Source organism: Trifolium pratense, linkage group LG4 (assembly GCF_020283565.1).
Source record: "Trifolium pratense cultivar HEN17-A07 linkage group LG4, ARS_RC_1.1, whole genome shotgun sequence".
NCBI lineage: Eukaryota > Viridiplantae > Streptophyta > Magnoliopsida > Fabales > Fabaceae > Trifolium > Trifolium pratense.
In genome coordinates this window covers 36,636,915-36,705,937 of record NC_060062.1, presented here as the reverse complement: position 1 = coordinate 36,705,937, position 69,023 = coordinate 36,636,915, and the positions used below count along the sequence as shown (strand labels likewise).

At 34.4% G+C, this 69,023-nt stretch overlaps 4 protein-coding genes across 5 annotated transcripts; 3 read left to right on the top strand and 1 right to left on the bottom strand.

Annotated features, from left to right (window-relative positions):
- Positions 1–8,914: 8,914 nt before the first annotated feature.
- Positions 8,915–10,663, top strand: LOC123922595. Its single transcript, XM_045975293.1, has 2 exons — positions 8,915–10,265; positions 10,383–10,663. Exons 1-2 carry the CDS (start codon positions 8,915–8,917, stop codon positions 10,661–10,663), a joined length of 1,632 nt encoding a protein of 543 aa, XP_045831249.1.
- A 14,148-nt stretch (positions 10,664–24,811) lies between these two features.
- LOC123881568 (zinc finger protein 4) lies at positions 24,812–27,390 on the bottom strand. Of its 2 annotated transcripts, none has more exons than XM_045930283.1 (2): positions 27,048–27,390; positions 24,812–25,732 (listed from the first exon to the last, which is right to left on the bottom strand). In XM_045930283.1, the coding sequence occupies exon 2, from the start codon at positions 25,702–25,704 to the stop codon at positions 24,964–24,966; it is 741 nt and encodes a 246-aa protein (XP_045786239.1). In that variant the 5' UTR covers positions 25,705–25,732; positions 27,048–27,390; the 3' UTR covers positions 24,812–24,963. The 2 variants fall into 2 exon arrangements, with proteins under 2 accessions (XP_045786239.1, XP_045786240.1); XM_045930284.1 differs by lacking the exon at positions 27,048–27,390 and adding an exon at positions 26,634–27,024.
- A 14,894-nt stretch (positions 27,391–42,284) lies between these two features.
- On the top strand, positions 42,285–45,849 carry LOC123920396 (receptor protein kinase TMK1). The gene is made up of 2 exons (XM_045972658.1): positions 42,285–44,920; positions 45,113–45,849. The coding sequence occupies exons 1-2, from the start codon at positions 42,595–42,597 to the stop codon at positions 45,640–45,642; spliced, it is 2,856 nt and encodes a 951-aa protein (XP_045828614.1). The 5' UTR covers positions 42,285–42,594; the 3' UTR covers positions 45,643–45,849.
- Positions 45,850–56,660: 10,811 nt separating this feature from the next.
- On the top strand, positions 56,661–59,312 carry LOC123921106 (U-box domain-containing protein 20-like). Its single transcript, XM_045973506.1, has one exon. It carries the CDS (start codon positions 57,815–57,817, stop codon positions 59,141–59,143), a length of 1,329 nt encoding a protein of 442 aa, XP_045829462.1. The 5' UTR covers positions 56,661–57,814; the 3' UTR covers positions 59,144–59,312.
- Positions 59,313–69,023: the final 9,711 nt, after the last annotated feature.

Below are 69,023 nucleotides of genomic sequence, written 5' to 3'. Positions count from 1 at the left end.
ATTGAAAACATGTTCAGATGTTTCTTTATAAAATCAAATCTTTCAACAGATAAAGCTTTAGTAAATATATCAGCCCATTGATTTTCAGTATCAACAAACTGAATATCTATAATGCCTCTCTGAACATAATCTCTGATAAAATGGTGTTTAATTTCAATATGTTTGGCTCTAGAGTGTAGAATAGGATTTTTAGATAAATGAATGGCTGCAGTATTATCACAATATAAAGGAATATTGTTACTGCTTACCTGATAATCTTCTAACTGATATTTTAGCCAGAGTAGTTGTGTGCAACACTTAGCTGCTGAAATGTATTCTGCTTCTGCTGTAGACAAAGCTATAGTAGTTTGTCTTTTACTAGCCCAGGAGATAAGGTTTTCACCAACAAATTGACAATTGCCACTTGTGGATTTTCTTTCAATTTTATCTCCAGCATAGTCAGCATCACAGAATCCATTTAGCACATAATCATTGGATTTCTTATAGAGAAGTCCAAGATTAGTTGTTCCTTTTAGATACCTAAAGATTCTCTTTACAGCTGTAAGATGAGATTCTCTGGGATCTGACTGGAATCTTGCACATAAGCAAACACTAAATAAAATATCTGGTCTAGAGGCTGTCAGATAGAGTAATGAACCAATCATACCTCTGTAGATCTTTTGATCTACCTTTCCTTCATCATCTGACTTGCCCATGTTGGTAGTTGGATGCATAGGAGTATTCATAATCTTGCAGTCATCTAGATTGAATTTCTTCAGAAGTTCTTTAGTGTATTTTGATTGATGAACATAAGTTCCTTCCTTCTTCTGATTGATTTGAATTCCAAGAAAGAACTTCAACTCTCCCATCATGCTCATTTCAAATTCATCCTGCATTATCTTAGAAAAATTCTTGCACAAAGCAGCATTAGTTGAACCAAAAATAATATCATCAACATAAATTTGAATGATTAAAATGTCTTCTTTGGTTGTCTTTCTAAAGAGTGTGCAGTCAACCTTTCCTTTCTCAAAACCTTTTTCAAGAAGGAAATTACTGAGTCTATCATATCAAGCTCTTGGAGCTTGTTTCAGACCATACAGTGATTTCTTCAGTTTAAAAACATGTTCTGGGTTTGAGACATCTTCAAAACCCGGAGGTTGCTTAACATACACTTCTTCAGAAATAAAACCATTTAAGAAGGCACTTTTAACATCCATCTGATACAGAGTTATTCCATGATTAACAGCATAAGATAGAAGTAACCTGATTGCTTCAAGTCTAGCAACTGGTGCAAAGGTTTTAGTATAGTCAATCCCCTCTTGTTGACTATAACCTTGTGCAACCAATCTAGCCTTGTTCCTTACCACTTCACCTTGTTCATTCAGCTTGTTTCTGAATACCCATTTTGTTCCAATAATGTTCTTGTGTGAAGGTTTGGGCACTAGAGTCCATACATCATTCCTTTGGAATTGATTCAGCTCTTCTTGCATTGCTACAATCCAAGCATCATCCTTCAGAGCTTCATCAATCTTTGAAGGTTCCATCATTGAAATAAGACCAACTAATGATTCCTCATTTCTTAGTTGAGATCTTGTCTTTCTTGGACTATCCTTGTTGCCTAATATCAGTTCCTCTGGATGTGATGATTTGTATTTGAAAGTATTTCTTGGGGGCTCATCATCTTCAGACTCAACAACATCAGGTTCAGCAGATGCTTCAGATCTTGGTTGTTCAGAGTCTGTAGGAACTATTGTGTTCAGAGGTACTTCAGAGAATGGATGTTCTGAGTAGTTTGGAATATCTGAATATTGATCCTCTGATACCTGAAATCTAGACAAACCTTCCACAAGCTCTGACACTTGGTCAGGCTCTTTGTCATCAAATTTGACATGCATAGTTTCTTCCACAGTATGTGTTTCAGAAATATACAGTCTGTATGCTTTTGAGCGTTCAGAGTATCCTATAAAGATACCCTTATAACCTCTAGCATCAAATTTCTTTAGATGGACTTTGTTGTTTAAGATATAACATGTACATCCAAACTGATGAAAATAAGAAATATCAGGCTTCCTTCCTTTGAACAATTCATAAGCAGTTTTGTTCAACTTAGATCTGATATAGATTCTATTTTGAACATAACATGCTGTGTTTACAGCTTCTGCCCATAAAAACTTTGCTACATTAGTTTCATGCATCATGGTTCTGGCCATTTCTTGCAGAGTTCTATTCTTCCTTTCCACAACCCCATTTTGTTGAGGAGTTCTAGGAGAAGAGAATTCATGCAGAATGCCATATTTTTCACAAAAGTTTTCAAAAGGTTCATTTTCAAATTCTCCACCATGATCACTTCTAACTTTTAAAATAGTGTAGCCTTTTTCATTTTGAATTTGTTTGCAGAAGATGCTAAACTCATCATAAGCTTCATCTTTTGTTCTTAGGAATTTTACCCAAGTCCATCTACTGTAATCATCAACAATTACTAATCCATACTTCTTTCCATTGATAGAGGCAGTTTGAACTGGCCCAAAAAGATCAATGTGAAGAAGTTCCAATGGTCTTGAGGTAGAGACAATGTTCTTAGGTTTAAAAGAAGATTTTGTAATCTTTCCTTTTTGACATGAACCACAAAGTGTGTTTGAGTGATATTTGATTTTAGGTAAACCTCTGACAAGGTCAAGCTTGCTAAGCTTGGAGATTAACCTCCAGTTAGCATGGCCTAACCTCTTATGCCAGATCCATTTTTCTTCACTCAAGGTCAAAAGACACATCACTTTTTGTTCATTCAAATCAGAAAGATTAATTTTATAAACATTGTTCTTTCTCAGACCTTTGAATATAACGGAATTATCAGATTGTTTAGTTACAGTACATGATTCCTTATTAAAAATGACTACATAACCATTGTCGCAAAATTGACTTATGCTCAATAGATTATGTTTAAGTCCATCAACTAACCAAACATCATTAATAGATAGGGAAGAATTACCTACTGTACCTGTACCTATTATCTTTCCCTTTTGATTACCTCCAAAGCCAACAGATCCTCCTTCTTTCATAGTCAGCTTGGAAAATAGTTGTTTGTCACCAGTCATGTGCCTTGAACACCCACTATCCAGATACCATGAGTGTTTCATGATATTTCTTTGAGTGATAGGCTGTATGAGAAACAACTTTAATCACTACGGTGGAACTCTTTATCACAGTTAATGATAAAGTCATCCCAATATTCTTCCTCTTCATTTATCAAGTTCTGATTGTTAACTTGAGAACTTGTCAGCCATTGGTCAAGGACATAAGCCCTTCTTCCTTTGCATAGGACTTGTTTCCATACTCTAGGTAGGACATATCCTTTCCTAGTTGGTAAATCTGAATGATACATAATTTCAGCTTTTGGTACCCATCTTCTGGGTCCACGCTTGTTAGTCCACAAATGTTTACTGTGTTGTTGAGTGTGAGAGAAGGATTTTGGTTTGGAATAATAACTCTTTTGAAAATTTTTCTTAGTTTGAGTTCTGTTATTACTCCAGGACTTGGATTGTTTATGCTTCCAGAGTTTGTATTTATCACCAGTCCATTGATTTGACTGGTTATATTTACTGACTCTAGAATCATAAATAACCTTAGTCCTATGTTGCCTCTGAGGTTTGAGGTTAGACTTTCTTTTAAAAACTTCTGAGCCTTTAGGTTGACTTTTCTCATGAACTAGAATTCCTCTGGTTCCAGAAGTTGAAGCCTCAGATTTTGAAACTTTCAGAACATCTGAACTAATACTGTCAAGTTCTGAAAAGCTTTTATCTTCTGAGCTTTTCTTCCCAGATCCTGAGGAATTTGGTTCCTCTGAGTTGTCATTTCCCAAATCTCTCAGATTATTGTCCTCATCTTCCAGAGTACCAAATTTCTTTCCTTCTTCACTCTGAGGTACAACATAGTAAACCCAAGATTTTCCAACCTTTTTGGGATAGGTCTTTAGCTTTGAATATGTTCTACCATATTCATAGCCAAGTCCCTCTCCTCTATGTCTCATGACATTATAAACAAGATTAGCAGCTTTGCTCTTACCAAGGTTGAGATGCACAAACTGTTGAAGAGCTATTTCCTGCTCATCAATAGGTTTATGACAGACAGCACAACCCTTTTCAAAGTCATTTACTCTATTCAGAGTTTCTTGATATAGACCTTGAAAATGTTCTGCTTGTTCAGTCAGAGTGTTGAGCTTTTCTTGAAAAACTTTTTGTTTACTTAACACTCTGAGATGTTTCTCAATGACCTTGTTAAGTGCAGTTATAAGTTGAGATTTAGAACAGTCAGAAAATACCTCATCAGTTACTTCTGAATCTGATTCTGATTCATCGTCTGAGTCTGCATCTGAGTCAGTTGAAGCCATCAGGGCTAGATTTGCCTCTTCTTCTTCCTCAACTTCTTCCTCAGATGATAGCTCTTCAAAGGTAGCCATCAGACTCTTCCTCAATTTACTCTTGAATTGTTGCTTCTTTGAGCTGTATCTTTTGCTTTTGTCTTTAGCAGACATTTCTGGACAATCAGCAATAAAGTGTCCTGGCTTCTTACAGTTGAAGCAGTTCTTCTGATCATCCTTTTTGCTGACAAAATTTCTGGAGCTGTTACCTCTGAAATTTCTTTTGTTAAATCTGTTCCATTGCTGAAACTTGGTGAATAAAGCAAACTCATCCTCATTCATCTCATCCTCTTGACCATCAGCAGAAGATTCTTCTTCAATATCAAGAAGCTGAGTCTTAAGAGCCTTAGAAGTAGTCTTAGTTGACTGTAAAGCCACTGACTTAGACTTCTTCTTAGTTTCTGAGTCAGCATCCAGAACCATCTCATGGCTTCTGAGATTGCTTATCAGAGCTTCAAGACTCAGAGTCTTGAGATTTTGAGCTTCCTCTATTGCAGTGACCTTAGGTCTCCAAGCAATAGGAAGACTTCTCAGAATCTTCTGAACATGATCATAGGTTGAATAACTTCTCTTAAGAGCTTTAAGACCAGATACCAGGATTTGAAACCTTGTAAACATAGTCTCAATGTTTTCATCTTGTTGCATAGTGAAAAGTTCATATTGTCTTATCAAAAGACTAGCTTTAGCCTCTTGAACCTTTTCATTACCATCATAGGTAGCACACATAGAATCAAAGATAGATTTAGCAGTAGACTTGTTCTCTATTCTGACATAATCCTCATGTCTAATAGCGCCAACAACAATGTCCTTTACTCTATGATGCTTAGTGTAGATTTTTAGGTTAGCTGGTGTGAGTAACTTTCTATGCTCAATGGACAACCTTCCATGTTCATTTAAGTTTTCAAAAGTTACTCCCAACTCAACCAAATCCCACAACTCATGATCAATAGCAGTAATATTGCTATACAGTCTCTCTTTCCACCACTCAAATAATGAAGCATCACCATTGAATATAGGGGCTTTTCTGTTGCCACTATGTTCATGTGATTCATTACTTAAGTAGTCAAAACCAAAAGCATTTCTAGGACCACCACCAGCACCACTGGCCTCACCTTCACCAGTAGTTCTAGTACTACTATCATCTCCTCCAGACATAGTGTTCTCACAAGATCTTTACTGTCTCACTGTTAAGTGAAAGTAACAGACCAGGTGCTCTGATGCCAATTGAAGGTGTGAAAACACAAGAAGGGGGGGGGTTGAATTGTGTTTTAGCTAAGTTAAAACTTTTTCAAGTTCTTAACTCAACTACGTTAGCAGCGGATAAATAACACAAATAATAACAAGAGAGAGAGAGAGATCACACAAGCAGTTTATACTGGTTCCTCTCACAAAACGAGAGTAGTCCAGTCCCCTTGCACTTCCAAGGGAGTTCACTATAATCACACAAGATTACACTTGCTCAAGCACACAAGCAAGAGACTTCTCAACAATGCTCAAGCACACAAGCTTAAGACTTCACACTTAAGCACACAAGCTTAAGTTTCACACTTAAGCACACAAGCTTAAGTATCCTCAAGTAATAGTAAAGTATATAAAAATATACAAGTGCTCTTAGATGAACCTAAAGAGAGCAAATACAAATAGTACAGAGTATTTGACTAAAGTGCAAAAACACTTCAGAGGTTCAGAGCTTGTATATCACAGAGTTCAGAGTTTGTTCAGCGCACGTTCAATTCTTAAATGATTGTTTTTGTTGTAGCTGAATCTTCTAGTATATATACCACTAGAAAAGAGTCGTTGCAAAAGGAGCCGTTGGAGTTGATAACCTTTTGTCTTCAAGCAATCTGTCTTGATGCAGTTTGGTTGTATCCAAAACTAAGAAAGAGTTTCAGGTACTTTGACTACTGCAGAGAAGACTTTCCTTATTCAGCTAACAAAACTGAAGACCCACGTTCTCAAGTTAGGACAGACAAAACAGAGGTAGCTGAACTGATCAGGCTTGAAAGGTCCTTTTCTTCATTGGTAGAAGAGTTGACTAGAAAAGGGAATCTTCACAGCTTTCAACGAGATCTTCAGAGTTTGATGAAGCTTGTAGACAGACATGAAGTTCTGAGGTCTTCATCCTCTGAACGTTGTAACCTCTGAAGTCCAACATCTTTTGAGCGCTTGTGAACTTCTGAATTCACATCCTCTGAACTTCACTCAGAGCTTATATGATGCTTATATCTGCGCACTTAAAATAAATTTTTAGTCCTTCCAATTGTTAATTAATACTTTGTTATCATCAAAATCTTTATAGATTTAGGGGCAAACATTTTTAAATCAATTTTGTTCCAACAGTTGTCGGTGCATGAGGCATGACAATTAGCGGCTCCTGACAGCTTCTAGGTAAAAACGAATCACATCGGAATGAGAGGGATCTTGAGACTATGCAGGTATATGAGACTGCATGGTTGAAGGAAGACATATAAGAATTGTTTGGTACTACCTATATCAACAAGATGCATCTTCTTTTCGGTAGCTCATTCGATAAGAACTCCACAGTTAAGCGTGCTTGACTCGGAGTAGTCTTTGGATGGGTAACCTTCTGGGAAGTTTCCCGGAAACACTACAAGAAAACATAATATTACTGACCAAACTTATTGAGGGCTTTTAGCCCTCAGTAATGCATTTGTGGGTTATTGAAGGCTTGGAGCCGTCAGTATTGCTTCTTGAAGAACGAAATAATTTAAAACGGTACTATTACGCATTAGTGACGGTGTCAGGCCGTCAGTAATGCATGCGAAATTAAGACGGTGCCAGGCCGTCAGTAAATATATAGCCGTTGCGCAATTAAGACAGTCCTGGGCCGTCAGTAATGCAGACAGCAATTACGACGGTCCCAGGCCGTCAGTAATGTTATGAACGTTACGCATTTATGACGGATTATGGCCGTCAGTAATGCGTATTTGAATTTTAAATTCCAACGGTTGTATATTACTACTCCTATATATTACTACTCCTTCACTTCATTTTTTCATTTCCATTCTCTCTCTAAATTTTCTCTAACTTCTCTCTTAAATTTTCTCTAATTTCATACTTTCAACTTAATCTCCATACAAAAAGTGGTAAGTGTTTGTGTTTTACTTTTACGAATTTAAAATTTTTGTTTTGTTATTTAAATGTATATGTTTTAATATTTGTTGTTTACCATTTTTAATAGCAAGTCTTATTCTCGTGAGGAGCGGAGTTCGTGGGCTAGGTGCGCGCCAAGTAAGAATCTACTCGGCACCCAAGTAAGTAACGTAATTTTAATTTATATAGTGATAGTTTTTTTTTACCGTATACTTAGTAATAGTTATTAATTAATACTTTGTAATTTGTTACTAATATTTTCTTATCACTATGTATAAAAGTTATTGTTTTTGTAAACAAAATAAAAAAAATATATTTAATTTTGTTTATTTCGAAAACAGAATTATTTTTTTTAAATAAGTATTTTTTTTTCAAAAAAATAGTATATTTATATTCTTTTTTTAAAAAACGAAATTTTTAAAAAAAAAATTTAAAAAAGAAATTTTTTAACAGTTTGTGTATTTTTAAAAAAGTAATGTAATTTTCATATCTCCATCTAAAAAGTGGTAAGTGTTTGTGTTTTACTTTTAAAGTTAAAATTTTTACTTTGTTATTTAAATGTATATGTTCTAATATTTTGTTGTTTACAATTTTTATTAGCAAATTCTCGTGGTCATCGGAGGTCGTGGGTTAGGAGCGGAGTTTGTGGTTAGGAGCGCGCGCCAAGTAAGACTCTACCTGGCACCCAAGTAAGTAATATATGTAATTTTAATTTATAATATTTAGTGATAGTTTTATTTTTACCGTACACTTAGAAATAGTTACTAGCATTTTATTATTACTATGTATTTAAAAAAAGAAAAACAATTATATTTTAAAAAATTATAATATATATGTTAAAAAGTCGGTAGTTTTGTCAACTAAAAAACTTAGTATTTTTTAGATTTAATAAACCATAAACTTTAAAAATAAAATGTTAAAAGTTTATATGTTATTGTTGAGTAGACATATATATATGTCCAAAATACTTTTGAAAAATAAAGTAATAAATTTAATACATATATTGATCTAATTATATATTAATTAAACTACGCAGATATGGATTTTACCAATCGTAATTGGATGTACGATAGACATAATCCTGGAAAGAGGGGCCGGGTTAAAGAGGAATTTAAAATAGGGATCGAAATGTTTATCAATACAGTAAAATATAATGACATTGTGATACGTGAAGGGGGAATTAGATGTCCGTGTGTACTTTGTCGATGTACAAGAATACGGAGCGAAGATGAAATTAGGTCTCATTTATATAAAAAGGGATTCCAACCTAATTATTGGGTTTGGTCAAGTCATGGCGAGGGATGTTCCACGACTGTTCCCGTGAATCAAAATCGTGCTTCAAGCAGTGTTTTTCAGCTCGTTGTTGTTCCCGAATATTATCATCAGCATTATGATCCGTTTAATGAGATGGACAATATGATAACTAATGCCCTTGGGTTTAATACGCCGATTTATGTGCCAAATGATGTCGACGACCCTGCTGATGATGAATATGACGCTGATGTTAACGTCGAGAGACCAAATGAGGAAGCCCAGCGATTTTTTGATCTTTTGAAAGAGACAAATACACCGTTGTGTGAAGGCTCTCGAGACTCAAAGTTAACGGTGTGTATTAGACTTTTGGGTATCAAGTCTGAATGTCTTGTTTCAGAATACACCATGGACTTGATAACGAAACTGATGTTGGATATAACAATAGACCGTCCTCTTGATTTGCCAAAAAATTATTACGAAGCAAGACAATTGGTTGCAAAGTTAGGACTCGGAGCGAAGAGAATTGACTGTTGTGTTAACGGGTGTATGTTGTACTATAGCAACGAATTTGGTGTAGATGACGGTGCATTACTTGAATGTAAATTTTGTCAAGAACCAAGATATCGTGTAACAAGAAATTCACGGTCAGTCAGAAGGAAGCCAATCCCAAGAAAGGCGATGTTCTATTTACCCATAATACCAAGGTTGCAAAGGTTGTATGCATCGATGCAAACTGCCAGTAAAATGACATGGCATCGTGAAAACTATGAAAGGAGAAAAATGTCAGGTGAGTTGCGACATCCTTTTGATGGAATGGCTTGGAAGCATTTTGATCAAGTTTATCCCGACTTTGCTTCGGAGCCACGGAATGTCCGACTTGGGTTATGCTCAGATGGATTTACACCATATACTCAAGTATCAGCCACTCCATATTCATGTTGGCCTGTTCTGATTACCCCGTACAATCTTCCTCCTGATATGTGCATGTCAAAACCTTACATGTTTTTAGCCGCTGTAATACCAGGCCCATCTAGTCCAACTGTTGGTATTGATATCTATTTACAACCTTTGATTGATGATTTGAAGAGATTGTGGAACGGTGTTGCGACGTATGATATCAACCAAAAACGAAATTTCAATATGAGAGGAGCTTTGATGTGGACCATTAATGATTTTCCTGCATATGGGATGTTGTCTGGATGGGGGACACATGGTAAACTAGGATGTCCTATTTGCATGATGGACACCAAAGCGTTTTGGTTACACAACGGTGGGAAGGCTACTTGGTTTGACTGTCATCGTCGGTTCTTGCCTACTGATCATCCGTTTAGAAGAAATAAAAATGCTTTTGTTCATGGTGAGATCGAGACTCGTGATCCACCAGATTATTTGACATCCCGACAAGTTTGGAACAAAGTGAAAGATATTCCAAAGGTTAAGGTTGTAGGTGGTGTTGCCTCTAAACCGCGTGGTTATGGACAAACACACAACTGGACAAAAAGAAGTATCTTTTGGGATTTGCCGTATTGGAAAGACAACCTTTTACGTCACAACCTTGATGTTATGCATATTGAGAAAAATGTGTTTGAAAATATATTTAACACTGTCATGAATGTCAAAGGAAAAACGAAAGATAATGACAACGCGAGGAGAGACATAGGGTTGTATTGCAAACGTAACGAACTGTTGTTGGTGGAGACATCTAACGGCAAACTTCTTAAACCTCGTGCAAACTATACTTTATCTCCTGACGAAGCCAAATCTGTTTGTCGATGGGTAAAAGAAGTGAAGATGCCAGACGGTTATTCGTCGAATTTGGCGAGATGCGCTGATGTTGACCACGGAAGGATGCGTGGGATGAAAAGTCATGATTGTCATGTTTTTTTCCAGACTTTACTATGATTCAAAGACTAATACCGTGGACATAAAAATGAACAAACATTATCCATTGTATGATCCATTTGCTATGGCTCATAATGTCAGACAAGTTCACTATGTCCCTTATCCATCGACTACAAGGGATAAGCGAGGTTGGTGTGCCGCAATAACATCAAAACCAAGGGGTCTGATTGAAAAAAATGAGATAGATGAACGTGAAGATGAACCATATCAGGAAGATGAGATGTCCAATGTTGATGATGTCATTGCAGTTGAAACTTTTAATCAACTTTGTGTACAAGAAGAAGCCGAAGAAGTACCTTCTGATGGTGATGTTGAAGGCAGTGATGATGAAGATGTATCAGATTGGGATGACAATTAATTTTATAATATAGTTATCCGCGTTGTAATAATATTAATCGTTGTACTTGAATATTTGTTTTTGGTTGCATTTGTTTATCGTTTAATGATGATGAATTATAAAACAATATATATATATATATATATATATATATATATAATTAATTAAGAAATACATGACATATATATATACATGACATATATATATATATATATATATATATATATATATATATATATATATATATATATATATATATATATATATATATATATATATATATATATATATATATATTTGTCATGTATTTCTTAATTATATAAATATATTTGTCATATATTTTTTTATTATAGATGAATCCAGATGAAGAAAATTTCGATGATGACAATGTCGATGATGACATTGATGATGTTCCACCACCACCGGGTGTCGGACGCGGACGCGGTGGACGTAGACGTAGATTACCCCGCCGCGTTGTTCGGAATCGATGGTTGGAGGGTATGCCCAAGTCTCGAACCGTAGATGGTGTGGAAGAGGAGTACGACTCCTACGACGACGATGATGACCACGAGGACGAGGAAATTGCCGATATTGCACTTCTAGCTCCTCAAAATGAATTGTTGGTTGACCGGTATGGTAGACCCATCATCATGCCATATACCGCCACAGAGTAAGTTAATTATTATTAAGAATTTGTGTTTAATATATTAATTAATTGGATATATATGATTATTATTCTTAACTAATATATATATATATATATTGTGCAGTTTGCAACCCCAAAATCCGGCGAATAAGGCAATCAATAATGCATTGAAATCCAAATTCCAGGCTCCATATCTCAACTGGACGGAGGTCAGGGCAGATGAGCGTGGATATCAACAATTTTGGAATGGCTTCAGGGTACGTTTTTATTTATAATTAATTTTTTATCCAATCAATTTTGTTACTAAACATATATTTACTAATTTATTAACAATTTTTCTTTATTTTTCGTAGTCGCAAGTAACTTGGCTAAATCACCACACAGCGGCTATTGAGGCTATATTCAACAGAAAAGCCACCAAGCGTCTGTCAACCTTACTTTTTGAAGCGCGGAAAAAGATTAAAAAGGATCCTTCAAAGCCACCACTTTGGCTCGCTGGTAACTCATACCCTATGTTGTGCCTCAGATGGGAAGAGGAAGAGTATAAGGCAAAGTGTATAAAGAACAAAGCCAACAGAAATACCGATGAAGCCAATCGTGCGTGCGTACACTCTGGAGGGTCGAAATCTGCCGGAACGCTTCGTCTTGAGTTCATTCAACAATTTGGTCGTCCACCCACCTTTATGGAAATGAATGACATGATGCACAAATATGCAGATTCCGGTGAATGGACGGGGGCAAGGGCGCAAGAAGTTTCGGTAAGTATTTATATATATTATTTATTATTTATTTCTTATAACATTATTTTTTAAACATTATAATTATATTTAATATTATAATTAATTAATTATAATTATTTTTTAATTTATTGTAGAGGTTGACGCAAATTTGGGCTGAAGAATATAATGCAAGCCAACTACGACTACCACCTCATAGGCGAGATAATGAGGAGGTTCGTCGAAACAAGATGTCATTGGCTTTTGTTAAGAATGCTGGTGGTGCGACTCGAGGTCGCAAATTCGCTGCTGGGTGTACATCTTCTTTATATGCAAGTGACCCAACTGGTTTGAGAGATGTCACTTACACATCTTCATCTTCATCTAGTACAGGACGCTCTCGTCCAGCTCAAAGAGAGGAAACCGATGATGAGTATGAAGCGCGAATGAGGGCCACGTATCGGGAAGAATTCCGCGAAGAGTACGAAGCAACATTTAATGAGCGGGTGGACCAACGGGTCCAACATGTATTGCAGGAATTCTTTGCGCAGCAGAGGGCGCCGGCGGGGGTTGGATCATCATCTCAGGGATCGGCACGACAAAATCAAAATGCCGGTGAACAAGAATATCGACCGGATTTGAATAGCATGATCAATTTGAATCAGCTGCCGGAGTACCGAGAGGGTGATCCAGTACTGAGTATGAGCATAGAGGATATGAGTCAAATGCTTAATGAACCAATTCATTTACAATTTTTTGATCCTGTTGGGCAAACAAGTGGAAGCAGTAGTGGCGGAAGCGGTAGAAATAATCAACAAACTGCTTTCACCGAATACCATCGACAGAGATCATCAAATCCATATCAACAAGACTTCATAATCCCACATGACAACCCCAATCAACCCCAAGACAACTTCTTCCCGAATCAAGCCAGCTTTGATCCCAATCAAGCCCCAATTAACTTCGTTCATAGGCCTGTGGCACGACCTCCGCGAACGTCACTCCCCGGAGTCGTAATAAATGAGGGAGGTAGAGGCCGAGGCCGAGGAAGGTCGCGTCAGCCAACATACAGTGGCAAGGGGAAGCGACCACTATATCAGCCGCCTGACCAACCTTGATGTGTAATTTTAATAATCTGTTGTTGATTTAATTATTTGTATAACATAACGACAATTTATATTATGTTTAATTGTTTTCTTTTTGTAATGACAATATTATCATTATGTTTAATTATGCTTATGTTAAGTATTTTTATTATGCTTTTTATTAAATTTTAATATTTTTTTGTAAAAATAAAATTATATTTAATATTTAATATTTTTTAATTATTTATTATGCAGTATATTTTTTTAAAAAAACTAAATTATTAAAACTAGAATTTTTTTTTAAAAAATTAATAATTTAATTATTTAAAAATCAATATTAATATTGATTTTTAAATAATTAAATTATTAATTTTTTTTTTAATGCGTTAACATTACTGACGGCTGCAGGCCGTCACAAATGGGAAAGCAATACTGACGGCTGCAGGCCGTCATAAATGAGTAAGTCTTTTGATTGTGACCGTTGGGCATTATTGACGGCTCCAGGCCGTCAGTAACGTTATTGACGGTCCTGGGCCGTCAGTAAACATTACTGGCGAGCTAATTGCAGAGGGCCCAAGGTCGTCAGTAATGCATGCATTTTAGACGAAATTTGTGCATTACTGAGGGCTTTTGGCCGCCAGTAAATGCATGTTTTCTTGTAGTGAAAGTGTGCGAGTGAGAACAAGACACGCTGAAAAGACTTATGTTGGTTTGAAGGGTCAGTCGACAATGCATAAAGTCTTCTGGGATGTTACAGATAACTTATCACTTTATTACTTGGTAGCAATTTTGTGCACTTGCAGAGCCACCATCACATGTCCCGTGAGTTTAATCTAATTTCCTTTGCTTATTAATAAAATATTAATATTATTGTTCAATTTTTTTAAAAGATTATACCATTTAAAAAAAATACATTTTAAGATTATAAAAAATAATAAACATTTAAGGAGATTCATTATTAATTCTTAAATTAAATAATCAACACTAAAATATATTTCAAAAGATAGTTTGTTTGCCATTTAAAAAAATTATTTGTTTGACTAGGTTTTTAATAAAGTAAATTACAAGCCTTAAATTAAATAATAATAAATATTTTTTTAACAAAGACCATTCAAACTTTTTTCTTTTGACTAAAAAGACCATTCAAACTTGCATTTATGACAAATGACTTTTATTCGCGATCATAAACTATTGAAAATAGATTATATAATAGCATCAGGTTAAAACAACTTATAGCATGTGAAATCTGGCACGCAGTGAACACAATGCTGCACAAGATGCTATAGCATACGTTGCAGCAAGACAGTCGCAGAACACAGGAAATAAATAAATAAATTGCAGAATAATAAATAAGACAGATAGTTGTTAACCCAGTTCAGTGCAACGTCACCTACTCTGGGGGATACCAATCCAGGAATGAATCCACTATAATAGCTCTAGTTCAAAGCCCTCGACCAACACCCGGTACTTGACTTATCGCCTAGACACTACCCGTGCAATCCTATCTAAGAACCTCTTAGATAATGAGACCCCGTCCCAAATTCCCTCTAACAACACGTACCATGTTGCTGTCAATAATAATAATCAAGATGGAGACACTCTCCTAGAAACTAGACCACACTCTTGCTTAAAAGCTTATGAGTGAATCACACACACTAACTCCGTGCTTCAAAGCTTAGGAGTAGCTTACAATAAACAACACAAACACAGTCCTAAACTTGCATCAAAGTGACACAAGAAAGGCTGACAAAAGACACAAACTCTAAACCCTAAAAACTCACACTTTGTAAAGAACACGGTTTAGAATACATGAGAATAATAGCTTGAGGCTTTCACATATTTATAGTCTTCAATTGTCTTGATGTGCAAGCTAGGTCTTCAGACAAATACAGCTGTGAGAATTGCGGCCAAACCTAGATTAAAATTGAAAATATGTTTTGTGTTGTACCAAACAAAAAAAAAAACGAACAAAAATATAATATAATTATATTTTTGTTTTTAATAACTTTCCTTAGGCCGACTTGGACAATTCTTGTGCAGTAAGTCTCGTCTTGCATATACACACGTGCTGGAATTAATATTTGAAGCAAATCTTGAACGAGATTGACAGAAAAAATTATGCACTTAAAACAGAGCATCTGGATGCTGTACGAGGATGCTGCAGCATCTTTGTCCAGCATCTGGCAAAGTTGGCTTTTACAAAATGTAGCCAAACACAAAACCCAACAATCTCCCCCTTTGGCAAATTTTGGCTAAAACAACTTTGGCCCAGTGCATGGAGAGATACTGTCTAGACTTTCCTTCGAGTCAACATAAACACACAACTAGGAAAGAAAGTAGAACAATGCTAGGCTATTTAAACTTTCCTTCAAGTCAACATGAGCACACAACTAGGAAAGAAAGTAAAATTTCATCAGATGAAAAGGTAGCTAGCATGTAAGCATCAGAGGCATGCAACAGCGGAACATAACACATCTTAGCCTCAAAGTACAGATAGAGAGAAATAAACTCTCACATAGTGGATTCAAGATCGGAGAAATAAACTCCTTAAAATTTAAGCAACGCCACAGAGAATAGGAAAAATAAATTCCTATATAAGCATGCATAAAAGTAGTAGAAAAATAAATTCTACCTACTCCCCCTCAATATATGCATAAACTTCACTCCCCCTCAAAACTTGCATATCACACAGAACAGACATGCTATACTAGATGCTATAGCATTATGCATCACATCATGCACAACATATTACTCCCCCTTTTTAGCCATAAATTCTGACAAATAAAGTCAGTATCACATAGTAGGAGCAAAATAAATATTTCCACAGAGTTATCAGATCATAGAGAACATAGAGTGCAGAGAGAATCAGAGCATAGGAACTCATAAAGTGCATATACAAACCATCATGGCAAAGAGAACCTGGAGTGTCGGAGCCAAAAGACATGGATTGTGCATGTTACAATCCAGAGAGCATCAGGGCGTAGCCCACAAATTAAAATCCAAAAGGACATGCAAATAAAGCATAAGCAGGTCACATAGAAGGACTTGCGTCAGAGTCCTCCTCCACCAGCAATATCATTAAGAACACCAGGATTGACATTAAAAGAAAACACCTTGAGGTCAACAATCATTTGCTTCCTAGGCAAAACATCAGTTGACTGATTGACAGATGATGCAGCACAGTCTGCAGCATGTGTACCCTCAAACAGTCTAAAATCAAAAGACAAATCACAACCTCTCTTACTAGAAACACCAGCCTTAGTACAAATGCCAGGATGTTGAGCTAGAATAAAATCACACATCAGTGTAGGAAAAACTATAGGCATTTTCACAGCACATGACTTACCATGCAGAACAGTTTCATCAAGAATATGGAAACCAAGGTCAAGAGGTGATTTGGTCCCTACAACATATATAAACCTAGCCAAACCTGTAGCCACAGTATTGGAATGAGTAGTTGGAGCCCAGTTGCAGTTTTCATCAATCCAGCTGCATTAATCAAATCAACAAACTTTTGGTATTGTAAAAAAAACCTTCACTTAAATTCCTTTCCACAACAAGCCTTCTTTTTATCACAAATTTCCACCTGTCAACATTTTCAAAACGTTGAAAGGAAATGTTGTCAATGGGTACAGGGGATACATCTTGAGGGATCCTCTTTTTCTTCACAGACTTCTTTGAGGATGCTGCAGGCGATGCAGTAGCATGTTGGTCTTCCTCAAACTCTGAATCACTAGAGGAAATAGTCTTCCTCCTCAAAAGCTTCTTCTTTGGCTCAGAGGGCCTAGTAATCTTACTCCACTGTCTTTTAAGACCATAGATTTTCTTTTCCTTGGCAGTCTTGACAGGAACATTAGAAACAGCTACACCTTTACCAGCATTGCTCCTTAACCTCCTAGTACTAGAAGCAGGAGTCCTCTCAGTAAGGTTGAGATTGTCCACATAAATAACATTTGAATCTTTCTCAGCAGATTCATCAACATTCAAAGGAACAGACATAGTTTTACCACTATCATCAACATAAGGGATCACATGTATATCATGAACAAAAACATTATCAGTAGTAGTTGCTTCAAAACCCTTTTCTTTGTCAGGAACAATAACATCATCTGGAGACTCGGGTATCACGATGTTACCCAAATTTTCCCGTGCTGCAGATGTTGTAGCATCATGTGCAACATCTTTCTCAGGAACACTCTTCTTGACATGTTCCAACACAGAGTCATCTTTGACCTCAGTTGGAGCGCTAATATCATTACCAACAAATGTTAAACACAGCAGGGGAGAAGACCACATAACTTTCTCTGACAAATACTTTCTCACCACAAGAAACATCCTTATCATCAACAAACACACAATTCTTACCAAATCTTCAGATGTTTCAACATTACCCATAACAGCGTGCATTACTAAATAAGCTGAAGAGAAAACTGCACGCCACACTTGCAATAATTGCTATAACTCTTCAGATAGGCAAATCCCAAGTTTGCCTCGCAATTTTTCAAATTGGACCGCATCTAGAGCCTTAGTAAAAATATCAACCAGTTGTTCTTCAGTGGCAATATGCTCAAGAGTTATAATACCTTCTTCAACAAGATCTCTGATAAAATGGTGCCTAATATCAATATGCTTCGTCCTACTATGTTGGATAGGATTCTTTGAAATATTGATTGCACTAAGGTTATCACAATACAATGTCATAGCATCTTCTGTATCATCTTTCACAACTTCACTTGAAATATCATCTATTACTACATTTATAGATTCCATCATGGTTTTGGTTCTGTAGTTATATACTCTGTAGGCTCTGCTATTTGTTGAGTATCCCAAGAATATGCCTTCATCACTTTTAGGATCCATTTTAGTTCTTGGTTCTCTATCAGACAAGATATAACATTTACTTCCAAACACATGAAAGTACTTAACAGTAGGTTTTCTACCTTTCCACAATTCATACAGAGTGGATGTAGTTCCAGATCTCAAGGTGACACAATTATGAATATGACAAGCAGTGTTCATAGCTTCTGCCCAAAAACCATAAGAGAGTTTCTCTGCATGTAACATTACTCTTGCAGACTCTTGTATAATTCTATTCTTTCTTTCTACTACACCATTTTGTTGTGGTGTAATGAGAGAAGAAAATTCATGGATGATGCCTTCAGAGGCACAAAAGTCAGAGAATCTAGAGTTTTCAAACTCCTTTCCATGATCACTTCTGATCCTTAACACAACATTGTTTTTCTCTCTTTGAAGTAGAATACATAGATCTTTGAATACGTCAAAGGTCTCTGATTTCTTTCCAATAAAATTTATCCAGGTATATCTAGAGAAATCATTTACAACAACATAGGCATACCTTTTTCCTCCTAAGCTTTCAGTTTGCATAGGTTCCGTCAAATCCATGTGTAGAAGCTCAAGAACTCTGGTAGTGGTAAGATGCTGCAGCTTTGGATGTGGCTTCTTGGTTTGTTTTCCAATTTGACATTCACCACAAATGCTTCCTTCTTCGATCTTGAAATTTGGCAAGCCCTTGATGGCTTCTTCAGGTATAGCTTTCTTCATGCTTCTTAGGTTGAGATGACCAAGTTTTTGGTGCCACAATTTTATTTCATCTTCTTTCGTGATTAAGCATGTCGACACATTTGCCTCTTCTTGGGGAACCCATAAGTAGCAGTTGTCTTTTGATCTGACGCCCCTCATCAAAATTTCATCCTCATCATTTGTAACCAAACATTCAGACTTGGTGAAGTTTACCTTCATCCCTTGGTCGCATAATTGACTGATGCTTATTAAATTTGCAGTCAATCCTTTTACTAACAACACATTGCTTAGTTTAGGCAAGCTATTACTGTTGAGCTCTCCTATACCAACAATTTCTCCTTTAGTACCATTACCACAAGTTACAAAACTAGTTGAGTAAGATTTTAAATCAACAAGAAATTTTCCAATTCCGGTCATGTGTCTTGAACAACCACTATCGAAATACCAGTCTTCCCTTGATGAAGCTCTAAGTGATGTGTGAGCAACCAGAGCAGTAATCTTCTTCTCAAGTTGAGTACCATCACTGGTCTTCACATTCTTACCTTTAGGTTTCCATTCTTGTTGAGTGGAGACAGTTGTGGAAACTGGTTTAGGCTGATGATGCCTGTTAGGGTATCCAAACAATTTGTAACAAAAAGGTCTTATATGCCCTTTTCTACCACAGTAGTGACATATCCAAGAGTGATGTTTTCTTTTGTTCTTTGACAAGGGATGCTGGTTATGATGCTGTAGCATCTGTTGAGGCATCTTTCGCTTCTGAGTTTCTTTTGGATGCATGTACATGAGATCTGAGCTGTAACCTTTGTGTTTGTTGACATTCTCATAACTAAGCCCAATATTTTTAGGCTTTAGAACATTTTTCTCTAAGATTTCTTCTAGTTGACCATCAGCTTTATGAAGTTTATCAAGATGATCATCATCTTTATACAGCATGTCAGAGAATTTTCTCAAACGCCAAATGTCAGCATTTAATTTTTCAATGACTTCCTTAGCTTCATCAAGATCAGAGGATAGATAATTTACCTTCTTCTGGAGCTCATCCATCTTTGAAATATTTTCAAATTTTTCTGCCTTCAATTGATTGATGGTTACCTTTTGTTTCTCAATGACTCTGCATATTTCTCCACTCTTGAGGCAGAGTTCTTTGTAAGAATCAGCAAGTTCTTCGTAGGTTACCTCTCCATCACAAGATTCTGTATCAGATGTAATAGTACCTGTTAAGACTGAGATATGTTTGGCAGTCACAAATGCTGTATCATCTTCTGAGTCATCATCATCAGACCAACTGACAGTTAGTCCTTTCTTCGTTCTTTTCTGATATGTTGGACATTCAGGTCTGATGTGACCATATCCCTCGCATTCATGACATTGAATATTCTTGTTTAAGCTTGACTTTTCATCACTCTTAGGTTTTCCTTGATTCACAATGCTGCGCATAGTGCCTGGAGCATCATTCTTAGAATTTGGTCTGGGTCTTTTGTCCATTTGTTTTAGAACTTTGTTGAACTGTTTTCCCAGCAACTCCATAGCTTCATAGATACTTTCATTAGATTCTTCATCCTCCTCCAGATCTTCTTCATCATTTTTGGATGAAAAAGCAATGCTCTTATTTTTCTTTTCACTTCTTCCATTTGCGGCACTTTCATAAGTTTGGAGTGATCCAACCAGTTCATCCAGCTTCATCTGAGATATGTTTTTGGCTTCTTCCATAGCTGTGACTTTCATATCAAATTTCTTTGGAAGAGATCTGAGCATTTTTCTTACTAACTTTTCTTCGGGAATTTTCTCCCCCAAAGAATCAAATTGATTATCATAATCTAGAATAGTCATATGAAAATCTTGGATTGTTTCCTCATCCTTCATACGTAAATTTTCAAACTGAGTAGTAAGGATCTGTAATTTAGACATCTTTACCTGAGGAGTACCTTCATGAACAGTTTCAAGAATCTTCCAAGCTTCCTTTGCTGAGACACATTTTTTGATCAGCTTGAAGATGTGTTTGTCTACCCCATTGTATAATGCATATAATGCTTTTGAGTTTCCCAAAGCAAGCTCATCTTCTTCTTTAGACCAGTCCTCCTCAGCTTTTAGTTCAAGTGTTGGCTTTCCATCTTTGTCCATGACCACAGGGGGGTCCCATCCTTTTAGAACAGCTTTCCAAGTTTTGCTATCCATAGATTTTAGGAAAGCAATCATGCGTGATTTCCAATAATCATAGTTGGAGACACCAACGAGAAGCGGTGGTCTGCTTACAAGCCCTCCTTCTTTGTCCATGTTGCCAGACATTCTCCCTGGAGCTCACCCTATAACCAGAAAGGGTGCCTGCTCTGATGCCAATTGAAATCTGGCACGCAGTGAACACAATGCTGCACAAGATGCTATAGCATACGTTGCAGCAAGACAGTCGCAGAACACAGGAAATAAATAAATAAATTGCAGAATAATAAATAAGACAGATAGTTGTTAACCCAGTTCAGTGCAACGTCACCTACTCTGGGGGATACCAATCCAGGAATGAATCCACTATAATAGCTCTAGTTCAAAGCCCTCGACCAACACCCGGTACTTGACTTATCGCCTAGACACTACCCGTGCAATCCTATCTAAGAACCTCTTAGATAATGAGACCCCGTCCCAAATTCCCTCTAACAACACGTACCATGTTGCTGTCAATAATAATAATCAAGATGGAGACACTCTCCTAGAAACTAGACCACACTCTTGCTTAAAAGCTTATGAGTGAATCACACACACTAACTCCGTGCTTCAAAGCTTAGGAGTAGCTTACAATAAACAACACAAACACAGTCCTAAACTTGCATCAAAGTGACACAAGAAAGGCTGACAAAAGACACAAACTCTAAACCCTAAAAACTCACACTTTGTAAAGAACACGGTTTAGAATACATGAGAATAATAGCTTGAGGCTTTCACATATTTATAGTCTTCAATTGTCTTGATGTGCAAGCTAGGTCTTCAGACAAATACAGCTGTGAGAATTGCGGCCAAACCTAGATTAAAATTGAAAATATGTTTTGTGTTGTACCAAACAAAAAAAAAAACGAACAAAAATATAATATAATTATATTTTTGTTTTTAATAACTTTCCTTAGGCCGACTTGGACAATTCTTGTGCAGTAAGTCTCGTCTTGCATATACACACGTGCTGGAATTAATATTTGAAGCAAATCTTGAACGAGATTGACAGAAAAAATTATGCACTTAAAACAGAGCATCTGGATGCTGTACGAGGATGCTGCAGCATCTTTGTCCAGCATCTGGCAAAGTTGGCTTTTACAAAATGTAGCCAAACACAAAACCCAACAGCATGTTTGGTTCGGCGTTTGCATGCGAAATTTCGCGTCCCGATGCAAGCTGAACGTGATATTTATGAAGCTGCAATTTGTAGCTTTTGGTCTACAGTGAGAATTCACCGCACTTTTGTAAAAACCAACGTGAATCCAAACATATGCTAACTTACCCAATAGTATTTTCCAGTATAGGGTCGTCTTCGTCGACCACCTGGTATGTCTTTGTTAACACCGAGTTTGAAAAAAATGGATTTTCATCGAAGAAAAATCCGAGTTTGAACTATTTTGGAGTAGTTATCCTGGTATACATGATATCTTTGAGAAATTTCAGAGCTTCCTCGTCACGCTTGGTAATCTAATTCATAAAGCAGTGGAACTTTTCACTCCTTTATCAATTAGATTATCAAGCGTGACGAGGAAGCTCTGAAGTTTCTCAAATATATCAAGTATATCAGGATATAGCTACCCAAAAAGGTTAAAACTCAATTTTTTCTTCGATGAAAATCTATTTTTTTTCAAACTCCGTGTTAACAAGGACATACCAAATGGTCCATGAAGACGACCCTATACTGGAGAATGCTATCAGGTAAGTTAGTCTTTTTAACCTGATGCTATTATGTAATCTATTTTCAATATTTTTTTAACGTTTCTTTAAATTAAATAATAATAAATTATTTTTTCAGGTGCATCTTTATTCATCATCATTCATCCCCAAATTTTGTTCATCCATCTATAAGCACCATTAAACCTTTCTTCCAGCACAGGAACCACTTCAAGAGAGCCTTTGCAAAGTCATGGCTTCTTCTATTTTAATGGAGACCAATTTTTTGTGGATCGTTGCACATATGGGTGTAACGGTGTGTGAGTGTTGGTGTTTGTGAGGTTGAAGAAGATAATGACTTTGTGAGAACTGAGATATGAATAGTCAAAATTTCATTGGTTCAACAATTTATTTTTTTTACTTTTTATTGTCAAAAAATTGTTTTTTTTTGTAATGTGATGATGATTCTCAAGTGTAACAAAAAGATCATTATCAGTAAGTCACTGGGTTTAGTTTAGTGGTGAGGGGTTTGTCTATGTTATAGCTCATTATAAAAAAAATTGATCACTATAAGATAGTGACATGGATTAAATAATGACATGTTGCTTTTTTATTGGGAGAGCAACACCAACAACATATATTGTATCTAAGTTTTGTCCTTATTTTAATTTCACCTATTCAAATATTTTATGATTAGCTTTCTTTTTTTTCTCTCAAATTTGTGATTACAATCTAAAAGAAAAAGGGAAAGAAAAAAAAAAATCCGCGATGATTGTCTTTTCGAAAATTTATGATCGATCGTATCAAATATCATCTTACAGAATGCCACAATTTATTCATGGATGATCGTTTTGTCTTGCTTAAATTTGTCTTGTCGTCAACACTTCTGATTTATTTTATTTCTTTCGTCAACACAATGTATTGTTTCCTCAATCAAATCTCTTTTTAATTTTTTTTTTATGGGATGAGGGTGGTGAGGCACGTGATAGACTTCAAGTGCATCGTAATATTAAGATATTGATCTGATGAATAGTTAATTTTCCTACATTAATGTATTTAGCTAGAAAATTAGTTATTTTGTTTGAAATTTAGTATGTTTTGGTTTTAGAAAATATCTTAAGATCATAGATTTCATCACAAGAATATATTCCAAATTCCAATGTTTTGCTTTTACTATGAAAAATCATTATAAAAACAAATTTAAAGTTGAGGTAAACAAATGTAGTATATGTCCTCTCTAGAGGTATTTAAAGGAACGATCCTATTCTTAAGACTTTGTGTTCAATGCTTCAAAGTTTGAGTAAAAGTCAATGAAATTGACTATAATGTTCAAGGTGTTCCTTTAAAATCAATGAAAATCACGAATTGTTTTTATGGAACACTTGGTGTTCACTTTTCAAACCTTAAGATCACTCACAATTAGCCACCATAGACATTATCTTCAAACCTTAAGATCACTCACTCGTATCGGATCAATCGTTTGGATGACAATAGAGAGAATGATTGAAGAGAGTAAAGAAGATGAAGGATCTAATTAAGTTCTTGATGTGTTTCTCACAAAATGATTCTCATGGTTTGTGATTTTTTGCAAAGTGCTATTTATATGCAAAAATTAAATGAAGTGACAGCAAGGCAAAATATTAGGCTAACTAACAGATGCACCAGTTCATAGAAATTACCTCCGGTTCATCCAAAAAGGAGCAAACAAAAAACATTGAACATGCTTGCACCGGTGCATCTGAAGTTATGCACCGGTTCAAGTTTTGCAGATTTCCTGTGCACCAGTTCATAGAGGATATGCATCGGTGCAGCAAAGCGTCAGGTTTTTGAAGAATAGTTTTGCACCAGTTCAAGCAAAGTATGCACCGGTGCAAAATAGTCTCGAGTGATTAGTCTTCACATAGACATAAAACCGACCAGAAATTAAGTATGTTACAGAAAAACATGCTTTATATGGTAAATACAGAACTATTATACAATGAGAAACACACATAACAAAATACCAAAACAAAGACTCCTAATAGAAAAACCAACAAGTGTAGTAGTAACCAATTTTCATACAAGTCTTACTATACAAAAGTAAAATAATATTAATGCTGAAAACTCATTTCAAAGCCAAATCTTCAAAGTTTCAATGTCAAATCAGGTGTAGATTTTTCTCTGTCTACAGATGGATTCATCTCAGTGAGTATGAAATTCTGTTGTCCATCATCACCTGCCTCGGACGCCTGTCGAAAACTACCAGGCCATAACAACTCTGACTCCTCATCTTCCAAGAATATTGGAAAACCAACACACCCTTGTTCGAATTTCGTATTGTTTTTCGTCTCATGATGATTATGAGGCCGAATTGTTGTTGGTACTGAGTAACCATAGTGCATTGAAGAGTGTGCTTTTATCCCTAATGATCTAAAAGATCCATGTAAAGGTAGAGATGCTAAACTAGCATTATACCTATCAGAAAAAATTCCCATTCTCATAGCTCTTTTTGCTAATGTTCTTTCTCTTTTGTGTGCATTTTGGTGTCCACCAAGAGCTTGTGAGCTGAAAAACTTTCTCTGACAGTAATTGCATGAGAAAACTCTTTGAATTGTTGCTGATGCAGGTTCATTGCTGCTCTCAGAAGTGCTTGAGATCGAGAATCCTATTGAATTTGAATCCCTTAACTCATTGTTCTTGAAGTTGAGAGTTAAGTCAAGAGATATATCATTATCATCTAAATTAGGATGATTAAGATTAATCCCTATTGGATTTGATATGTTGGAAGAGGTTTCTTGAGTTGATACATTAGAAGCAACTTGGCTTGTAATATCAGATTCATATTCTGCATAAGCTTCTACTTCAAGATCAATGTTTTGTTTCATGCTTTAGCAGTGAAAATTTTATTGTATCCTGCAATTATAAGATATAATCCATCAGCTCATATAAGTGAACCTATGATTTTTCGCTTTCTTTGTGAAAGGCAACTAGTCCTGGCATAGAAAAATCATTCTTACTGGGAAGGATTTAGAGCCATGTCCACGGTCACTATTGTTACGGCGTTATCATGTTTAATTTTTTGATGTATTTGCAACAAACATTAGACATATATGGTCACAATTTTGTGCAATATTAAGGTCTGCGCCTCTGCGGCACAAACACAATGCGACCGCTATTTAAAACCTTATTCCATTTATCACAATACATTTATAGAGCCAAAATCTAAAATAAAGTAGGTGATTCTAATTGAATGCATAATTTATTCTATACATTTGAACACCTTTATCAGTATCAAGGAACTATTCCTGAATGAATCTTCACATATGCTTGTTATGTGGGCTCAATCTTTAATCAGTGAATTAAAAAATGGAATAAATTTGCAAGGAAGCATGCCATGAACTTCGCAGTCGAACTCTAGATTACTATGTCCCTTTCTCTGGAAACCAGAGGGTTAAAAACCAAAATAAAAAAAAGCCTGCCATGAACTTCATGAACTATTAGTTCACTAACATATTATAACATATTATGTTTTCTCATTTATTCTGGGCCTAAGCAGGGTTTTATTGTCACATCGTGATCCTTGATATCGTAGAGAATCACAGTCAAATACAACTGACAGCCTGATACAGTCTCAATCAACCGTGGTCGCATTGCCTAGATCGCGACCACAAATTTTTTATTAAAACCTTGTTCCTATAAAAGATCCAACAAATCAAATTCCTTTCATTGTTTACTCAAATCTGTAACCTACTATTATCTAATCTGAAATCAATCTGAAATCTTTAAGAACCAACTGATATATAAGATTAAATACCATAATCAAGTGCATCTCAGTCCCTTACTCAGAGAGAAAAACCAGCAAAAGGAGATAGAGTGACCTCATTTTCAGCACACAAGATAGAGAAAAACAGAAACATTAATACAAAAAACTAACAACATCAACATATCAAAAACAAAAGAATTGCATGCAGATATATACTCCCTCCGGCCACAATTATACGCAAAATTGCACTTTTCAGATTCATCGGATAACTGATGTATCTGGTCTAGACCATGATACAGACCAAATACATCAGTTATTCAATGAATCTGAAAAGTACAGTTTTGCTTATATTTGTGGCCAGAGGGAGTACTTGTTTCATCTTCTACCTTGTCAAATTTAGAGTAAAATGTACCTAGATTTTCATTCATATGATTAAACACAGTTTTACAACATAGAAAGGCTTACTTGGGATATTTTGGAGATGAAAACTACTTTGAACTTGAAGCCTTTGCAAGAGTGGAAGAGAAGCAGTAGTTTAAGAAGTGAAGAAAAAAAGTAAAATAAGTAGAGAAACAGTAGTTTAGCAGTTGAAGTACAGAGATGACAGTAAAAGAGTCTCAAATTTCAAGATGAAGTGAAAGTGGTTTGCTTCTGAAAATCACCTAAACACTGTGCTTTGGAATTGGAGACATCTGTTTTCAGTGTTGCTTTTTTTTTTGTTATGACTGATTTATTATGAGAAGACAGAGCTGGTTCAGTTCTTGTATTTTCAATGTTTCTCAAAGACTAATAAAGGGCTGATGGAGGTGTGTATTTAAATATATTTTAATTAATTATTGAAATCAAAATGAATAGTAAAACTAAAAGGTAAATGAGGTTTTGAGAAGTATAAATACATGGATTTGGATTGCCTGCAATAGTTGTACGGTAGAGTCTTTCTGGTGGATATATAGACGTGACTATTCTCAATAACTGAGCTAAGGGAAACATGCCTGATGAGTCACTGAAACGACGACAGGGGGCCTTGATCTATCAATAGAGGAGAAAAAAAGGACTTTGCTTCCCTTTACAATATGAAGAAAATGAAGAAATAAATAAGGGAGCGTGTTGTGGGGATTCGGGTAGCCCCAGAGGTTTGGGAGGTGCCTCGCTGATGAGTCACTGAAATGACGGCAGGGAGCCTTGATCTATCAATAGAAGAGCAAAAAACAGACTTTGCTCCCCTTTACAATATGAAGAAATAAATAAGGGCGCCTGTTGTGGGGATTCGGGTAGCCCCAGAGGTTTTGGAGGTGCCCCCGCTACCCCGGAGGTTTGGGAGTAGAAAATGTTTTAGATTTGCTTTCACGAGATTTAATGGCTTTGTAACAGACTATATTGTACAACCATTGTAGTTATTTAACTATTGAGATATAATACTTTTTATTTTGGTACAAAAGAGGGCCGAGCTATATATGTTGCCTAGGTGCGGGTACGGTACCGATACCCGATACGAAGTACGATATTTTTAGAAAAAATAATATACGTGTATAGACATAAATTAAGGTACGGGTATGTAACCCGTACTAGTACGGGTACGTACCCAATACTGATACTCTCTCGCAAATGGAGTACTCGTGCATAGTCCGAGACCCATGAGATATAATACTTTTAACATACAATCTATTAATTAAAGTGTGATCGAAAAATACTATAAGGTCCAAGTTGAGACTATATACATTTTTTATTTTTCAATTTTGGGGAACTTTGAAGTAATGGTTTCAATTGTTGTTATGTGGCTATAATTTTCATTCCACTATTGAATTTGAAAGTAATCTCCTGTAATTACAAGATAGATTTTTTAATTATTTTTTTCTTTTCAATTTTGGGAATTTTCAAGGAAACTAGTCACAACTACATTTTTCACTTGCTAAGTTGAATCTATACAATTGAGTTTATTGTACATTGTACAAGTAAGAAACAAAAATAAGGCAACAAAAGTGTGTGGTCATTACTCCCACCAATGATTCTCTAGCCTTCTCTTTCTTTGTCCCTCTCCTCCACTTCAAAAGTACTTTAGAGAGTTTAGAATTTAGATAGCTCCACAATGCATGGGGTCAGGTTTCAAAGTTTCACATTTGGTTCTATATCTGTCACTTCTTCCAGCATATATTATTCATAGTATGTACTATGATATAACATCATTTCCTTATTTAAAAAAAAAAAAAAAAAAAAAAAAAACATCATTTCCTTTTCTAATAACTACTACTCCACTCACTCACCACCATAAATAATAATACATCAAATGTCATCTTCCCAACAACTGTTTTATATTTATTTATTTATTGGAATTTTTTACCATTTTTTTTATCTCGTAATTCTGACAAAACCTTAAGGTGTTAGGTTTATCGGTCTCTCACTTATAAAATGTTCAACCTTCACTTTTCTAAGTAATGTCAGAGTTAACTCACACTTACCACAACATTTTCTTTAGTTAGTATTGTTTCGTTTAATTTCCACATCATATAGGATAAGAAATCCAATTGAGAACATAATCAACCTAGGAAATATTATGAAGGGTTTCTTTCCATGGCCTTCAATCCACATCATTTAACTTGATAAAATTTAGACGTACGATAATGGGATATATATGGTCCATATCTCACGCATGAAATTATGGAGGCATCATGGCAATATAGATTCAATTTTGCTCTTTTCAACTAGTAAGAGTTCCTTTTCTACATGTAATCTTAAAATTTCAACCACGCGAGTTATCATCCAATTGCTTATGAGCACGAGAAGGAATATGTATGGTTCTCACAAATCCTTGCTAGGAGACTATCTAACAATGTCATCATCATTCATCATCTAAATTTCCTCCGTTCTCGCGAACTTATAGTTTAGTTGACAGAGACATTGTATTATATATGCAGAGTTGAGGTTCGAACCCCGGATACTCTACTTATTTGGTGAAATTTTTAATCACTAGACTACTAAAAAAACTCTTATAATTCATGATATAATATTCATCTTTAACATAAATATAAATTGAAAATTTTTGAAATAAAATTGACGCTAGTAATAATAGTAATTAGAGGGTACAATTAAAAAAAAAATTAATGCTTTATTAAAAAATTGAAATGCATGCGTCAATCATTTTAAGACTAAATATTTTTCGTATAAATCAATTATTTTAGAATGGAAAGAATATTTATTGAAATATTATAATTATTTTATTATAATTGTTGAAATGTTAATTTTGCACATTGAATTGTCAGAACTTGTGCATTATTATTTATTATCTGGCTACCCATTAAAGAGATTCAAATGAAAAGAAAGGAAAAAAAAATCAATTCTAGTGTGTCAGTACTTATCAATAATTTGAATATACATGAAATCATATGTGGGAAGTGAGATAGAGTACTCTCAATAATAATTAAAGTTATGTGTAAGCCCACATAAGTTGTTTTTTTGTAGCTTTATGAGTATTATTATGTATTACTTCAAACAGTTTTCCGGTCATATATACTAAAATGTGGTTGGTGGAAACTTTAGTCATAATCAATAGTTAGTTCGTTCAGTGGTAATTGACACTGAATTTGATATGGAGGATCACGGTTCGACTTCCCGCAACTACAATCGGATGGGGCTGAAATCACTTGATGTCAGAACTGACTCTCGAACCAGATTAAATTGGTGGTAGAAAAAAAAAAACTTCAGTAAATTCAAGTAGGTATAGTATAGGGCTCATATGCTAGGGTGAGAGACCATCTCATATCTCTCATTGGTGCACCACAAGTTTTATGCATTGGATTGAATTTGATACATGATTTTATGGTGTACCGCCAGTATTATATAATTTTTTTTCTTTCTATTTTACACTCTCTTTTGTATATCGGAATATATTTTAGGTGAACATTTCGAAACTGTTTTCCCCGAAAAAATCGGTAACTTTGTTTCCAAAAAAAAATTCTCGAAAATATTTGAAACTTTTTTTCCGATATCCGAATAAAATATTGGAACTTTTTCTAGAAAAATATCGGAAACCTTTTTCCGAAAAATATCCGAAACTTTTTTTCGAATAAAATTTCGGAACTTGTTTTCGGACAAAAGATCGGAAATTTTTTTTCCAAAAAAATCTCATGAATTGTTTTTATCTGAAATCGAAATTTTTTTTTCCAAAAATTGAAACTCTGGAATTGTAAACATAAATAAACAAGGCAAATAGGAATATAATAATAATTAGTTATACTTTTTTTACCCCAAAAATCAGAAACTTTTTTTCCCAAAAAAATTTCCTAAAAAATATAGAAAACTTTTTTTCCAAAAAATCGGAAACTTTTTTTTCCAAAAATAAAAATTAATATAATAATAACGGTACACTATAATATCATGTATCACATTCACTCTAACGGTATTTAACAATTGCTCATTGTGTCCGCCAGTGAGAGATATGAGATAGTCTCTCACCCTAGCATGAGCCATAGTATAGATGCCGATGCCTCATATGAAATATGAATAATGGATTCCAATATGGATCTATACTGCAATAAAAAACAACTAAATACAAAACATAATCAATAGAGAGTTGTTTGGGGAATTTATATGCTTACACACAGGTCAATGGTCATTGTTAAATGTGAATTCGGCTTAAATTATATGCTTACAGCAGGTCATTGTTAATTCGACTTAAATTATTTTGACAAGTTAATTCGACTTAAATTTCACTCCAAAAAGTTAAATAAAAGAGTAAAGAAGTCTAAGAATATAGTATATGACTGGAAAACTGTTTACACCAAAAGAATAAAGAAGTCTAAGCATATACTTTAAACATACCAAAAATCTTGACAATGTAAACACCAAAAGAATTCTTCAGATTACCTACGAATATTTTCGAGTAAAATTGGTTCCTCGCAAAACATATACGTTTTTGAGGAAATATTTTTAAGAATACACGTTACAGAAGAGTCAATATGGCCTATGATGTTACTGAGGAAATTTTCCTCGCAAAACATAGTCTTAACCGATTGCAAGTAAGGCGCAATTTTTAAGGCAAAATTACCTAGCTTTTTTTTTTCCCAAAAACCAACATTTCTTATAAATTTTGGTTATTTTTTAGTTTACAATAAAGTTGAAAGATCAAACTCAAAACCTCTAACATACTACTCATCAACTTTCTCACCATTAAATCAAACCTAATGGCTTAAATTTTGGTTATTTATCTTAGAATATTTTTCTAGGTAATGAAGATATTTCTCATAGTAAAAACTTCGCCAATAAGTTATAACAACTATCATGCATGCTTGTTCCTTCTAATTCTTCATCTATAAATGTAGGGTATAACGGGTCGTTTGAATCGGTTTTTGAGAGAAAACAAATCAAAACTAATAAAAATTAGTTATTTAGTTTTATTTTGATTTTAATTAATCGTTTCTCCTGAAATCCAAAGTGATGATAAACAAGTTTTGGTTCAATCGAGTTACTATTTTTTTTAATTAAAAAAAAAAGGAGATATTTTCTTAACTTATATATATATGTATGTATTGGCCAGCTCCCTACTTCATGTTGTTCATCAAAGCAAAAATATCTTAATAAAATCTAGTGTGTCCTTACATCACTATATTTGGTGTATTATGCTTGATTAATTAATTGTTTATCTTCAAAGCACCAACCATGCATTGGCCAAATTAAAGAATAATAGTTAAAACTATAGGGAAACTTGGAGAAAGAATATTAGTGAGGCACTTGTCTAAAGGGCTGACAAGGCAAAGTATAGAAAGCAATATACTATACATATCTTACAAAAAGTACTTTATGAAGAATATATATCTTAGCAAAATTGGATCTTACATGGTGCTTTTTGGTTGAAGTAACCAAAGTTAAACATAATTAAATAGCTTAAGCACATGTTCAAAGAGGATTAGTCTCTTCACACTCAAAAAGATACAAAAAGTAGCATTAAGACCTACTTCTCAAATTTAGCAAAGTTTTTATAGGTTTGTGCAGTTAAAAAGAATTCCAAAGGCTAAGGCTATACCTAGTAATTTGGCCATTAAGACCTAAGCACATGTACAAAATAGATTAGTTATTTGCTTAACTAGATAAGAGAGTACTATGAGATAAATATTTAAATAGATAAAAGAAATAAACAACATTTTTCTCTCTAAAAACTGTTGGAAGTACTCGATAAACAACTGTGAAGAAGTTCCACATCGGATGTGAGATGTTCTGAGTATGAGTTTATAAAATGCAGATAGACAAGTCGGTTTTGTAGGATTGAGTTACATCCAATTCCCGATTCTAAAATGGTATCAGAGCCTCTCTAAGATTCGTTGGGCCACATGCTACATCGGATATGAGATGACCTGAATATAAAATAGAGTCAATCCTTATCTTACAAGTTGGTTTTGTAGGATCAAATTATGTTCAATACTCAATTCTAAGGACAACATATATGATGTTTATCGGAGTCTCTCTCACTCAACTAGATAGAAAAGTAGGATTGGATCATCGTGTATATTAGATCATGAGTTTTCATGGTGGTGTAGCCGCGACGTGTGTCTCGTAATCTTGTTGGTTGTGATTAAAGTATATGATTCAAGAAGTCTGAGTAATAATTAAGTTAAGTCCGAGTGATGATTAGTCCTACATCGATTGTGAATAAACTAAATGCTTAATATATAAGAGTAGTGACCCATATGTGCTGACTTATATTTTCAATGTTTTAAGATTTTGAATAATAATATCGTGTCTAATAACTATGATCCGTTGATAGTTTTGAATTATTGGTCTGTTGTTGCTCCCGACTCTCCCCGGTTCCTATAGTTGAGTCACAGTAGTATACTGGTATTATTCTGTTTGATAGCTTTTGTTCTATCTCATAAATTGCACGTTACCAAGAGACACTAACTACAACTTTTGGTCATGACAGTTAGAGACAAGTCCATTTTTCCATCGTTTAAGGCAGTTAGTTCCCAAGAAGCTGCCACCACCTTAAACCTCCAAAACAAGCACAAATTGGTCCCCTACACCACACACTGTGTTATTATAATGTCTCAATGCATAGCTTAATCAGCATTGGTAATGGACTATTAGTTTATACAATGCAGAAAAAATAAGTACATGATAACTTAGGTCATGCATGATTACACTCGCTACATATTATAAAGAAATTAAATTCTGCCACTAGATTGGTGAATTTTAATTAATTAAATATATTCTCATGCTTACTTTAGAATTATGTGCTATGAAAATTTAGTGCTGTTTAGTTAGAGTCCACTAGCTAAGAGACACTCTCAATTTTGATAGGTATTTAGGATCGGATAAATAACTATTTTAGTCCTTGAATGTGATATGTTATCACTATAGTATTGGAGTGTATCTAAATCACAAGAGATACTCTCAATCTTTTATTAATTATTTTGATCATCAAATTTGTTTTTTTAGATAATTAATTTAGTTCGTGAAAGTGTTTTTTATTCTTTAGTTTAAATTACTACTAAAAGAGATATGAATTGATTTTGGCAGAATTGATTCTGTAAAATTGATTCTGGCCAAAATTGATTTTAAGCTGAAGTGGTTTATGTTTGGATATATTCATGAAAAAGTGAGTTGAACAAAAAATTTGAGTGTAAAAATCAATTCTAGAATCAGAAGCTACGATTTCTAACTTCAAGTAGAATCAATTCTGGAGGCAGAATCAATTCTACTTTTGAGAAACCAAACAAATCAGAATCAATTCTACACGTCCAGAATCAATTCTGGATGCTCCAGAATTGAAACCAAACATAAACTAAACTTTTTTGTCAACAATAAAGATATTTCATTCAAACACTTCTGGTAGGACTTCCATTGTTGGCAATCAAACACTACTGTGTAATTATTTTCAATTTGTAAAATAATTACATGTGATGTGGCCCAAAACAAATAGCAGGAGACAAAGAGGGTAGAAGCAACAATGCATGTGGCCCAAAACATAACATATGTTTTCTATAAAGAACAGAGTGGCTCTGTTTTTTTGCATTGGTTTTTTGTTTGTAGCAATTGATTTGTAGTTAGAGTACTTTAAAGAGTGTTTAGAGTAAAAATACAAGAACTAACCAATGGTTAGGTCTATTTGAAGCTTCTTGTGTGTAACCGGAAATCATCTACATTTAATTCAGAGTAACTATATTATCAAAATACCTCCGTCATTATTTAGGTAGTGAACTCAAATCGCATCCTACATAGCGAGTGGCAAATCTTTTTATCTCCAACCTCAACGTTTGTAACCCTTCATGCCCCCATGAATGAAAATATTATGAAAAAACACAGTTCACTACTTAGGATGTGAACTAACTTAACTAGTCAACCTTATAAAAATTTGGCCTCTGTCAATACCATATTTTGATTGGCCATTCGAGCGGTTGTGACCAGTGGCGGAACTAGGGGAGGGCTGAGGCGGGCCGCGGCTCTCCCCCAAAAAATAGGAAATTACTAATATACCCTTGGTATTTTCATAAAATTACATTAGTATAATACTATATATATTTGTGAAGGTAATTAGAAACTGAAGTGCAGCGTTAGCCTAGCTGGTAGAGGTTTCAATGCCTAATGCATTGGATTTGAAGGTCATGGGTTCGAACCATGCCCTCTTTGGTTTTGCTTTTTTTTTTTCCTATCAAAATTCAACTTTAACACACATTCTTGAGGATAAATGTCGTCTTAAACATGTAAATACATAATTTTGAGATTAATGTTTTTCTTATGATATATCAATTCACAATTTTTATTTTTACCAAAAAAATAAAACACAACTATTTTTAATTTATTTAATTCGTGTGTAATTATTATCTTATATTTATTAATGAATAAATTTCAATCTAATTTTTTTTATTGTCTAATTAAGCAAGCATTAGTTCAAAGTCAACTATTGATGATTTCAAGTCATTTGACATACACAGTGTATTATTTTCTGGTATGTAATTTAATTTTTTAATTATCAAATTATTGCTTATTATGACTTAAATTTTTATACACAATATAATTTTTTTTATTTAATTTATATATTATAAAATTTTTTAACGGCCCACCCAAAGAAAAATTCCTGGTTCCGCCACTGGTTGTGACAGTATCGATCAATCACACACACGCACGCGCGCGCACACACACACACACTGTATAATTCTATAATTTGAAACCTCTTTTTTCATTTTTTTTAATCACTCGTTCATACAGTGTGTCATTTGAAATATATTCTTGGGGGTGAAGGAATGATTCACATTTTAACTTGCGAACTATGTTGCATAGGTGCGGGTACGGTACCGGTATCCGGTACTGGTACCGGTACGTGGTACGGCATTTTTAAAAAAACTAAGGTACGGGTACGCTCGTATAATTTTTTTTTAATATAGTTATATAGTTAAAATAATAAAATTATATTCTTAAAGCAAATAATTAAACCTAAAAAATAGGAAACTTTAAAAGTAGTTATATTGTGGTTTACACGTTTAGAAAATTAAGAGTAGTAGTAAGACTATGCGGCTCTACTTTTAAAAATAAATAAAAAGGGAAGGAGACTGAATCGATTCTAATTTTAAACTAAAGTGAATCTTTATTAAAAAAAATAAACAAATAAAAAAATAATGGGATTGGAAAGTGTTGCAAAAAAAAATGAGAATAGTTTTTGATGAAATATGTACCACGTGTGTACCCTGAGAGTACCACCCGCGTACCCCGGAAATACCACGCGTGTACCCGCATGAAAAAACAAAAAAAAAAAACTTGATACTTTGAGGGTACGTACCATGGAAGTACCATACGCGTACCGGTACCGGTACTCTGTCTAAAACGGAGCACCCGTGTAACATAGCTTGCGAACTGTGTATCATTCAAAATTATTTCTTAGGAGTTGAAAGAATGGTGAAGAAGACAATTTTTTTTATAAGGTTCGCATAGTAGGAAACAATATTTTTTTCCTAGTTGTTGGTATTTATACACCCACATCCTACGTTGCGAGAGCCGAGAAGGGTGGAATTGGAAGGCCAGAGGGCGCGTGAAAGACTCAGGGGCGCGAAAAGAAGAACTCCTGAAATTGTTAATCAAATACCACACAATTTCGTTCACTTGTGGGCCAAACCGGTGAAAATTTCTCATCTCACCTACCCACTTTCTCACCACACCCCTGGAAATTCCATTTTTGCCCTTGGTCAAAAAATTCGGAACGCGTTTTCCGAATTTTTTTAGTTCAAATTTGGAAAAAATTCGGAAAACACATTCCGAAGTTGTTTTTAAAGGCAAAAAAAATTCGGAAAACGCGTTCCGAATTTTTTGACCAAGGGCAAAAATGGAATTTCCAGGGGTGTGGTGAGAAAATGGGTAGTGCGATGAGAAATTTTCCAAACCGGTAACTAAAAAAGTTGGGTTCTTTTAGGAATTGGTTTGGGCTATAAAAAACATTACATTTGTTGTTTAACAATTGCTACATACACCACACCCATCATTTCTTTTTGGCTTAACTACACATTTGGTCCCTTACGTTTATTTTAGGTTTCAATTTGGTCCCTTACGTTTAAAAAGTATCAATTTGGTCCCTTACGTTTATTTTAGGTTTCAAGTTAGTCCTTTCCGTCAATTTTATCACATGTGGCAGTCAATTTGCACATGTGGACTGACACGTGGCACTTGGACACACTGACACGTGTACTGTTCAAACGGTGTTAGTGACAAAATTGACGGAAAGGACCAAATTGAAACCTAAAATAAACGTAAGGGACCAAATTGATACTTTTTAAACGTAAGGGACCAAATTGAAACCTAAAATAAACGTAAGGGACCAAATGTGTAGTTAAGCCTTTCTTTTTTTGTTTTTTTTTAACCATCCAATATTACTAAACCTATTTTTCAAAAATTCCTTCAAAAAACAAAAACCTATTTTTCAAATTTGTAAAAAATTATTTTCAGAATTTTCCTTTTGTTTTGAAAATTAATTTTGGAATTCAAATTTTGTTTACCTTTAGAACAAAATACTAAAGTGAAACATTGTTTTAAAAATAAAAAAATTGGATAAATTAAATTGTAGATAAGTTGGATTTTGAAGGTTCGGCAAGATAAAAAAAAAAACTCAAGACTCAAAAGAATGTAACTGATATACTTATATATTATCTGTCAACGATGTCTTCACATTAGCAGTAGAACTCGAACCCTAAAAACATCAAAGTTGAATCTTACCAACTAGGCCAATATATGCTAGCTCAAAACTTTATCTTAAATTTTTAAGATAAAGATAAATTTTAGACAAAATTGCATGTATGGTTGTTTAAGTTATTTTTTGTACCTTAGACAAAAAAAAAAGGTTATTTTTTGTACCAAAAGTATTTTGTATTTTTGTCTCCTTTAAATTATTTAAGCCGTGTTATGCAACACACCATCACTCATTTTAAGAATTATTGTTTTGAAAATTAACTTTACAATGTGACTTAGAATGATTGAGTCTCTTTGTCCGTGTCATCTTGGTGTGTGTTATGCACCATTCTTTCATCTCTTTTAGCTCTCAAATTGAATAGTGTTGAACTAGGAAACTGAAATTTGTTCTCTAATTCTAAATATAAGAAAAAATTGAATCAATAAAAAATTGATGTATCTTATTTAAAATTCTTCCTAAACAATATCTATATTATTGTTGTACCACTTTTGAATCAGTGTGAATAATTCACCCTTCACTCTATTTTCCTCCCTCTCTTTTAGAGAGATGTTAGTGATACTCTTAAAGAGATGTTAGTGATACTTATTTTGTCTTAACTCTTAAGTGTGAGTTCTCAAAATTTGAACTCCTTTAGTTATTAGTTATGATTTGTTTCTTCTCTATGTAGGGTAGTGATTATAGAAGGTTTGGGTAAGATGCAAAAGAGTTTGTTGTTGATTTTGTGTTAAAAGTATTGGGCTATTTTAATTGAGAAACAAACAATGACATCCAATTTCGTTGCTTTTTTTTTTTTGGAATTTTTCTTTCCCCCTACGTCACTTTTTCTCCCCTCCTGAATTTTTTGTTTTCAAAAGTTTTCTAGTTTAAATTTGGAAAACACGTTTCGAAGTTTTTATTCAAGACAAAAAATTCGAAAAATGTGTTTCGAAGTTTTTATTCAAACGCAAATGTGGAAATTGGGGTGGGGGGTGGGGGATGAGATATGTGGTGGGAGATAGGAAATTTTGTTGTTGATTTAATTTTATTTGAGAAACAAAAAATGAAATCTAATTCCGTTGCTTTTAAAAAAGAAAAAAAATTATATTATATGGTGATCAACTCTGTCTAATGGAACTTCTTGTACATGTTCATATTGGTTGTTAATTTGGTTTGGTTTTGCTCATTTAATTAATTTGTACAAGTAGCTAATTTGATTAACCTATACAGGTTGTGTTGGTATATTGTTGCTGCAAGTTGCCACATGAACAATAGTTTATGCTAAAGGAGCATCTATATTTTACATTGAAAATACACCTAACGTATGCTTCAACGCTTGCTTTTTGTGTTTTCGTTACATTACATGCTTAGGTTGGTTTGTGACACTATATGTCATATATGATTCTCTATATCTACCTCCACAAATTATTTGAAATACTTAAATTACCATTCATTCTAATAAATAAATAGGTTTTACTATTGTATTCATGGTTATTTATTTATGGTCCATAAAACCGAAGCCTAACGTACTCCTATATTGCGTCCCGCTTATATTTCATCATTCCACACGCAATTGTTTCTATTGTTCCATAGCACCCAACATACCATAGCAAACAACCCACCACTTCTTCATTCTCATTCCTACACACATGCATAATGACATCTTTCACAGTATGGTGGCTTTGAATACATGCCAAAATTGTTGCTTCTAATTCAACACTTTGCCGAGCTAATATGTTGTCATGACAACCAAAAGAATAAATGCGAATCATCTTCATTTTGTTGGTCACACATGAGACATATTAAGGATAATTCGCAAACTTTTCATTTAGTCGAGTTCGGGTTGGTAAACATCCCTTACAAATCCTTTTGGAGGAGCATGTGCTTTCCAAATACTCTTCCAATCACCTATATCATGTAATGATTTGGCCCTTCCTGTATAATTACCATAAGCATCATCATATCATACTGATTTATCATCTCCAACCATATCAAATAAAGGCACTTCAATTATAGCTTTAGCCATGTCTAAATCTAATCTAATCTAATCTAAATCTAAATAGAATAAAACCTCAATTTTTCCCTATCCCTCCCACCCCGCCTTCATATTAAGAAGAAATAATTGATTATCATTCATTTGATACGCACCTTGTATTTATGGTGCTTATATCCTCAAGCTATCTTTCTCTCTAAGCCAAGGTTCACCCATAATTCTATGTTGGTGCCTTTTTCTATTTTCCACCTACATCCTCATAAGTACTTAACGTGATTTCCAAATATTATGCCAAACATAACTTAGGTTACTACCAAGATGAGATTCAAAAAGAGTGGAATTAGGAAAATACCCTGCTTTATAAACTTTTGTTACTAGAAAGTCCGGATGCATCATGAATTTCCACTTTTGCTTAGCTACCATGGACATATTAAAAAAATGCAAATTGCGAAATCTCATATCTCCCAACTCTTTCGGATATGTCATTCGGTCCCAAGACAACCACCATATTCCTTTATTCTCCACCCCTTTCTCTCCACCAAAAGGAATTGAGCATTTATTCAATGCCCTTTATCATTGTTTCCGGCAATAGGTAATAGCTTGTAAACCGGCTTCATCATGACTTCCTTTCCCACTTTGAGTTTGATCATGCTTACCGCAAATTTTAGTGAACTAAAATTTGAGCTTTTTCATTGGGGCGTTTTTAACCTTATGCTAAAAAGGAACATAAGCTTTTTCATTTGTTTTTCTTCGGTAAGAAGCTTTTTCATATTTCAAAATAAGTTTGATTTCCAAATTAAAAATTTTGTAATTTGGATATTAAAAAATTTATTCAAATTAAACTGCACTAAATGGAAGCCACTAGGTTTTGTCTAGTGATGAAAAATTTAGATAATATGCTAGAGGTCTTGTGTTCGATCCTTAGCTCCATTGTAAAAAAAAAAAAAAAACTGCACTAAAGTTGGGTCAAATTTTTATAAGGAAAATGTTAACGAGTACTTCCAGAACACTCTTTAAGCATATTAAATAGTAAATTTTTGTGAAATTTTTATGGAAATGTGTGAAGTTCAACAAATTGAAAATTGAAATATTTCATTTTTTGAATAAATAATTTCTTTAAATTAAATGCTTAAAGAATAAAGAGTGGCCCGAGATACTCCTTCCGGCCTCATATGTAAGCAAGAGTGACTTTTTTAGATTCATTGGAAAATGAATGTATTTAGTCTAAAATATAGAACAAATGCATCACCTTTTCAATGAATCTAAAAAAGTTATTTTTGCTTATATATGAGGCCGGAGGGAGTACTCGTTAGTAAAACTTTTTTAACTAAAAAAGATAACGATATTCATTCATTCCAATAATCGATAGAGTACATCTGATCCAAATACAAATTCAACATCGCTAAAAACAAAAATGATGAATCCACGAACAAACTCACAGCATCTGTGTTGATATCATATAACGGCAAAATGCCTACAAATAATAATATGATAAAATTAAAGTCACCGAAATGTCCATGCTTCCGGATCTGCAACGTTGATGCCCAAATCATTGATTGAACCTGCAATTGATTGAAGATATCTTTCAATATGAACTAATTATAAACGAACACCCTAAAACAAGACGGAGAAATCAATAACACCATACCAAGACGACGACCAACACAAATGCCGTACTCAGACGACGATATCACAAATTCAAAAGAAAAACAACTAAAAGACTTTATCTATGTGAAAAATCAATTATTTAGATTAAAAACAACATAAAAAAAGATGCAGAGGGTTTATAAAAAACAAAGTATAGGAATCAGAGAAAAATAAAATAGAATATTAAGGCCGGCAGTGTGAAGACATTTTTTTTTAATTAGTCATAAAAAATCAAATTGAACAACGAGTAATTTTTTTTTATAATAGTAATTTTATATTTGAATCATGAGTTTTTACCTTAAAATTGATCCAAATCAAACTGTGAGCACTCATAATTTATATGTTTTTGCCAAAACAAAAGTATATTTATTTATGTCGTATTTTTTTTTATATATTTTTTCTTAGCATAAATCGAATATGTTTGTGCGCAAGTACTCGAACCTTATGAGATTCAAATGAATGACAAATTCTCCATATCAATTTTAACATTTATGCATGGTCAAAACCGAAAGCAAACTTATAATAGACAGCACCATCTCATAATATTTTATCTATGTTGTAATTTCTTTTTTGTTGATAATTTATGTATGCTGTATTTCAATATTAAAGTCGAATATTAGCAAAACTCCAGGTACTAATGAGTTGTAATATGTAAATACAGAATTTCTTCGCTTTAAAATATGTATGTATAAGTTATACTGTATAACCAACCAATCATCAGTTGATTCGGTCATAGTTGACTGACACTTGACTTAGTAGGAAGAATCACGATTCAATTTCGTAACTACGATTAAAATGAAACTGAAATCACTTAATATAGAACTTATTCCGAAATCATATTAAGTGGTTCAGTAAACCGGATATTAGTAATAAAAGATAAAATAAATAAATATGTATGTATAAGTATAACTATAAACAATGAAGATAAACATAAATGAAAATGAGAAGAGGTGGCCCATACACCAGAATCACAATACACACACATGACAGTACAGAACAGCCTCTCAAACTTTCTTCATCAGCAATGGTCATGACAACCCGGGCTTTCAGATACGTGGGCCCCACTTGCATGTGCATTCTTCTCCCTCTCCATTCTTCTCTCACTCTTAACTAACCAAAACAAACAAACAAACAAACAAACCAACAAAACTTTCTCAAAATCAAAAACCATTTCTTTCCATCACCACTTTCTTCTCATTAATTTCTCTTCTTTTTCTCTTCAGTCTTCAACAACAATGAAGAAAAACACCAACACCAGCATCATCATGCTCATAAACCCTTTAACTTTTTTCTTATTCTTCTCCTTCTTTACCCTCTTCACTTACTCCCAAAACGACGACGTTTCAGTTATGCAAACACTCAAAACAAATCTCAACCCACCCATTTCACTTGGTTGGTCCGACCCGGATCCATGTAAATGGAATCACGTTACTTGCTCAGACGAAAAACGGGTCACCCGAATCCAAATCGGTCGTCAGAATCTTCAAGGTACACTCCCTCAAACTCTTCAAAACCTAACTCAGTTAGAACACTTGGAGCTTCAATTCAACAATTTCTCTGGTCCTATTCCGAGTTTACACAATTTAAACTCTCTTCAAGTTTTCATGGCGGGTAGTAACAGCTTTTCAGCAATTCCAGAAGATTTTTTCGCCAATAAGTCTCAGCTTGTTACTGTAGAGATTGATGACAACCCTTTTGAGCCTTGGGAGATTCCTTTGTCTCTAAAAGACGCTTTGTCACTAAGGAATTTTTCTGCTAATAATGCTAATGTTAAGGGTAAGTTACCGGATTTTTTTAGTGATGAAGTGTTTTCTAGTTTGACCCTTTTGCATTTAGCTTTCAATAAACTTGAGGGTGGGTTGCCAAAGAGCTTTTCTGGGTTAAATGTTCAGTCTTTGTGGTTGAATGGTCAGAAGAGTGATTCTAAGCTTAGTGGGTCAGTTGATGTTTTACAGAATATGACTTCTTTGAGTGAAGTTTGGTTGCATACTAATAAGTTTAGTGGCCCTTTGCCTAGTTTTGAAGGGTTGGAAAGTTTAAAGGTTTTGAGTTTAAGGGATAACTCTTTCACCGGTGTTGTTCCGAGTTCATTGGTTAGCCTTAAATCACTTAAAGTTGTGAACTTGACTAATAACTTGTTTCAGGGTCCAATGCCGGTTTTTGGTGCTGGAGTTGAGGTTGATAATATTAAGGATTCTAATAGTTTTTGTTTGTCTAGTCCTGGTGATTGTGATCCTAGGGTGCAGGTTCTTCTTTCTGTTGTTGGGGGTATGGGTTATCCTTCGAGGTTTGCTAATGATTGGAAGGGGAATGATCCTTGTGCTGATTGGATTGGGATTACTTGTAGTGATGGGAACATTAGTGCTGTTAATTTTCAAAAGATGGGTCTTAGTGGTGTGATATCTCCTGAGTTTGCTAAGCTTAAATCGCTGCAAAAACTTATTCTTTCTGATAACAATCTTACCGGTTCGATTCCGAATGAGCTTACTACTTTGCCTATGTTAACTAAATTGAATGTTGCTAACAACCATCTCTTTGGAAAAGTACCGAATTTTAGGAGCAATGTGATTGTGACTACTATTGGGAACATTGATATTGGGAAGGATACAAGCAGCTTTGCCCCTCAAGGTTCTGTGTCTTCTAATGGTACTGATGCAAGTGGTGGAAATGGTGGGAGTAATGGAAATGATGGCAAAAAATCTTCTTCTCATGTAGCTTTGATTGTGTTTGCTGTGGTTGGGGCTGTTTTTGTTGCATCTTTGATTGGTTTCTTGGTTTTCTGCTTGCTTAGGATGAAGCAAAAGAAGTTAAGTAGGGTTCAAAGTCCAAATGCACTAGTTATTCACCCTCGACATTCTGGATCAGATAATGAAAGTGTGAAGATAACGGTTGCAGGTTCGAGTGTCAGTGTTGGAGGTGTGAGTGAAGCCCACGCCGTACCCAATAGTGAAATGGGAGATATTCAAATGGTTGAAGCGGGAAACATGGTAATATCTATACAAGTTCTGAGGAGTGTCACAAACAATTTCAGCGCGAAAAATATATTGGGACAAGGAGGTTTTGGAACTGTTTATAAAGGTGAACTCCACGATGGTACAAGAATCGCAGTGAAAAGAATGGAGTGTGGAGCAATTGTTGGGAAGGGTGAAGCTGAATTTAAGTCTGAAATTGCGGTTTTGACAAAGGTTCGTCATAGGCATCTTGTTACTCTTCTTGGATACTGCTTGGATGGGAATGAGAAGCTTCTTGTGTATGAGTACATGCCTCAGGGGACCCTAAGTAGGCATATTTTTAATTGGCCAGAAGAAGGACTCGAACCACTTGCATGGAATAGGAGACTAATCATTGCCTTAGATGTGGCAAGGGGCGTTGAGTACCTTCATAGCCTGGCTCATAAAAGCTTCATACACAGAGACTTGAAACCTTCAAACATTCTTCTTGGGGATGATATGAGGGCAAAGGTTGCTGATTTTGGTCTTGTGCGTCTCGCTCCAGAAGGGAAAGCCTCAATTGAAACAAGAATTGCAGGAACTTTCGGATATTTGGCTCCAGAGTATGCAGGTATATTTTAGTTCTTAATTTTTCCATTTTTTTAGTTAGTATTCCCAAATTAAAAAGTTGAAATAGTCGAGACTTTGATCAATATATTGACCATGAAATTCTGAATGCCTGTGTTTGATAGCTGTTGGATGTAGACTGATTTGTGGCCAAATATCTCTTAACACTGACATGCAAATGACAATATGTTTGCAGTTACCGGCCGTGTGACAACTAAAGTTGACGTGTTCAGCTTTGGTGTAATATTGATGGAGCTGATAACCGGAAGAAAAGCACTTGACGATAGCCAACCTGAGGATAGCATGCACCTTGTAACTTGGTTCCGCAGAATGTACGTAGATAAGGACTCGTTCCGCAAAGCAATTGACCCGACAATCGATATCAATGAAGAAACACTTGCTAGTATTCACACAGTAGCAGAGTTAGCAAGTCACTGCAGTGCAAGGGAGCCATATCAAAGGCCTGACATGGGTCATGCAGTTAACGTGCTTTCTTCACTTGTAGAACAATGGAAACCGTCGGATACAAATTCCGAAGATATCTATGGAATTGACCTTGACTTATCTTTACCACAAGCACTCAAGAAGTGGCAGGCTTATGAAGGTGCAAGTCAATTGGAGTCATCATCTTCTTCGCTTCTTCCGAGTTTGGATAACACACAAACAAGTATACCTAATCGCCCGTATGGATTTGCCGATTCTTTCACGTCGGCAGATGGTAGATGATCATGCTTGGTTTTGTACATAATTGTAAGGTGGCTTCTTTTGTGTGTATGTTGATTCTAATTACTTGCTGTGGTGGCTTTTTTTTCTATGTGAAACTTGTTTATCCCTTTTCATGGTGTAGCTTTCTTTGATGCTTATACTCTCTGCGTAGCACTTATTAAGGAGTTTTGCTGACAAATTGAGAAGATTGAGATTCTCAGCTTATCATTTGTTTCTTGTTTTTCCCCTTTCTGTTAATTTTTGTGTGTAGCTGTAGCTACTTAGTTTGATTATAACTCATTTCAATTAGATTGCATTCTGTTAAATTAAACCAATTGGTACCAAGTTATTACTTTGTAGAGGACAAATGACACATAGGGGGTCAATGACTCAATAAACAACCATGAGTCAACATTAACTTTAGTAACTCAATTATTTAAAAAAAAAATGCTACAATTATTATATAATTTTTAAACAAAACTTCGTCTTATAATTTAAAATTAACTTTTGTATTACATTTATTTTGTTTATTAAAAAAAACTTTTGTATTACATTTTTCTCCATAAGCTCTATACCTCTATAAGCTTATGAGTTTAATGGTGATGCATCATGCATGGGGGATGTAAATTATATTTATAGCCACATCCAATAAAAATTTATCATATTCCCATATAAGCTTTATAACTGGATTCTAAAAATTTAACTGCAAAATATCATATTTTAATTAGATGTGGATATGGTTCATATGAAACTAATTTATACCGTGTGTCTTATTTTTTTTCTAAGCTTATAAAGAATTTTTTGTATATACTATAGAAAGGAAGAATCATAAACTTAAGGGTGCACCCTGAAAAGGAGGTCCTATAGTTAGGTTAACATAGATTTTTGGGTAAATAGGGTTTTACCCCCTGCAAAATAAGCCAATTTTGCATTACCCTCTGCAAAAAAAAACTTGGGATTACCCCCCTGCAATATGAAGATTCTCTCTTTTTACTCCCTGCTTGACAACTTGGCATAGAATCTTTATTTTTTATGAGGTGGCATGCATATGTGGCATTTATTTCATTTTTATTTTTTTAATTTGCACATGTCATTTTTATTATTAAATAAATTGGTGACAAAAATTTTAAAAATTCCACTTAATTAGTTTTTAAAAAAATAAAAAATATTGTGTCAAAAAAAATTATTAAAAATAAAATATGTTAATTCAAAAAGATATGTTAATCCATTGTTTCTAACAAAAAAAAAACTCACAATCTTTTCCTGTACCATAACTCAAATCTTTCTCCTTCTCATTCTTCTTCTCAAAACCCAAAATTATTTTTTCTCTAACACAAACTTAGAATCCCAGAATCCTTTTTCTCTAAAATAAAACCTAGAAATCCGCCGAATCACTCCGCCGAATTCGTCGAAACAAATGATTGATGAAGAACAAAGGCAGGAACTATGAACCAGATTTCCTATAAAGGCAGAAACTGGGTTTTTGAATTTATGGGTTAGGGATTGAATTGATGTGATGAAGAATTGGGAAGAAGAATTATGTTTTTGGGTTAGGAAGAAATTGGGTTGTTGCAAAGGGATGAAGAATAGAAGAACAAAAGAAATTTATGATTATGTTTCTGGGTTTACCGAGATTGATTTTTGGAAGAAAAAAAATTGGGTTCTTTTTGGATTGTTGTTCTTGGTGGTGTTGATGATTTTGTTGATGTTGTTGTTGTTCTTGGTGGTGTTGATGATTTTGTTGATGTTGTTGTTGTTCTTGGTGGTGTTGATGTTGTTGTTCTTGTTGAATGATGAAAGTTATTGTGGTAGAGATGAAGGGGAAATTAGAAAAGAATTTATTATTATTTTTTTAATTTTTAGTTTATTTAATAATAAAAATGACATGTGCAAATTAAAAAAAAAATTAAAAAAAAATTAAATGCCACATATGCATGCCACCTCATAAAAAATAAAGATTTTATGCCAAGTTGTTAAGCAGGGGGTAAAAAGAGAGAATCTTAATATTGCAGGGGGTAATCCCAAGTTTTTTTTTTGCAGGGGTAATGCAAAATTGGCTTATTTTGCAGGTGGTAAAACCCTATTTACCCTAGATTTTTCTTTCAAAATACTGTACTGTAGTAATGTTTTTATTAAAAATATTTTCGTTAAAAGCTACTCCAAGCTATAGGGGCACCCTAGATTTAATTTTAGTAATAAATTTCATAAAAGCTACTCCAAATTCGTAAAAAAAAAAACAAAAACTACTCCAAATTATAACTAACTCATTTAAAAATCAGCTACCAACAAGTGTTTCATTGAAAGCAATTATTGGTAATTATAATTAACTTGCTATTATTATGTCGAACAATTTCATTTCATCCAAATACTTTTTTTTGGGTTAGATTATCTAAGTTAGATAGCTTAATGACATAAGTGGGATGTTCTAAGTTTGAATCTTGACTAAAAAATTAGTTTTTGGATGAAATTGTCGTGTATATGAATTGTATTTATCATTTCATCCAAATTTAAATTGGAGACATTAGTGTGTTTGAGTTGTATTTATCATTTTATTTAAGACATTGAATATTTTTTTAAATCAACAATTAATAATTGTTTGATAAAATTACTCTCACCGTCCTTTAAAATAATTTTAAAAATTTAGTAATTTTTTTTACGTAATTTTTGTTTTTTTGTCTTTATTTATATTTGTATATGATTTTTCAACCTTTATCTGAAATTAATTTAACATCCACAAATATAATTTTGTTTCATTGAAAGTGAGATTTAATGAAAAAGTTATGTGAAGTGAACTTGTTACTATAAGCCGCAAAGTTGTTATCATTTCAACACTACAAGGAATCGGGTATGTATCATCCATTTTTGGATTAGTATGAATTTATGAAATAGACAAAATGGACAGGTGAGGAAGTAGTTAAAAAAAAGAATCAAATATTATTTGTTGTTGCCTACCTTATTATGAAAAAAGGAGACAATATGGCAAAATGCATGTGCAAGTTAAGCCAAAAGATGTGCACATACCCCCTTTCCAACTGGCTTCCATTAATCACTTTATTCTTATCTTTTAGAGTTCAAATATATAAAAAGTCGAATGCATAAATAAAATGTGACTTATTTTCTAACCTTTGGAGATATTCAAAAGTTAACACCTGGCCACACATTGGAGATATGACTTTTGGGTTTTTATATGTATTTTTTAATTTAAGTTGATGGTTTGAGTTTAAGGGATAGAGTCTAATGTGATCTTGCATACACATTTAGGTTTTATGGATCGTCTTCAAAGTTACTCTTTTGTTTAACAATAAGAATAGCATCAAAAAGAAGAATTAGAACTAAAGATACAAGATGAATTAGAGTAGAATAAAGGCTCAACAATAAAATATTAAAAAAAATACATTTGGGTTTGAACTTTTATCTACAAGTTTGCAAAATTTCTACTTGGAGAGATGAGCAAAGATCAAGCTTTGTCCTTTTTATAAATAGCACACAAACATAACAATTCAGTTTGAATCGGGATTTGAAACCAAACTTCTCTTTAGGAGGATAGATGGGGTGATTCGGGTGAATATCTAATGTAGATTCAACTTTCTATTCACTTGTGGGATTCGGGCGGTTCATGGGGGGATCATCATGGCACATCTCTTCTTGAGAATTCATACATCCCTTATTAATATACGGACAATTATCTCTCAAACACAGATTTAGATTTGATTTCAATGGAAAAAGAAAAACATAGCACCTAACAAAGGATAGAACTAATCAGAGGGACGCATGTATATTGAAATAAATTAATTAAATAAACAAAAGAAAATATGGAACAAGAAAGAAATTGAAGTATAAGTAAAATAAAATAAAATTGAAGTAGACAACACACTATAGTAAAGATACTCTTAATAAAAAGCAATGGTGGTTCATCAAATGGTTCAGGATCACAAGATAGGAATACGTCACATCACCATCTAAAACCTTAAGGCATTAGGTATATGAGTCACACATCTTTTATATCTAACATTATTCTTATTTATAGTTAATGTGACACTTAATCACTCATACTACTAGAAACCTAGCAGAACTTAAGAGACCTATGCTCACAAAAACTCACAAATGAGTGTAAATTGAAATTTATTCCAAGGTGAAAAAATAAGGAAAATTCAAGGCTATGCTATGTATTAGCCATAATGGTCATAAATTCCCCTCATCCTTTCCTATTTGAGTTGGGTAGCCAACCTTAATTTCCACAAAAAGCAAAGTGACACCCAAGACATCATATGCAGTCCCAATATGGGCCTTGACCCATTTGTATAAGTTACACCCCCTTATGGTATTATTTGCACCTACTAGAGTACTAGTTCAAGTAAATTGACCCTTACTACAAAATTAACCAAATTAAAAATAAAGTCTTAAACAAATATACCCCTACGGTGGATTTTGGCATACCAAGCAATTTCACAACCTCGTTAGAAAAACATGTACATTAAAACTATGAAATGCGTCATAAACTTTATGACAATAAATAAAATATGTCATCTTATTAAAACGGTCCACAAAAATTAAGATGTTATTAGCCATGTTTGTTCTTGGGTTCGTAGTCCCAAAACAGAATCCAAATCCGCGGACAAATCAACCAAATGAGAAGGAAAAGAAAGACGTATATTGTTGTAAATTTTGATCTAAGTAATTTATTTTAAAATTATTTTATATATAGTTTTAAAAGAATTAAAATTATTATTAATGTTAAACATGTTTTAATTACTTGGTCATGATATTCACGTTACTTCTCATGTGATCAATGCTAATTACTAGGCTTTATGGTTAGTAATGTGGAGATTAATTTGGGGTGACTCACTGCACATATATATGTGTGTGTCGAACAGAATAATATGATGAGGGGAGAGATAATTGTAATGAGCTGAGCAATATTCATGTTTTCATCAAAAGAGCTTCTCTGTTATTGGTTATATAAGTGATCAAAATCCCACCGAAAAATAGAGAAATCATTTTCCTCTTTCTCACAAATTGAGTTGTTATCTTCCTGGATTACATCCCATCTGTATATATTTATTCTTGCTAGTTCTGTCATCTCGGATATGATTCATATCCGGGAAGGACCTGTTGAATCCTGTGGGATTTGCGCTTATGAGGCGGATAAATCCTTAAGGACAGTGCGATCAGCACGCCTCAGGTATTGTACCACGGTATGATATTTCGCAGGTGTTCATATGGTTTGTGATCAGAAGATAAGTTCTTGTGAACTCTATTTTATTTTATTCTGATTCATGTATATTCCATTGGTTAAATTTATATGTTGTTTATTATTGTGAGTAAGTCCAATTTTTACCAAATATATATTATAGATTATAGACCATGTGACATATGCTTTTAGAATTAGTCTTCTTAAAAACTATATGCACTTTGAATAATAAATGAACATGTTTCATCTTTTTTTTTGTCGAATAATATTTCATCTTAGGCCAATAGATCATGTTCATGCAACATATGCAAAAGTCTAATGCTCCCAAAAAATGACTCATTAAAACCTCCTTCATGCACCTCTCTATCATGGACATTTAGAAATGCATAATCTATTGCCCTTGAACAAATAAATGTCATGTCATGTCTTTAATAAGTCATGCACCATAAACTCACATTTATGATAAAGAGAAGCAAAATCAGCCTCTAAAATATGATCAAAATGGAGAATCCTACTTTAAAGTAGAGATTAGAGGAGAATACATTAATCATGTTGTATGTTAGCTTTCCCTTTATGTCACTTTCTATTTTAATCATGTTGTATTTTATTTTAGTGCACATTGTGGCAATTTTTATTAAAAATTGAAGTGTTTTTTTTATTCTCTCCCTCAATTATAGTGACTACTCATTAAGAGATAGTGAGACATTTAATCTGATGCACACACAATAACTTCTTGCCAGACAAAAGTTTAGTTTTTTTTTGGAAAAGGCTTGACGGACAAAAGTTATGTAAGTAATGCAGTTTATTTGTTTTGATTCCTTAAGTCTTACATCTCTTTTAGAAAAAATTACACCATCAGAGTGAAACTGTGAAAAGTTTAGAAAAATCTCAACATCTTCAATTCAAGCAAAATTAATAGCTGAAAGTAGGCTAATACTACGGTGGACTACCTTCACAAGTGGTCCATCGCGGACAAATTATCTACCGAATATGAATTTTACGAAATTTATTGTTGGATTGAAAATTTATATCGTATAGATCATCCAAAAATTTTTTAAAATTTTTTGAAAATCATTTGATATATTATTGAGACACATCAAGATTAACGTTATTTAATAAACCGTTAATTTTGATGTGTCTCAATAACATATCAAATGATTTTCAATTTTTCTATAGATGATCTATATGATATAAACTTTCAATTCAACGGTGGATTTTGTAAAATTCGTATTAATTATAATGTTATTCATGACTGGTCCACCATGGACCACTTTATCAAGTGGTCCATATTAGAATTTACCGCCGAAAGTACGTGACTAATAAATTTCATTTTCATTTCCGCTGTTTTAAGTAGAATTTTGTTTATCAAACTTTAGAATTCATCAAATCAAGTATAATAGAGGGGAATTTCTATTTCATTATATTGATATTTTTTTTCTATTAACAAATAATTAAAAATAATCTTATTTTACACTTTTTTGTTCCACGCTCTCTTTTTGAGAAACAAACTCATCAATATTGAAGTTCAACCAACGCACTATGCGTGTTTTGAATATGTTGATTTGATTCTAAAGAATCGAAACACAATAGATTTGGTATACTAAAATGAGGATTTCATAGACTAATTTGGTGTTTTATAATTAAGGACAATTGGGCAGATACATCACAATAATGTAATTGTTCACCTAAAGTGCTTACATAATGGGACTATGATATTCTGGTAGAAGTCCAAATCCAACCCAAGTAGGAACATCAAACAACTAAGCAAAAATATAAAATATATCAAACATGAAACATAAATGACAACATTCACATGTCAAGTTGACTTAAATTTGTATCTAGTGTATATCTTGTCTTGTGTATAATATAAATAATGTTCTGGAAATAAATTTATGTAATAATGCAAGAGAAAGATAATCTAGTCAAAGTAAATGTTTAATTCATTTTTTATATCTAGAAAAATTAATATGGCCAGGCACATAATTTTATATCTAAAATTGATTATTCTACACACCTCATTTGCATAATGGGGAATTTTAGATCGATAAAATCTATTACTACAATATAAGAAATCTGTAGTATCTAGTAAAGTGAAAAATGACCTTGCTTAAGAATTTGCCATCTGTCCAAAATAAGGATATTTGTTGTCCAATTATTTGCTAACTGAACTAAATGGATGTCTAACTGAGCTATATGGCTCACTAAATGAGTCATATTCCATGTTTGTGAGACAAAAACAAACTTTTTCTCAAGCCATGATTGCAATTGAACTAATGAAATTGGAAATGAAATATCAACTTTATGACAAATCAAACTTTTTGGAAGTAAAAGACAAAACTTGAGAAGATATTGCAAACTTCTCTCTTTGGATGTAAATGTACATTTTTCACTACAAACTTCTCCCTTTTCATTCAAATTCACAATTTTTTCCACACTTTATAATTTGGAAGCCCCTAATATGGACCTCAAACTAAATGGACTATGGGTGGACCTCAACAAAAAAATACTTCATTTCATCTTCTTCAACACTCAAAATACAGCTCATCTTTCCCCGTTCTATCTCTGTCTTAGTTGAAAAATGAAGACTATATTCTTCTCAACTGAAAAAGGTTCAAACTTTTCACTTCAATTTATCTTTGTTTTTCTTCAATAATCAAAAACAAAATAAGTTCTTGTAGCCTTGAAAACAAGCTATTGTACTGTGGGTTGTGGGTAGTTTGTGGAACAAAAGATCTGGCTTTAATTTCAACATCACTGTTTGTCTTTCCAGTGCCACCGCTATTGCTCCACAATTTTGAGTTCAAGTTTCCATTGAAGAAGAAGACCACAACAAACATATTAAATTCATTTTCCGGCACGGTGGCTCTATTTTCCGGCACGAAGATCAGGGGATTAAAAGTTTTCTGATATTGATTTTCTTTTGTGAGTTTTGCAGATTATAAACCCTAAAATCAGCTAAAAATACTAAAATCGGCTGAAAACCCTAAAATTGACTAAAGTTAACTATAAATCCGAAAATCGGCCGAAAACCCTAAAATTGATTATAGGATTTCCTGTCAATTTCAGGGTTCAAGTCTAGTTTACGGTCAATTTTAGGGTTTTGTGTCGATTTTAGGGTTGTCGGCCGATTTTAGGGTTTATCGTCGATTTTAGGATTTTTGATCGATTTTAGGATTTTCGACCAATTTTTTGGATTTTCGGTCGATTTTAGGGTTTAGGTCGTGTTTAGGGCTGATTTTCGATTTTTTCGTCCGATTTTTGTTTATGTCGACTTTTCGGGTTTAGATCTAGGTTTTTCGGTTTTGGGCCGTTATTAGGATTTTTGGCCGATTTTAGGGTTTTTGGCCGATTTTAAGTTTTTCGATCGATTTTATGATTTATAGTCGATTTTAGGTTTTTTTTTTACGATGTTAGGTTTTTTTCCCCATTTTTTAGGTTTCAATTCCAATTTCAACAAAACTCTAATTTTCAAATAAAGTACGATCGAAATGCAATCATTCGTAATTGAGTATCATCTCTTTCTCTTCCTTAATGTATCGCAATATGCAATCATATGATCAAGTTTAACAAGAAAATCAGATGGTATATATGACAATTTCTTAAATCAATTAATAAAAATGCATGTAATTGGAGTGGAGAAAATCTTAGAGATATGCATTGTTCTGGACTGGGCCTTGGGCCCAATATATAGCGGAGGAAAATTCATGGATCAACGAGCATAAACCCAAGTAGCGAACAACCAACGAGTCTGATCTCTCATGCATCAATGGTCACAACGCTCGACGCGTTGTAACGGCCGTTCACCGGAATGATGACCATTAACTGGTCATCATGGCTTTCCAACCGTTTTCCGGCAGCCACTTGATGGCCATAAATGCTATCAAGGGTCTTGGCCCAGCGTTGTGGGCTATATATACGAGGCTCCTTGCCATTCTCAAGGTGCGTATCATTTTAGCACAGAAAACCTTCACTTCACCTTACTGACTTGAGCGTCGGAATGTCTACAGGTACACAATTACCCTTCGTTTCAACAGGGACTTTCACGGAGCAAACACCGGCGCGGTCGTCCCTTCTAAGATCATGCATACTACAAAAAAATATCTGTAATTTCATTCATTCTACAGTTTAACTAAATTTAGCCGTGGCTAACATTTCGAAACTCTTTTTTAAAGCATTCTAGTTTGTAACTCATCTTGGTTTTTGTGTTCAAGTTATTCTAATATAATAAAATTTATATCTAGTTTAAGTTTAACCGTGCGTGACTAAATATCAAAAAATCTTTCTTCAAATATTTTAATTTGACAATAACAAAAGGTAAATGATTTAACGGTGACTAAATGTTGTTTTTGCAATCCGGTCTAAGACTTTAGCTATCAGAAATATATTATGGGGTAAAAACGTTAAAAAAGATAAAATTGGAAACAAAATTGGTTTGTAGGAATGAAATGAAATATAGGGATATGAGGTGAAAATTTTCATGAGCAATTGGTAATGGATGAGGGACCACTTCTCGGCATTTACATCTCCAATTTGTTATAACATAGTAACATACTAGAGATTGCTTGAAGAATGGGGGCAATATATAAAAGTCCAATAATAATAAAATAAAATAACATAAAAGTCCAGTTCACATATAGCTCAACGGTCACTCCAGGAATTTCCACTAGTACATGCAAAATCATATAAATATTTTTTTTTGGTACATAAATCATATAAAAATTTACTCACAATAAAATAATAATTGTAGTGCTTTAATGGAAAGTGTTGGAAGGTGTGACTTATATTTGAAGATTGAGAAATCGAGCGGTGATGGTTGCTCATTAGAAGGCCGGCCTCCACGCATGTGCCGAGTGTGCGATGGTATTTATTTATTTATTTTTTTTTGAACGGCGTGTGCGACGGTATTAGATCTCGAAATTTTAGAGTCATCAACTTAATATTTTGAGACACTATAATAACAATTATATATTGTTTTTTTAAATATAATTATATGTTGTTAATATTTATAAAATATCATATGTGTATCAATAGATTAATTGCAGAGTATAATGTTTGTCTATTCAAGACCATTGCTTCAACAAATCCTACATTGCCATTTTTTTCACATGATTTTTGTTCTAGTCATTTTAAATTAAATTGAAACTGATTAATTTTTTTGGAAAAACCTAAGCATACTTTTAGTTCTAGTAATTTTAAATTAAATTAAAACTGATAATTTTTTTGTTTGAAAAACCTAAGAATTGAAACAATTACATGTTGAACTCTTTACAAACTCATCCACTAAATCATTTTAATCTTTTTATAAAATATGATCCTTGATTAGATTGTCTCTTTTTTATGTTATATATAAAAATTATTGTTAATATTTTTCTTATGTTATTTACAATTTAAATAGATGACAATTCTTTTAAATATTTTTTGCATTTTTTTTTAATTTGGAGAGGTAATTTTAAATATCCAATCGAGTCTCCAAAATAGTTGAAGCCGACCCTGCTCATTAGAGAAAACATCCAGCGTATGTTGACTCTTGAGTGAAAGGTGAAACTTTTGCACATACGTATAGAGAGGCGAATCAATATACAAATGGTTTAACAAATATTATTCTCATTCATAGTGAACATAACCGATCTTATTTCAAATACTACTATATCTAACATTAATAAACCAAGACTATAAGTAAAAAAAAAAAAAAACCAAAGACTAACCAATACTCTATTGTTGGTGGGGTCCTAAGCGGCATGTTTCCTACGCGACTGGTTGGTACAAATATGCATGCACGCGTGAATGAAGTTGGCAACGCGCACTAATAGTACAAAAGAAAATGAGACTCAAAAAATTCAATAGTGCAAGTGTAACTACTACACAACAAAAACGTACCCACACAACATGACCATGCAAAATCTAAACCAAACACCACACCGACCATCATATATTGCTGACTCAGTCCCATTTGGAGGAGTAACCCTCACGCCCTTCATTCAACCCTCTTACAGTCTAGTCTTACTACAACAACTTATTAAATTAAATTCATTAATACCAACGAATTATTAGTTCAAGTGTAAGGATATTGGTCATTTAAGCATGTGGTCAGGAAGTTTTGATTTCCCGCTCATGCGTATGTAGGAAATTTGGTTGGGAGAGGAGAACCCATCTTGTATGCCTCAAAGGTTCTGCGACAGATATTAGTCATCGCTAACAGCGGTGGAAAATTCGTACAAATATTCTTAGAAATGAGTATTGAGCCTAACTCAACCTTACACCTTACAAAACTGGCTTTTAAGGTGAGGATTGTCTCTAGTTTATAAACACTTAGTCAGACCATCTCTCAACCGATGTGGGACTTCTTAACACCCCCTCGCGTCCAGCGCTATTAGACTTGTTACGCGGATATAAATAGTAGGTGGCTCGATATCGGGTGGCCCAACGAATCTTGGAGAGACTCTGATACCATCTTAGAAATGAGTATTGGGCCTAACTCAACCTTACAAAACCAGCTTTTAAAATGAGGATTGCCTCTAGTTTATAAACACTTAGTCAGACCATCTCTCAACCGATGTGAGACTTCTTAACAAATATTATATTATGATAACCTAAAAAAATTAAATTAAATTCATTAACTATTCCTCAACCAAACTATATACTATACCCTTTTTATTCATTTCAATATTTACCCAAGTTTTTCCCTCTTTAAGACTCTTTCAACGTTCAACGTTCAACACACGTTAACAAAAACCAAAAATAACACTTAAACTTAAAAAACCCGTTTATCTTATTCGTTTTTTCTCTTGTTTGAAACATTCTCAATAAACTATTCATTTTTTCTTAGTCTTACTTTGCCTCCCTTTGACCCCCGTTTGTCAAACAAGCACAACCCTCTCTCTCCATTCCTTTATATAACCAAATCCTAACATCTCATTTTCCTTCATCACACTCACAACATTATATCCTCCTTCAACAACAACAACTACAACAATAAAAACACAACATAGTTAAAATCAAAAAATGGTTTTGTCATGGACAAAAGGAAGTAGGGTTTTTCGTCGTGCAAGAAAAGGAAAAGAGTTACTATCAAATTCATTGAATGATTTACAAGTTGAGATAGCAATCCCAACGCATTTTCGTTGCCCGGTAACACTAGATTTAATGAAAGATCCGGTTACACTATCAACAGGTATAACCTACGACAGAGACAGCATCGAAAAATGGATCGAATCAGGTAACAACACATGTCCCGTAACAAAAACAGAATTAACTTCCTTTGACATTGTACCAAATCATTCTCTTCGGAGAATGATTCAAGATTGGTGTGTACAACACCGTTCCTATGGTGTCGAAAGAATCCCAACTCCACGTATTCCAGTAACCCCATACGAGGTTACTGACACGTGTACTAGGATTCTGTCGGCGACGCAACAAGGGGATGAAAACAAGGTTATTGAATTGGTCAAGAAGATAAAGAGTTGGGGAAAAGAGAGTGAGAGGAACAAGAAATGTATAGTTTCAAATGGTGCTCCTCTTGTTCTTGCTAAGGTTTTTGATTCTTTCTCACGTGGTTCAATAGAGAAGAATTTTGTTGTTTTGGAAGAGATTTTGGAAGTGCTGACGTGGATGCGTCCTGTTCCTGAAGAGGGTAGATTTGTCTTTTTGGGATCATCAAACTCTTTGAGTTGTTTGGTTTGGTTCTTAAATGATCAACAAAAAATTTCAACTAGGCAAAATGCTTCTTTGTTGCTTAAGGAAATGAATGTTGAGTCATTGGTGAAAATTGAAGGGATTATTGAATCATTGGTGAACATGGTTAAGGTTAATGTTGAGATTGGAACCGCTTCTACAAAAGCATGTTTGTCAATAATTTTTCACTTGGTTTACTCATCAAAGAGTAGAAAAGTGATTTTAGAGAGATTTATTGAATTGGGTTTGGTTTCAATTTTATTGGAGAATATTCTTGTTGATGCTGAAAAAGGGGTATGTGAGAAAGCTTTAGGAGTATTGAATTGCCTTTGTGATAGTAAAAATGGGGTGCAAATAGCAAAGTCAAATGCTTTGACTTTGCCACTTGTTATTAAGAAGCTTTTGAGGGTTTCTGAATTGAGTTCTAGCTTTGTTGTTTCAATTGTTTACAAGATTTGTGATAAAGCTGAAGAAGGTGTTTTGATTGAGGCAATTCAAGTTGGGATGTTTCAAAAACTACTTGTTTTGTTGCAAGTTGGTTGTGGTGAGAGTACAAAGGAGAAAGCTACTGAATTGTTGAAATTGTTGAATGGTTATAAAAGCAAAGCAGAATGTGTTGATTCATCATTGGATTTCATGCACCTTAAGAAGCCATTCTAATTTATTCATAAGGATTAGATTTGATTTCCCTTTGTTGTTTTTCTTTTGCATATAGATTTTGTCTTAAACAAAATATACTCTTGTACAAAGTTACATAGTCACACTCACATATACAAGAACACAAATTGTATCTCTAACATTCAATTGAACTTTCGAATTCATTTTTTTAGTGGAAGTTGTTATTTGATAGATACATGCTAAATGTTCAGTTTTCCTTTTTTATTTTTATCGTTTCTTACAAACAATGGAGACTAATTTTCTATAAGATATACAATTAAATAAAAATAAACCGCTTGATATTAATCCGCTCTCTTCTTTTTCTCCTCTCATCTCATAGGGTTTTCTCCCCGATACCACATGGGTCTTCTCCCTGCCTTGCAGAGTTTATTTGCTTCATCCTTTTGTTCAACAGATACACCACCTTTGCCTCTCCAACTCTTAGGGTTGCTCCTCCACTAGTATATATATATGGGGGGGGGGGGGGGGGGGGGGGTGGGGGGTGGTACAACTTTGCTTTCTTATCAAGTGGGTGGCTTGGTAAGCAAGCTACCTTCAACATTGGTCAAATCCCTATCAATAATAGGTCGGAACGGTGGGGAAAGAGCCCCCCACTTCAATGGAAAGCGGGGAATTTCTGTTTCACAACCGCTCCTCAACAACTAACTACCTTTCACCCAACATGATCACGGACAAAGACAAAGAATTGCGTAGATAGAAGGACGAAACAAACCCACTTGTCCTAATCGGAATGATTGAAGAAAGAAAGGGAATGGTGGCCCCTTCGCCCAGGTGGCATCTGTTAGAACTTGAATGAGAGAATGAGGGAAATTAACTATGAAAAGAATGAGGGAAATTGAGAGAGTAAAGGGAGAATTATTATTGATCAAGGATGTGTTGATATTACAATGACTAATGTGCTTATATATACATTCAATCTAACTAACTATGGTTACTATAACCATGAGTCATCTAACTAACTCACAAAGTAGTTACTTACAACACAAGTAACTAACTAACTAACTTCTAAACTTGAATTCATACTTCAATACTCCCCCTTCATTCAAGTTCTCCATGCTGAATACCTTGAGCATTTTCCTCATGTCTTTGAACTTGTCCATCTTCAATGGCTTAGTGAGCACATCAGCTATCTGATTCTCTGTATTGCAGTATCTAAGCTTGATCCTCCCTTTAGTGACTTGGTCTCTCAAAATATGAAACTTAGTTTCAATATGCTTGCTTCTCCCATGAGCTATGGGATTCCTGGCCAGGTTTATAGCTGAAGAAGGTTTGGATGAGGACAAAGAAGTTCTTGACGGGCAGATCCTTCCTCCCCTTTAATGCTTTTGATTTTGTTCATTTGTGATGTAATGTTCGAATTATTTGGGCCCTATGTTCGCCTCTTTTGATTGTAATTATCAATTCGCAGTCTTTGTAACTGCTTTAATCTAATTCGTACTTTATCTATCTGCTCGCAGCTTTACCTTTTCGTCTTTGAATGTTTAGGTTTTGCATGAGATATTTGTATGATGTTTTATTTCCTTCTGTCGGACCAAATGTTTGCATACTTGGTAATTTAGCTCGAATTTGTATCCCCGACGCCTAATTTATGATCGACATGTTCTTAGGTTTTAACTTAGTAAAATTTTAAACGTTCTATGCGCTGGACCCAATGTCTTTGCGCTACTGCACCGTTTAATTGGTTGGTCATCGTTTGACAACTGGTGTCGTAGATGCCGAGCTCGAAAGGTGTGGGGAACCTTTCCAAGTGTTCGAAGATGTTATCCAAACTCAAAATGAGGAGAGGGGCTGTTGTTAAACTTTCCTCCTCGGGGTGTGAACATCCCATCGCGAGCTGGGGTTCTACCGTACGTGTACTAGGCAATGGCGTTCCGTGGTTTAGAACTATCCTCGCTTGACATGGTTTGAGCCCCAATGTCTCGAACTGGTCTTTTTTATTAAGATTCGTGCCTGTACCTAAGCACTCCTCCGTTGTAAAGGCGTGCTTCTCCTTGGCGAAGAAACAACCCGCGTTGAATGGCACATGTGTTGTGTGAACTTCAACTATAGTATTGTTTAAGCTTTTCGGCATTCCAGGGTCGGGGAAGTTCCTTGTTTGTAGAGGACTTCTAAGTAGTATGCCCTGTTTTCAGTTTTAGCTCAAACTCTATATGGTCCCTCCCAATTAGCTGCGAGCTTACCTTCACAGGAATCTTTCTGGTTTCGTCGTAATACGAGCATACTGACGTCGAATTCCCTTTTGATGACCCTTTTGTCATGTCGTTTTGCTATTTTTTGTTTCAGCGAGGCTTCTCGAAGAGCTGCGCCGTCTCGGAGTTCTTTCAAGAGGTTGAGTTCTTCTCTGAGCATTTTGTGATTTGCTTCACCCTCGATGGGTATTTCTGTTCGGAAAGACGATGCTTCAGTTTCTACGGGGATTACTGTTTCGGTTCCATACGTTAATCGGAACGGAGTTTCCCCTGTAGTAGAATGCGAAGTTGTTCGATAGGACCAGCATTTGCTGTGTAACTCCTCCGTCCATTTCCCTTTTTCTTCGTCTAACCTTCTCTTTAGACCTCGCAATATAACTCTGTTCGCAGCTTCGGCTTGCCCGTTAGTTTGTGGGTGCTCGACGGAAGTGAAGTTTTGAGTTGTTCCTATTTTGGCCGTGAACTCCCGTACTTTTTTGTCTGTAAATTGAGTCTCATTGTCCGTGATTACGACTTGAGGAATCCCAAATCTAGCGAGTATGTTGCATGTAAAGAAGCGAGGTACGTTAAACGCCGAGATGCTGGCGAGGGGTTCGGCTTCAATCCATTTCGTAAAGTAGTTGACAGCCACGATCAAGTATTTGTTTTGCCCTGAGGCAATTGGAAATGATCCTAAGGCTATGTTTGGATTGATGGTACATAACGGAATGGAGCGGAATGGAAAATAATGGAATGGAATGGAGCGGAACGAAATGAAACACAAATTTTGTTCCATTGTTTGGATATTCAATGATGGAATGGAACAAAATTACCACTCCGTTGTTTGGGAAGTGAACGGAATGGAATAAAATATAACATTTTTATTCCAATTTTACCCTTATTGTAAAACATATGTTATAGGCAATAACTTCAACATTGAATATCAATTTGAAAGTTTTTTCAACTATGAATTGTCTTATTTGATTAACTATACTAATGATCAAGACTTATTTAATTTCCATCTTTCTCTGTGAATTTACATATTATCAAAACCTACTGATGGAACTAACATACTTTACTACTTTCTTATCTCTGCATATATTTTAGATATTGCTTAGCTTTCAAAGTTGGATGTTTAGGGCTCCAAAACCAATCAATCATATTGTAGCACATTCATGACTGGTTTCAAAACTGAACTGACAGTCTAATAGAACACCTTTAAATGAATCTGTCATGGTGGTGGGTAGGAAGGATGAAAAAGATACAATAAAGAAAATTTTGCTATCACAATAGTCAAATAGCAAATAGCAAATTCATAATCAAGTCTTTTGGATTCATAATTAAATAGCAAAAGTATGGCTTTTGGAAGCCAATCCATAAGACAGAGAAAATTCCAAAACCTGATCTTAAAATAAAATTACAATCCATAAACATCCAAATCACAACTTGGACTGAAAATCAGTACTTAAAACAAAATTACAATCCATAAGCAACTAAATCACAACTTGGACTCAAAATCAGTATTTAAACAAAATAAGTCAAGCATTGGATTCACTACATATGTTAATACTCTTCTTTAAGGTTTGTTCGGCACAATGAAAGGTAACATTTCCTTGCGCTTATCAATTGGAACTCCATTAAAAGCTTTCAACGCTTCAGGATTCTGAACAAGGTGCATGTAGACATGAGGCAAGGAATCTTCATCAACACCAATTTCAACCAATTGAGCCCAAATATCTTCACCACTAGCACTCTTACTTTGTTTAACCAACTCCACTGTGTTCATTTCAAACAGCTCAATCATTTTCTTAAAAGTTTTAGCAATGTCTCCCATGCTTTTATCTTCTTCAACAAGCTTTTTTGCTCGTTTGTTAGTCCTAGATGATGGTACATCTTGAGGCATGCTAATAAAAGGCCTTTTAGGAGAACCTTCTGGATCAAATTCCTCATCAACATCAAATCCCTCCAAAGTAACTTCATTGACTTCTACCAAATGGACTATTTCCTCAATGGTTGAAGGCCTTTTAGCATTTGCAGCTTTTCTTGCTCTCATTTCAAATGGTGTACTTAATAATCTAATCAAGCATGACACAATAAGTTAATTTGACGAGAGAAAAAAACGATTCAAGTAATCTTATATGCATAACTGAAACCAGACAACAAAGCAAAACCAACAGAACCAGGAACAATCTATTTTAAAGAAAATGCATCAGAAATATGGGTATTAATCAGAACAATTTATTTTCAATTTTTGGGCAAACAATGATCAATAAAAATGGCATACCTTGTTGGGAAAACGTGAAGAAATGAGCAGTCAGAAGAACACAGAGGAAGAGGTGAAGTAGAGAGTGTTGTGAAGAAATAAACCCTTCTTGCGTGAAATATGAGTATTTGAGAAGAGGAAGAGACAAATAGAATAAGGGTAAAAAGGTAATATAAAAAATATGAAATTCCATTCCATTGGATACACCCCAAATTGGGGGGGAATGGAAAATTGGAGGATTGAGTGGTATACAATGGAATTGGTTTCATTGGGTTTCATTCCATTCCATCAGCTTTTTGCAAATCTAAACAATGGAATTCAATTATTTACCTTTCCATTCCATTCCATTCCACCATATACCACCAATCCAAACATAGCCTAAGAGGTCCATTCCCCTCCATGCGAATGGCCACGGGGATAAGAGCGTTTTGAGCTCCCTAGGTGGAGCTAAGTGCATGTCCCCGTGTCTTTGACATTTATCACACTTTTTTACGTGCTCTTTTTAATCTGCCTGCATGGTGGGCCAATAGAATCCTGCTCGAAGAGTCTTTCGGGCTAATGAGCGTCCTCCGATGTGTTGGTCGTTCATTCCTTTATGGATTTCGCTAAGAATTGCACTTACTTCGCTAAGAATGTGCTTGACTACAGATTCTTTGAATTGAGCTAATTTTTCCTTTATCAAAGTCAGATATTCTGAGCCGATCATCTTTTGTTTGGTACTCTCGGATATTTGAGATGCAACAAGCTGAGAATCTGTGAATATCTTGATTTCCTCGGCTTCCATGTCCTCTGCGAGTGTTAACCCAGCCAAGAAGGCTTTGTATTCGGCTTGGTTATTTGTCGTATGGAAAGCAAGCTCGAGTGAAACTTCGATGAGGACTCCTTCGCCATTTTCGAGTATGATTCCTGCTCCGCTACCTTGGGGATTTGAAGATCCATCGACGAAAATGGTCCACTTATTTTTATCCGTGAAAATTGTGCTTTTAACGTTTTCCTACTTTTGTAAAAGATTTCGAATTCAGACAGTTCAAGTGACCATTTCAGCATTCCTCCTGTCATATCTGATTTTGCGAGGAGTTGTTTTATTGGTTGGTCTGTTCGTACCACGATGGTGTGGGCTAGGAAGTAGTGCCTTAGTTTCCTCGCGGCCATGACTACGGCTAAAGCCATTTTTTCGATTTGCAAGTATCGGAGTTCGGGACCTTGCAATGCTTTGCTCACAAAATAGACGGGTTTTTGCCCTTGGTCGGTTTATCTTATTAGTACAGCGCTTATGGCCTCCGTTGCTACGGCTAAGTATAAATAGAGGATTTCTCCTTCACGAGATCGTGTTAAGACCGGAGGTTAAGATAATGCTCTTAGGTGTTGGTGTGCATCCTTGCATTCCTTTGTCCATTCAAATGTTGATTCTTTCCGAAGTAATTTAAATAAGGGTAATGCGTGCTGAGAGGATTTTGTGTCAAAACGAGATAAAGCAGTGAGCATTCCGTTAAACGATTGAATTAATTTTTTCGAGTCTGGTGTTGGGAACACAAAGAAAGCTCGACACTTGTCGGGGTTAGCTTCGATTCCCCGTTCAGTTAGATAAAAACCGAGGAATTTTCCAGCCTTTACACCGAACGTGCATTTTTCGGGATTGAATCTCATGTTATATTTTCTCGCTTGGTCGAACACCTTTTTCAGATGGGTTGTATAATCGACTTCCTCTTCGGATTTGACGATCATATCATCCATATATACTTCGAGCATATCTCCAATTTCATTGTTGAATACTTTGTTCATCATTCTTTGGTATGTGGCACATGCATTTTTAAGCCCGAACGACATTACATTGTAATAATAGTTGCTGGATTCGGTTATAAACGTTGTTTTCTTTTTATCGATTTCAACCATTTTTATCTGATTATATCCTGAATACGCATCCATAAATGATAGTAATTTAAATCCTAAAGAATTATCTACTAGTTTTTCTATGTTAGGTAAAGGATAAGCATCTTTAGAATAAGCCCTATTAAGATCAGTATAGTCAACGCACATACGCCACTTTCCATTAGATTTTTTGACAAGTACAACGTTGGACAGCCAAGTGGTATAGCTTGCTTTCGAAATGAAATTGGCATCTAAGAAGTCTTTTACAGCTTTTTCTGCAAAAGACCTCTTAGAGGCCAATTTCATTTCGGAAGCAAGGTACACCACCTGGCTGTCCAACGTTGTACTTGTCAAAAAATCTAATGGAAAGTGGCGTATGTGTGTTGACTATATTGATCTTAATAGGGCTTGTTCTAAACATGCTTATCCTTTACCTAACATAGACAAACTAGTAGATAATTTTTCAGGATTTAAATTACTATCGTTTATGGATGCGTATTCAGGATATAATCAGATAAAAATGATTGAAATCGATAAAAAGAAAATAGCGTTTATGATCGAATTCGGCAACTATTATTACAATGTAATGTCGTTCGGGCTTAAAAATGCAGGTGCCACAGACCAAAGAATGATGAACAAAGTATTCAACAATGAAATTAGAGATATGCTCGAAGTATATATGGATGATATGATCGTCAAATCCGAAGAGGAAGTCGATCATACAACCCATATGTAAAAGGTGTTCCACCAAGCAAGAAAATACAACATGAGATTTAATCCCGAAAAATGAATTTAATATGACTCTTGAAGTCGTGCATGTCATGTGAAAATGAATATTATATCTCATAAAAATACAAAGCGATTGTGAATTTAACCCTTATTATATTTATGTTTTTTAGTAATGTATCTATATTATATATCAAATAATTGATTTTTTTAAAACAATCACGTAAAATTTTGTAACGTTTATATTATTTTATGGACAAATTATAAATTACATCAGTTTCCCACTTTGAACTTAGGTGATGGTCACCGCCCTTTCTAATTTTCTTAGTTTTTGCCTTCCTCGGTAAAGCAAGCAAAAAGAGTGAACTACATGTGGCATCACAATGACTACTGCTAACCACCTAAAAATTATACTTAACCATCAAGGAAACATTACAATGAAGGAAATGGTGGGTTGGTGTTTCAAGATAACGCACCGATACACCACACACTCGCCCATTCCTCCGGGCTCAAGATGTAACTCCCCAAAATTTAAAGTATAGGGGACGAGATAGTGAAAATAAATAATTTAATTATAATCGGAGGAATTTTAGTAAATTAATTAAGAAGAAGAAAATAGAAAAGAATTAGTTAACATTTTTTTTTTGAAAATATATTTTTGTAATAAATTACGATTTACTTGAGAGGGAAGGAAAGGATAAATGGAAGATATGATCAGAATTTAAAATTGAAACAAATTCCATGATGATCTATCTCTCTTTTCTTTGGGAAAAAAAACTTAAGCCTTTCCTATAAATAAGAGTAGCTTGAAACAATTAGGGTTGGCCACAAAAAAATTACAAAGAAAAAAAAGGGAGCAGAGAAAAGAATAGAGAGGGAGCAACAACTTAGGAATCCATTCAGCTTAGAAAGAATCCGTGATCGAGGTAAGGGGTTTTATTAAACGTAGCTAGCTGTCATTTGACAGCAATTACATTAATTGTGAGACACAAATAATAGTTAAAAAAAATCCCTATAATCATTGGCACAACAAATGTTGAGACGTTGGAGGATTAAGGCTTGTAGCTGTAACAAATCAATGCAGCTAAATAATTAGATAATTTCTCTCCACAATAAGGAATCTTACCTATGTTTTAGGGATTTATCAAACTGCAATTTATGTATAACCGTTGTATAAATTGCTGCTATATATTTCCTTCACCTCTGTTATATTCAATAGAGGTGAATATTAATGAACACTAATTGAATACATAGCACTGTGAACACTAATTGAATACAATAGAGGTGAAAGAAATATATAGTAGCAATGTATACAACGGTTATACTTAAATTGCAGTTTGATAAATTCCTAAAACATAGGTAAGATTCCTTATTGTGGAGAGGATTTATCTTATTATTTTGTTGCATTGATTTATTACAGCTACAAGCCTTAATCCTCCAACGTCTGAACATTTGTCGTGCCAATGATTATAGGGATTTCATTTAACTATTGTTTGTGTCCCACAATTAATGTAATTACTGCTAAATGACAGCTGGCTACGTTTAATAGGTTTAACCTTCTCATTATGATGTTGAGTTTTTATATTGAAGGTGCTTAGCCGAATTTAATTTCATATGTTGAGTATGATACCATTGAGTATAGCATGATTCGTTCCCATCCATTGCCTTTGTTAATCCATCGTGTTGTTGTGGCATATATATTTGACTTTTTGTGTGTAGGTTATTGAAGCGGCTGGAAAAATGCGCGGGCGGAAAATGCTCGCTTAGACAGTAAAGTCGCCACCGAAATTTTTATTTTTGAAAAGGGAATGTCGATAAACCCCTTCAAGAACGAAAAAAAGGTCATCGCAACCAAATTCCGAGTTCGGGAGTCAGTTATGCGAAGGGAAGAGATTAGCATCACTCACATCCGTTGTTTCCCATTAATTAGTTTAGCGCTTGATTAGATGTTATTTTTATGTTTGTTTTTTATTATTAAATGTGAATTAAAAAATGAAATGTTTAATTTTAAATAAAGAAAAAAAAAAGTTTTTATTAGTGTGCTTGACAAGAGTGGTCCATTGCTCCTACGTATCCTCAGGTGCAATGGATTTGGTAGAAAATTCTTGTGTGTTGGTTGATTTTATTTGTGAAAATTTATTTGGCCGCGCATTGGTGAAAAAGCTTGATTTATTTTAAAAGACGAACTCACGCTTTGGCGATGATACCGTTTTGAGAAAATAAGTGAACGCCCATGGGCGCAAAAAAAAAGAGATTTGATTGGTTGAGATTGATTTTAAGCGGAGGACGAATATTCGACCGAAAGCGAGATGTCTACCTCGTTCCCGAACATTCGGGGAAGCATCAGATGTCTACCCAATTTTTCTTTTCTCACTCGCAAAAAGTTGTTATTATATTTTTTTGTTTTATTGAGAATTTAATCGAAAGGCGAATATTTTGAACGTGATCAAAATGGGGATCTCGTGTTCCGCATAGGGGGAAGCGTCGGATGTCTTTTTTTCCTTTTTCGGTCTATTAAACTCTTAAAGTTTATTTTTTTGTATGGAGCTTGGGTTCAATCTCCGCAAGTCCAAGGTATGTATAGTATTAATGTTAATAACCTCATGGTACCGAATACTAAACAATGGGATAAGGAGAAAATTGAGACTTTATTTACTGATGACGTTGCAAAACGTATTCTTGATATCCCTTTGATTAATACGGTTGAGGAGGACAGACTAATTTGGGTTGATAGCGTCCATGGTAATTATAGTGTTAGAAGTGGATATAATTTGATGATGAACTTTTTAGAGAAGATGAAGAACACAACACAGCAAGAAAATTGGAACAATATATG

Coding starts and splice junctions, on each gene's coding strand:
- LOC123922595 (XM_045975293.1), top strand. CDS start 8,915: ATGGACAATATGATAACTAATGCCCTTGGGTTTAATACGCCGATTTAT. Junction 10,266..10,382: donor ACACAACTGGACAAAAAGAA/GTATCTTTTGGG, acceptor TGAATGTCAAAG/GAAAAACGAAAGATAATGAC.
- LOC123920396 (XM_045972658.1), top strand. CDS start 42,595: ATGAAGAAAAACACCAACACCAGCATCATCATGCTCATAAACCCTTTA. Junction 44,921..45,112: donor TTTGGCTCCAGAGTATGCAG/GTATATTTTAGT, acceptor ATATGTTTGCAG/TTACCGGCCGTGTGACAACT.
- LOC123881568 (XM_045930283.1), bottom strand. CDS start 25,704: ATGAAACAAAACATTGATCTTGAAGTAGAAGCTTATGCAGAATATGAA.
- LOC123921106 (XM_045973506.1), top strand. CDS start 57,815: ATGGTTTTGTCATGGACAAAAGGAAGTAGGGTTTTTCGTCGTGCAAGA.